This window comes from Amblyomma americanum, chromosome 2, assembly GCF_052857255.1.
Source record: "Amblyomma americanum isolate KBUSLIRL-KWMA chromosome 2, ASM5285725v1, whole genome shotgun sequence".
Taxonomy (NCBI): domain Eukaryota; kingdom Metazoa; phylum Arthropoda; class Arachnida; order Ixodida; family Ixodidae; genus Amblyomma; species Amblyomma americanum.
This window is the reverse complement of record NC_135498.1, coordinates 205,620,301-205,692,389: the sequence shown is the minus strand read 5'-3', so window position 1 is coordinate 205,692,389 and position 72,089 is coordinate 205,620,301. Positions and strand designations below refer to the sequence as shown.

At 44.1% G+C, this 72,089-nt stretch overlaps 1 protein-coding gene across 1 annotated transcript; it reads left to right on the top strand.

Annotated features, from left to right (window-relative positions):
• The first annotated feature begins 44,981 nt into the window (after positions 1-44,981).
• Positions 44,982-49,819, top strand: LOC144120340 (uncharacterized). The gene is made up of 4 exons (XM_077652711.1): positions 44,982-45,063; positions 48,131-48,259; positions 49,506-49,673; positions 49,782-49,819. Exons 1-4 carry the CDS (start codon positions 44,982-44,984, stop codon positions 49,817-49,819), a joined length of 417 nt encoding a protein of 138 aa, XP_077508837.1.
• The last annotated feature ends 22,270 nt before the right edge of the window (positions 49,820-72,089 follow it).

Genomic DNA, 72,089 nt, shown 5'->3' with positions numbered 1-72,089 from the left:
ATTTTATCCTCACAAATAATGTACGTCTTTTAAATACCAAAAAGGCCACATACTGCTCCCCTACCTCGGGGAAAATGACATGCTCAGATTTGTCGTTTACTTAACCTTCTGTTTTTAACAATTTTAATTGGGATGTCTTTGACAATCCATATGGTATCGATCATCTCGCTATACTAATCAGCTTATTATCTCCATCAGACATAATCGCCACAAAACCACGGTGTTGGAAGCAGCATCTAGCAGGCTGGAAACTATTTAGAGCAAAAGCAACTTTACACACAAATAGGTTTAGAAAACCTGAGCATTGTTCAGATAAACGAAAAGTTCACCAACATTATCTTAACTGCTGCAGAATTATCTATTCCGCCGTCTTCGGGAGTAGTGCGACCAAACCACAAAGTGTGGTGGACAAAAGACTGCATAGAAGCAAAAGAAAAAGAGCAAAATAGAGCTTGGGGTAAATTTCGCAGGTGGCCAGCACATGAAAACCTCGTAAATTTTAAAAAGGCAAGAGCTGGAGCTCGGTGCATCCATAGCATTGCCGAGAAGGCTTCATGGCAGATTTATGTTTCATCTATAAACAGGTGCAATACAATTTAATTACTCTCCAAGAAATAAACAGAATACAGTCTGCCGTAAAAAAAATGCTCCAGGACCTAACTAAATACACTATGAAATGCTTGCCAATCATTGTGAGCCTGCGTAGAGCCACTTTTAAGATTATTTAACACAGTTTGGATATCAAGGAAAATAGCTGAAGCCTGGGAAAACGCTATTATTGTAACGTTTTTTAAACCTAAAAACCACCAGCCTCTCCTAACAGTTAAAGTCCCATAGCCGTTACCAGTTGCCTCGCCAAATCCTTCGAAAGTGTCCTCAATATATGATTAACTTTTTTCCTTCATTCCTGCGAACTTCTAGATATCATGAATGCGGTTTTAAAAAAGAATGCTCTACAACAGATCACCTAGTCTGTCTCGAAAATACTGTCAGAGAAGCTTTTACCCGTAAACAGCACTGTGCTGCAGTCTTTTTCGATTTAGAAAAAGCGTATGATACAATCTGGAGATTCGGGATTCTTGACGACTTAGCTGAGCTCGGAATACGTGGCAGAATGCTGAACTCTCTTAAAGACTTTTTGCTAACCGTTCATTTAATGTCCACCTGGGCTCAACACTTTCGACCAAATTTTATTAAGAAAATGAAGCACCTCAAGGCTGTATTTTAAGCACTACCCTCTTTGTTATAAAAATGAACAATCTTAGTAAAATAATCCCAAGGTCCTTTATGTACTCAGTCTATGTAGACGATCTTCAAATAGCTTGTACATCCTTCATTGTGTCAACATGTGAAAGACAAATACAATTGACAACAATTAAACTGGCAGCATGGGCGGATAAAAAGGGTTCCCGGTTTTCACATAGAAATCCGTGGCAATTCTGTTCTCAATAAAACGAGGCATACATACAGATCCCAGGCTTCACCTTAACGAAATAGAGTTACCCATAAAAAATGAACATAAATTTCTAGGTATAACATTTGAAAGAAAACTTACTTTCCTACCTCACATTAATGCGTTGAAAGAGAAAGCCTCTCAATCTTTGTGCGTACTGAAGGTCCTTTCCCGAAAACACCGGAGTTCCGATAGGACATGTCTTCTACAAATTTGTCGCTCCGCAATACCCTCTACCGTAGATTATGGATGTATAGTTTATGGCTCAGAGAGACCATCGTGCCCTAAACGGGGGGACCCAGTACATAATTTTGGCTTGCGACTTTCCACCGCCGCATACAGGACGTCGCTCATAGAAAGTCTCTATTTAGAAACGAACGAGCCATCACTTTAAGACAGAAGAACGATGCTCACAGGTTCCGACATTCTAAAGATTCGTTCGCTACCTAAACACAACTGTCACCAAATTGTCACAAAGTGCCCTTCCAAAAAACTGTTTAACAACCAACTAAAAACCAGGCCACTGCTCTTGCGTTTTGAAGAGATGTGCCAAAATCTCGGCGTACTGGACACATTGCCTGGCATTGCAGGAAGAGGAAGATCCACTGCCGCCATGGTACAATTTCTCGGAGATCTGTGATCTCACTCTGACACATTTCAGCAAAAAACAAACTCCACCACAGCATATAATACAAGAATTTTCTTGCACTCTATGAAAAATACAGTACTTGCACAGGTTTTTATACAGAGGGCTCAAAAAAATATTTTTACGTCGGAATTGCAGTCGTACAAGGGAATTGCAATCATACAGTGAGGCTAACACAGTGTGCATCAATCTTCACTGGCGAATGTTACGCCGTTTCTGTGGTTATTGAACAAAAAGTAAAAGAGAACCACGCTAACAGCATTATTTACACATACTCCCTAAGTTTACTTACAGCTCTCCACTCTAGAAATGCAGTCATTCCTATACTTGGTGATATCGTACACAATATATTCGTAGCCACAGCTAAAGAAGAAAACCTCGAAATCTGCTGGGTACCAAGCCATATCGGATTTAAAGGCAACGAGACCGCAGAATTTATGCGCTGCTCAAGCATGTGACAAGCAAATAAAGAAAGTAAATATTCCGTTCAAATATTTCATTAACTTAAGGCATAGTAACATAAGAAAGAAATGGCAGTCCGCGTGGAACAACGAAGTAAAAAACAAACTACACAATTTGAAACCAGTTATAAGTGATTAGAAGTCCTGCAACCATCAGGTACGTTTTAAGGAAGTGATTATCTGCCGTCTTCGTATAGGACACACGCACCGCACGCACAATTTCCTACTGACAAAACAAGAACAACCTCTTTGCGAAGAATGCGGAGACAAAGCTATAATTAACCACATATTATTGAGTGCATGTTGTTGGGCGAGTCGGTCGTACATCGTTGAGTAAACGTACTGCGCAAAATAATACAAACATGGAAATGGAATGGAACATGGAATAATACAAACTGCGCCCGTCCTTGTGCCCTTCTTGTCCATGTTTGTATTATTTTGCGCAGTACCGTTACTCAACATATTATTGTATTGTGTGAAACTAGAAAACTAAGTAAAAAGTACTTTACTCACTTTTATGCCGAATGCAATCCTTTTAATCCTGCACTGATTTTTGTAGCTGATGCAATTATTGATATATCATGTATTTTTAGTTTTCTCAATGTAATCGTATTTCTCAAGAGACAAACTTTTCACCCACTGATCCGTTTGTATTTTTACTACACCTCGACTACTTTCTCATTTCGGAGAAAATGGCTGAAGTTGTTCTATTTTATTTGTTAGTGGCCTCCAGTCCTTGCCCAGCCAAGGACGGGTTATGAGGTTACCCGACCTCATTTGCAACTTTTAATGTTAACCTTTTATAAATCTTGTTTTCGCACTGAATAATAGGCAAAAGGTATTCACGCTTCAAGCTTTCTACGCCGCTATATTATTTTATCCGTAAAAATCTGCAGAAAACAATTTTTGATAACTTGAGCTTGGCGCATGATAGCCTTAGTTGCTTATCCGCCATTAAACCCAACACAATACAACTCAGCTCATTTTTTTACCGTCAGCGCCTATTGGCATTACGCAGAGGATTGGGTGACTAACAAAACTACATGTGTAATAGGCAGATTAATTAAGATCATTATACACAGCATACTTGAAGGTTTCGGGTGAAGAGGTGAACAAGACAGAGGTGGAGACAGTTGGAAATATAAAAAAAATAGAGATCTGCATGAGTTGGCACACGACTTAAGCTGAACACTAGCAAAAAACTAAGAAGGTGCAGAGGACTGAGGCCAGGGTTAGTACTGTAGTTTAACACAGAAAAGCACCTCCAAGCAAGCAAAAATGAGCACGGGCAAGCAGTTATGTTAACACAAGGCATGAAAAATGAAACCCCTTTATGGTCAGAAGAAAAGCCAAGGCACATTGCCCACTTTTGGTGCTGCTTAAAAACTAGGTGTCTAGTTGTTCCCCTTCATATCTGGTCCTTCCATACACAGCAACTCTGGTGTCATCAAAAAGGAGCATCTCCAATCAATCCTTCCAATTACATGGGGAGTACACATCTCCAGATATCAGAGGCTTGATGTCTCCTCACCTTACAGGCTAGCTAGATTGGTTGATACAAATTCTACCGGATGTAAGAGGTATGTGGTAGCCTTATAGGTGGAGTGTTTTGTAAGTCTTGAAGCATGTTGTACACTGCAGGTATTTTTAATTATTTACATGGCAGTGGTATGTTAGCACAGGCTAGAAGGTTTGTAACTGAGCAGAAAATACAATCTTCATGCCATGTCTTAGCCGCATTCTTAGTGCCATATAAAATACAGTGCGAATAAAGAAACGCCTCTATTTATTTTTGCTTTTATAGTTAGCCTTGATCTTTTGCAACTTGACAAGGTGAAGCAGTCTTCTGGGGCTGTCAGCTGGCCCACGTGTCAAAGCTGCTGAGTACAGTAAGAGTCGTGTCAATTAATGCTAGCTGAGTAAAAGAGGGATGGAAAATTCATGCTTTCAGAGTACTTTCCAAAAAAACTGCTATTACTTTCTACTCAGGATCCTGAGGGAACACTGCATTCTGGCATTGATGGTGCACATCATTCTTGTCATTGCAAAAATTATGGCTGCTTGCTGCTTTCGACAGCGTTTCTCTTATCTGCAGGAAGAGCAGGCGCGACTGAGTGGTAATGGGTACCTTCTGAATTAAACATTGCAGTCAGCAATATTTATTGTGTCTTTTCTTTTCGTATCCATGAAGAAGTTCGCGTTTTTGATTGATGGTTGTGTAGCAAAGATGTGAAGGCTGCATGGCACTGTGTACACAGATTTCTTTGCCCATGCTTTTGGTTTCCTCAGTGGTTCATTTCCTTACCAAAGAGCAGCCGGAAGTTTCGCCTTCAAGCTGTGCACTTCCTTCACGTTTGCAATGTCTTGTCAGCTGAGGTTCAATTTCAATTGGAAATGTTATCCAACCGTTGTCTAACTGTGTCTAAATGTTTCTAACTGTTGACCTCATTACGTTGCGTTTCTCACCGAAAGAAACTGTTGCTGTAACATTTTTATTAAACGTTACATTATTAAGGGCTAGCAACATGGTGAAAACGTTTTTTATGAACACTTAGTCAACCTTCCTGTTTTAACGTTAGCAACGTAAGGCCTTTGCTGTTTAACGCTGCGTACCCTTTGTAACAGTCACTCAAAGTGGAAGCAACATTAAGCGTTACTTGAAAGCGCTTTTATCTCAGACAAAGGAGTTGGTTTTGTGGATGTAATATAAAACACTAAAACTTGACAAACCATAACTCTAGTTATTAACCCAATTTGAAGTATAATTACTGTTTGTCAAATCATGAAGCTCCGACCAAGTGATGTCATATCCACTGCTAAATACTGCCACTGTATGGTGACACCGTCAGCGCCATGAATTTATATTTGCGAGCTAATTAAAATAATGAAAAGTGGAGCATGCACGGTACGACCGGTGTTAATAAGATCCCTATAACTATTTCTATGCAACCAAGAGGCAAAACAATGCACCTATTATGTGCTTCGAAAAAACCAGTACACTCCTGAGTAATTACTAAAAGTGTACAGGGTGTATCATGATAGGCTCGGCAATTTTCAAAAATAGGCTTCTTGAGTTAGCAGAGCGCTTTGTCTGGCACAGCATTACAGTGATCTTGTACATCAGAATACAGCTAAGCTGTGTCAACTAGCATGTTGTTCAACTAAAATTGAACAGTTATGATCAATTATGACCATTATTGCGAGGCTTCATAAGTACTAAGAGGCGTGTAACCCACCGTAATATTCATATCAGTTTTGAAAATTTCGATAACGTCGTTAGCCTCGGCTCTGTGGCTGGATATATTTTGGCTATTTCGACAAGCTACGTGCACTGGACAGGTTGCTTTGCCTGCAAGTTTCTCGAAAGCGCATGTACACTATTTTGTCTCAATGCGGCCAAAATTTGTTGGCCACTAGCCCCGAGGGTAACCGTATTTTCGAAATTATATAAACTGATTTGGATGTGACTTACGGTGATCTACACGCCTAAACATTTAGGGAGCCTAACAGAAACAACAAAAAGCTGCCGTGGTGGCTCATTGGGGATGTTGCTCGGGTGCTAGCTCGATAGATGTGGGTTCGATACCGGCCGCGGCGGGAGAATTTCGATGGAGGCGAAATTCTAGAAGTAGCGTGTACTGTACGATGTCCGCGCACGTTAAAGGGGTATTCACACGGGCGATGCCATAAGTGACGGCGGCTGCGTACACATCTCGCCTTCCAGAGTGTTCGCAGCGATGCAGCCTCAGGGGTTTTTCGCCGGCGGCTGCCGCCGACCAAGGTGAAAACCCTTCGTTCGGCCGGTATGTTCAGTCCCTGTCACAGAGGCAATGGTTCCTGTCTCTCCAGGAGATGTGGCCTTCGGTGGTATGCGTGGTGTGCAGCCCGCTGCAGTCTTTCTTTTCTTTTTGCTGTTCCCCCTCTGGTTTATTTTCTCTTTCATCTCCCTTCCTTCTCTTTCATCTTCCTTCGGTTTCCCCCTTCGCCGTTTTTGCCTCTGGTGTCCAGACAACACATCCCCATAGGAGGCATTTTTTTGGCCCCTTCTTTCCTTTTCGACCCCTGCCCTCTGGCTCGGCAGCCCAGCCGCTTCGCTCTTTCCTCTCCGCTGCTCCCTCCTGCCCATGCGAATTTTGAATCCAAGAGCAGGAGCGGACTTCGGCGGATCGGTGACGTTGCTCACCTCCTTTCCACATCCATCCGCGCCGATGTCCCCAGTGTGAATACCGCCTAAAGAACCCCAGGTGTTCGAAATTATCCGCAGCCTTCCATTATAGCGTCTTCCTAGGCCGAGATGCTTCGGGACGGTAAGCCCCGCAAACAAATAAACAAGTAGTGATCAAAAAGTTAGTGACTCGTTAATAGCTAAGGAGCTTGCCAGTGTGAGTGAGCACGTCTTAGTTGTTTCCGATGCGCTACACCGCTGACAATGCTATGTGGAAAATAATGTGCTCTTCTAACCCATAAAGCCTGTTTTAAAAATTGCAGAAATTCTTAAGGAAAAAATCCTTTATAGTTACAATTTTTCATCCCTATATTGCATTGCAGACTTTGCACATGATTTTGTTAAATGCTGCTCCTCAAGAAATTCTTCCTGGGGACTAATATTTCGCTTTTGATAGGAAAAAACCGTCAAGGGCTCCGGTGTCGACTTCACTTTTCTCATTCTTATTTTTATTCGCAGCAAACTGGTGGTTCATTGCGCACCGGCGAAAGTTGCATATAATTTGTGAGCTAGTATGTGCTCGGCGGAATGCTCTCGAACTGGCATCACTGGTGCAGAACATGTCTTAAGCTGAGATTTTGTTCAATGATCCTATAGTTGAAGTAGATATTCGAATGGAAACAAGATAGTTGGGAAATATTCGCACCTACGAATAAATTATTTTTAATCCCACGTTTCGAGACCAACTCGGTGCCTTTTTCAGGGGCAGCTGAAATGCTGGCTAGTTGCGGCATGGAGCGGCCTGCGCTTTCTCTTTGTTAGCTCGTGGCGAAGTCCTTTAACGTACATGGAGAGAAGCGTTCCCGAAGCCCTAGTCGCCGTCGCTTTTTGAATCTTATATGCCATGACTCGACTCGTAAACGGATTACGCTCTAGGGCCAAAACGCTCACTTCTTCGGAGGCGATTCTGTGGTCGGCGCGGCGAGAGGGCTGCCTCTCGAATTCATTCACTGGACGTCATTCTTATGTTGCTTGATTCTCTGGTCTAGGTTTTTGTCTAGACTATGTACCAGGCCGAGCACGTAAAACATAGGACTTTGTAAGTGTCGCCTGGTTGTGTTTCTCTGGGGCGCATAGTTTGAGTCGTGGTAGAAAGCAACTGATCATTGAAACGGATTTTTGAGACAAGAGAAAGAGAAAAACCCTGTAATGAAAAAACAGAGAATATGGCCGGCGCATAAAAATCGTGACATGCAACTCTGCGTGGGGAAAGGAATTCGGGAGATAAAGACGGAAGGAGAGCGGTACGAGTAAGGTGAAATGAAAGAAAAAAAAAGGGAGAACATAAAAAGCGTGCCACAATTTCCCTGTTAGCAAAAAATGCTGCAGTAATGTTGAAGTAATGTTCATCACATTGGTATAGTAACGTGGACAATATAACTTGAAATCAGATTCAGCTAACGTTAGACTGCCACATTACAAAAAAGTTAGTGAAATGTTTTAGCAATGTTGATGCATCATTGCTGAGCTCCTGTACCAATGTTGTATGATGTTTTTTGGAAATATAAATGCAAAATTGTAGCAACATTGCAATATAAGCATGCATCGCACACTGTATGTGCTCTTGCTTTTTTAAACTGTTGCCAGCCATCGATAACCACTGGTAAAAAAGGTAGTGCTCATATAGACAAAAATAATGTGCATTGTGGCTAATAAGTTTAATAAGCAATTTTCAAAAACTGAAAGTACTTTTACTCAGCACAGCTGGCAATTTGCGGCACCTCATGAGGTGTAGGCTGGGACCTGTAAGTTAAAAAAATAAGGAAGGTAATCAGTGAATGCTACATAATATAATATTTGAAAGAACAAAAATTTTACATCAGCAAACAGATCATGAGGCATGCGAAACATGGAATTTAAGTTCGTTTCGATGCAAAACTATGGCCACAGGAAGGCGATGCATGACTCGCAGAATACGTTTGTGTCTGTGACCAAAGCAGAGTACTTGTGAGTCAGCATTGCATATTCCCTACTCTGCCACCTGTCATTGGTTTTCAACCTTATGTCTTCAGAAATACATCTGGAAGTGACATTATATATGAAAATAGAAAAACATGCTCAAGGGGAGGTAGTCTGTAGAATTACTGGTTTTCAGTACAGCCATTGGGCCACTGTCATAATTTCTCTAGACTAATTTTGTCCAAGTTACCATGTCACAAATGTACAGAAATTGGGCCGTCAAGCACAGTGTGCCCAATGGGCATCTTATACGTGTAGCAGCCACAACTCTTTTCTAAAGCACTGAAGTGAATCACTTCTGCAGAAACAATTTACTACCTTCCCTTTATCCTTGACGGAGCGTAGCGCAGCCAATCTACTGCTTATGTTTGGACTTGCACTTCATTCACTGAGGGTAAGTTTTTCTTCACTGCCTCTGAAAAGGTAAACACCAAGAACACCGAAGTTTAGATAAGCGCCGATTTCAGTAAAAGTCATCACAAAACATACTCTATAATTTGTGAGAATTAATTGCAATATTGTTAAGCCGCCACGTATATACATGACAAATTTTAAACCTATAGGTAGAAGAATAATTTAAGTATAAGTAATGAAATTGTCACATATCACAGAAAGGAAAAGGTACAAAGCCATTCACATGGCCTACCAGCTGTTTCAGGGAAAACTCGAAGTTAAGCTTTTTGGGGTAACAAGATGAATTTTGCGGCATAGTATTACCAGTGTTGGCGAGCACAAGAAAACAGGTCAATCATTTTAAGTTGTAAGCTGGTTAACTAATTTTGTAAAAATTAACTTTCAACCAATATATTCGAGCACCTAGACACAATGCACGCTTTCGTAAAGCATGCAGGGAAAGCAGTCTTTTCATGCATGTAACTAATCAAAAAAGCCAAATTTTGTGGAGCCACAGCAACAAGGGTAATCACGTTTTCGAAATTCTACCTTTCGGCCATCCAATTGATTATATTTTGGCTTAAAGTACGCTAACCCAGAAACCTGGGCTGGATCTGGAAAGTTTGTCACTGAGGTATGCAAAAAAAAAAAAATACTAAGACGTGGCAATCAACCCAAAACACATTAAAAGAGCTCACACACTGGGAAAGTTTGATGCTAACAAAAACAGACCGATTATTGTTATTTTGCTCACTGTAAAACAAAAAAATAAAAAATTCTTTCCTGTGCTACCAAACTAAAGGACAGTGGATATAGTGTTTCTGAGGACTGCTCTAAAGCTACTCTCTTTGCGAGGAAGCAGCTACTTGAATTTGAAAAACCGCAAACTGAAAATACAAACTCTGGTATAATAAGCTCATCATAGGTACCTCCACGTACACTTAAGACCATGTTACAAAGTCATTTCCCGCAATCCATAGCTACTCAATGACCCTTCCGAAATGTCTAAGCTCCGTCAGGTGACCATTCTTTACACTGACATCCGCAGCTTCCCGCTAAACTTGACACCCTCGACAGTCTCGTTCGCACGACCACGGCCGCTCGATCTCCCTCCTTGGGAGCGGCCTGCCGAAAGCGCCTCGCGGCCTGTGATGGCGGAAGTACCAGCTTGCGCCGCTGCGGCGGCCGTGGCGCTGGCTATCGGTGAAGGAGTAGAAGCGCTGGCGGCGCAGTGTGCGCATTTGTAACGGAACCGTTGCCTGCAGTTTTATGGTGTATGCACTGCCCCTCGCGGTATGCACTGGGCCTCAGAGCCCTGTGAGTTAGGGCTCCGAAATTTAATAAAAATTACATTTCGATCTACTGGTTCTTTATCCTGTAGTATTCACAATGGTATAAAGTAGGGAACGGGGTTGCCGGGTATAATTTCCACCTTTGGAAACGCAAATAAAATGATCACGGTCGCGTACGCGGATGTTTGTCGATATCCGCGTGGTCGGTAAATTTCGCAGCACACAAAGCTATGCAGAACACGCAACTGAGATTGACATAACGACTAATGACATTGTTTTGTCCACGCATGCTCAACTCATGCCCTTTGTTTACGGCACAGACGCACTTATTGCTTTTTTCGAAGAAAGTGCGCCCTCAGATAACCAGAAAGTTTTTTTTACTCAGTATTGTTGATGTATATAAAAGTTGGCGAGCAGTAACGATTTTTCGTACATTTCCGCTTATGCATGACATAAATACATGTTGCAACGTGACGGCGAGCCGAAGACTGGAATACACGGCGAGTGGCCATGGCATGATTTAATGGTGCTGGGCCTTGCGCGAGCACTCCTGTACTCACCACTGCTCGCTCTGTAGTCTTGTAGTTTGCGACAATATTGTGAATTATGTCAAGGAGGAGGGGCTAAAGGCGAACCATGCGTCTCCTCACGAGACTTTCAGCACATCTGACAACAGCACAAGGATACTTCGTGTACCTTTGGTACAGTAATAAATATACGCAGCATACAAAATTGAAAGCTAGAAACACTTTAATAAGACCACTCGTCCAACATGTGCTCTCTATAGACGCAAGACTTTTCGGGACAGAGGCTTCCGCGAAAGTTTCAGGATACTTTCCAGCGAGCTATTCACGTCTCCTGCCCAGTTGGCTAGGAGTGGCCTCAACAGCTTCTTAACAAAGATCTCACAAAGTTCTTCACAGTGTTGCGGGTATATGCAATCTTTGCACCACATCACAGGGCAGTCCTTCAAGCGAGGAAGCACGGCATTGGAAAGAAGTTTGGAAATACGTGCACAACGACGAAGCTTTGCTTACATAAGGGCCCTCTCGACGAACGTGCAGATGAGCTTGCACAGCCATACAGCTTCAGGGCGCGCATAACTCAGACCTCCTTGGTCAAGGCCGGACACGAACTTGTATGCTCCGTCACGTGAAGGCTTTCCTTTAAGCAGCAGCTTACACTCAGGACATGTGACCTGAAAAAGTAATCACGTGCGTAATTTACCGCCGCTTGGTTTCAAAATAAATATGCTTACCTTTCTTTCACAAACAAAAAGGTAGCCAGCCAAGTACGTGAGTGGCGCGAACTCAATTTCCGAAGGTACTTCGTCGTACTTCATGACATGCTGAATTCTCCAAAGCATAGCCAGGGCATCTTCTGGAACTGCTGGATTTTTCACTTCGCAGGTGACGTTCGCACATCTCAGTGCCGCTTGGCACTCTGAGCTGGAAGGTGCATTTCCATGCCTGGCAGCCTCCAAGATGCCTGCCTGCAAAATGTTTTCACCCGTTCGTGAAAAAAGTATTCAGTTTGATTACAATATCTGACTTGCCTTAAGCAACTTTTCCGCCGTGAAGACAGCTGCTCTGGCGTCTACTCGGTCGTTGCCACCGTTGACCTGGCGGAAGCAACTGAACAGGGACTCAACTGGGTCACTTTTAAAGGGCCGGGTGAGCACGTACTTGAAGCTAAAAAAAAAAAACGACAATTAAATGAGAACATCAAAGGCTAGTACTGCGCTCGATTTTTTTTTGAGCCATGGACTAAACGGCTACAATTAAATAAGCAAGTTTAGTGAAATTTATACTTGCCCGAGATCAGTCAGCAGATACTCGACAACAGCGACTGTTGATCTCGTCGTCATGACAGTGGCTTCATAAGTCTCCTTAGTGAGGAACTTCGCACGAGACTCCCCACTTCGGACTTTGATGTTTTCAAGGAAGCTGATAAAGTCGACCTCAAGCCAGGTTAGCCGATCGTCATCTGCTTCGACGAATGGTGTTTGCCTTGACTTCCAAGTGGAGATGTCGTGAAGATCGTACCACATACTTATTGCCTTCATAAATGCGGTGGTCGATCCGCAGTCGCGGAATTCTGATGCTTTTTCGTGTGAGTGAGGATGCTCCTGAAGGTACTCCAAGGTGTTGGTTACGACAGGTGAAAATATTAATGTTGCGCGGCATACCTTCATTTTTTCTAGATTGTTTGGCTGCACGTGAGCTCGGCTTAATAATCGCACCGGCTTGACCAACAGCTGCTCCTGAATCTCGTATAAAGTGTGGAGGAAAAAACCACCTCTTATGGGCTCTACACCATCAAACATCTCTCTTTCCAGCAGGTTGGTTCTCAGGTTCTTGATGAGATGATTGGGATCAAATGAGAGGAACAGAGGGTCACCTTCGCGTACTGGATGACGAACAACAGGTTGGAGTGTATTGTCCTCGGACATGTCGCGGAACATTGCGGTGTTGGTCTGGTGGTTGTCGGTGACAACACGAACAATGCGGATTCCTGCCTCTTCAACCGCCTTGATGATACTTAGCGTCATAGTGAGGAGCTGGTCATGCTTGAGGTTTCTTGTAAAAAAGTAACCGACCGGAATAACATAGGGTGTGGACAGCCCTCTTACAACAAAACAAAGGAGTCTAGTGGCCACTTCACTAGCACCTTTTCTAGCCTCGCACACAGTGTCAACCAGCCCAAATATTTTGTCTACCTGACGATCATAAATTACTTTCTGCTGGATCGACATTTCGTCAATGATGAGGCTGCAGTATATTTCTTTTTCTGATTTCATACCTTCCCTCTCTACCTGCAGTCGTTCCTTGATGAGGCTTGTGACTCCGGTCTCTCCCGTAGACGACCCAACAAACTTCTGCAGCGTGCTTCGGCACGGTAGTTTCAGAAGCTTTCTTCCGCGCACTAAGTCGTATCCTTTGGAGGACGTTGCTTTCCATAATATACACTCTCTCAATGTTGGCTTGTCCCAAGCTGGTCTTGCTTTGTCAAAGTTCATGACCTGTTCCAAGATAAATTTCGCAGTCTTGTCACCATCTGCTGCAGCCTTGGACATGTTCACTGCGGCCTGCACAGCTCGGTCATCTTCATAACGTTTCAATCGTTGGCGGACTTCGTCATAACTTTCTTGCAGCTTTTGCAGTCGCTCATTAAGTCTTCGGGTTTGCATTTCAAAGCGATGAGCTTTTCTTTTAGTCTCGTCGAAAAATCTTGTCAAATTGAATGACGTCTGACATTCTCCATCTTTACACTCCTTTATCCGACATACCTCTACACCAATGCAATCGTCCGAAGAATGGCTTTCTGCTACAGCTGACTGGACTCAGAAACTTTCGCTTCCGCCGTGTTCAGTGCTGAAATCTGAGTGTGCAGATTCCTCTTCCGCATTCATTCCTCTCTCTTTACCTTCTAAAGTGCCGGTCGTCTGAGATATGAGAACGTCAGGTTGCGCACGACAAAGCGTTCTCCGCTTCTTTGAAGTCACCGGCTGTTTGTATGTGGGATAGAAGGGAAACTTCGTCGGAACCGCCGTCGGCCTGAGCAACTTGCGCTTCGTTCCTTGTCGATAATCCTCCTGATTGAAATGCAGTGAGCATACAACTGCTCTGGAGCTCGGTTGCCACTGGCTGCCCTTGTCACCACCTTGCCGCGAGATGTTGCGTAACCACTCCTCCCGAAGGTTTGCATTGGACGGTAGTTCATGGTAACAAAGCTCCGGGTTTCTTGCAGCATTTGATAGGCAGCGCGGCACACAACAGTTTTTAGGCATTATCGAAAACCCCTTAGAGGATCTGGCAAAAAAAAGTAGCTTACGCAATCGTCGTAGGAGCACTTGCAACAGAGCTTACCGAGGAGCATTCTTTCGCTCGACGAAGGCGTACGACAAGGCACCGCTTTTACGGTTATTCGCCAGTGTTGTGCGCAACTACACTCAGAAAAAGAGTTCACAATGCTTGTTTTCGACGCACGTACGTGAGCGCAGTGAAGTTCGAACAGGAACACCACGTAAACGCAACAGAAAACACACAAAGCCTCAGCTTCCGAGCCTCCGACCGCGCCGGCCTACCGGGAGCGTTTCACCGATGCTTGGCGCCCCTAGCGGCCGAAATGGCAAGTAGCCGCATCACACTCTCCCCTTTGTCTGCTCCGCGACTCGGCAGGCCGCTCCCAAGGAGGGAGATCGAGCGGCCGTGGCACGACGGAGAGAAACATAATTGCACTGACCAAAACGTTGCTAAATTTGTCCGTAGGGGACTCCGAGATACTTTTCGTGTTTCCTGATTTCGAATCTTTCGAAGTGACAGGATAAATAGGCGAGGAGAAGGCGTACTAATCGGTGCTCATCACTCATGTCGTTGTTCCGAGATTAACCTTGCATCCCCTCTAGTATTGCTATTCCTTCAATGACATGCTTCGTTCCCTCCAGTTATCCTCGGCGTTTGCTATCGACCACCTGATCTAACAGATTCCTTTGTGGCTCACTTCCACGAACCCCTCCGCGTCATAACTACGTCACAACAGTACATTGTCATTCTTCTTTATGGTGACTTTAAGTTTCCTGATATTACCTGGTCCAACCTCCCTGCCATTACATCCGAAGATAACATCGAAAGAGACTTTGTTAACACGAACCTAACCTTTGGCATGTCTCAGCTCGTATCTAACCCTACCAGGCAAACTGATCATTCTTGTAATATTCTTGATCTTGTTTTCACTTCCCGCCGAAATAACTTTTCACCGCCCCTTCATTTACCTGAGATTAGTGACCACTCCGCAATACTAAACACATTTTCCTACAAACTGCAATGCCTGAAAAAGCAGAAAAAGACACTAACCTTATATGACAAAGGGAACTACACAGCCATGAACGCAGAACTGTCCGACTTTTGGGCGTGGCTAGTCCTTAACATCTCAAGCCGATCTACTGAAACTTCCTGGTCTTTCTTCAAACACAAAATGCACCAACTCATTGATAAGCACATGCCTACTCTCACCATCACCGAAAAATTATCGTCACCTTAGTTTAATAACGAACTAAAGCGCCTCAACAACAAAAAGAAGACTTTTTCGAACCGCCAAACGCCTGAATACAGCTTGCGCGTGGAAAAGGTACCAATCTGCAGAAAACATATTCCAAACTTTAGCAAGCCAAACCAAACGTTCCTTTTTTCATCATTGTTACCGTCTATGCTACGTACCAATCCTAACAAGATTTGGAAAACTATTAATCCTACACGCCACAAAACTCTCACATTACACAACGATGGCAACATTCTCATACCGGAACATGAAGTCTGTAGCACTCAACTCTTTTTTCTGCTCAGTTTTTACTAAGCAAACTGAGGGCGAATTACCATTCTTCCCTGCCTTTGATCACCTTGTTATGCCAGACATTCTGTTCGATACGAGTGGAATTATGAAACTAATCGAATCATTGAACGTGTCATATTCATCTGGTATTGATGGCATAGACTCGAAAGTCCTAAATATACTAAGAACATTGTTACTGTCATCTTATGTAACCTTTTTCAACCGTCTCTACCATCGTGTGTGCTGCCACAAGACTGGAAAATAGGTAATATCGTCCCAGTCCCCAAAATAGGTTCATCTTTTTCATGCAAGAATTGCCACCCTATTTCCCTCACAAGCATTTGTTCGAAACTATTAGAACATGTTATTTATTCTCACGTCATTAAATTTCTAGTGTCAGCCAATTTTTTTCACCCTAACCAGCATGGCTTCTTAAATGGACTTTCCTGTGATTGCCAACAACCCCTTTTCATCAATGACCTTAGTTCACATCTTGACTTAAATATTCCTCTTGACGCGCCCTTCCTTTACTTTGAAAAAACCTTCGATAAAGTACCGAAGAAAAGATTACTACCAAATCTCTCGCGTCCATACCTTAATCATTTAGTGATGAACTGGCTACAAAATTTTTTGACTAACAGAGAGCAATTCCTCTATACTAACAAATCGTCGTCACCTCGTTCTCCGGTTACTTCAGGTGTCCTAAATGCACAACGCTCGGACCCTTGCTTTTTCTCGTTTACATTAACGATCTTCCTTCCAAAGTTTCCTCTATCATTAGACTATTTGGAGATGATTGCGTAATTTACCGCCGATTTCTAGAAGCACTGACGCCGACACCCTTCAAAGAGTTTTAACCCGAATTGAATCTTGGTGCAAGCATAGGTTAATGTCGCTTAATATTGCTAAACATGTGTGATTTATTTCCAATGCAGGCAATCCCACATTCCCTCTAAATGTGTTCTTTATGGTTTTGAAGCGCGTTTCGTTCTTACCTGTATGTATTTGGGCTTTTGCGTCAAACTCATACCAAAACATAGTCTTCACATAGAATGAAAATTGTTAATGACGATGACCGCACCCATGGCTTCCTACGTCGAAATCTTCGTTTTGCTACCCTTTCAATCAAATTATAAGCTTACCAAAACTTTCGACGGACCTAAATTAGAATTCACTTCAGCAGTATGAGAGCCTCGTCAGTGAAACCTCTCACCAACGCTTGAAAAAATACAAAATCCCGCTATCCGCTTGATTTAATGTGGTTATTCATATTATACTAGTCTGCCTTCACTAAAATATAGAGCCTCTTTGTCTAGTCTTGAAACAAGAAGAAAAATATCACGATTATGCTCGTTCCATTGTTTTCTCATACATTTTAGGGGCACCAATTATATCAGCAGCACATCGTCTCTCCTGCCGCAATCACCACAGCAAGAGCGTGTATCCTCCCCCTTCGAGAACAGCATCTCATTTCCGATCTTTTTTTGTCAAATCATCTCGGGACTGAAACAATCTGCCACCAGAAGCCATACACCTTACCAACCTAATCAAATTCAAGAAAAAGATTGAGGCCATCATCTTGTAGTCTGTCATGCCCATCCCTCATGTAATACCCCATTTCAGAGGTCCTTGAGGTAATAAATAAATAAGTAAATAAATAAATAAACTGATATGACTATTAATAACAACCGGCTGCAAATCTAATTTCAATTAGGCACCTAACTCTATTAATAATTTTGATTCTTAACAAAGAATTAGCCAGCTTACTACTAAAAACGATTCACCGGTTTTCTGGTGTCCGCCAATAGCAGTAATACCATGGCGCAGAAGCCATATTTTTATAAACCCAAAAGGCCTATTTTTCAGAATTTTTGAAAATATTCCCTGAAACAGCTGCTATTTTGCCCAAATTATTTGATTTTAAATAGTTCCTGCCTATGAAACATCAAACTTCTACTGGCCAAAACACAATCTCAACCTTGAATTTAAGTTTGTAGGCCCTACTGCATGCTCTGTGATACCAGAACTGGTGAGTGAACGACCCAGCAAAGGGAAGTTACCAGAACAACGGTATTCAAGAGAAGCAAAGGAGATCGTTCTGATGCCCTAAGAGCTACATGGCTGAGTTAATAATCTCTGTTGCTGCCAATGCATGGTTGTGCAGATGAAGGAGAAGTGTCGGCTTCGCTCAAGTATTTTGATACGTCTACTCAGTTTCTACTGTAAAGAAAAGCGGATGGGCCCAACACCTAGAATTGTTGAGGCCAAGAACTTGCCCACAATGTCATGGGACAGCCAAGAGCGGTACAGGGATCATAGAAACTGCTATATGCTCTAAAAGTAACTCCAAACACTTTAAAGCAAACATCGCAATGAAATAACATAAGTGCTGTAGGTTAATTTTGGCAACCATGCCACACTGTGTTATCATGACATAAAGCATTATCCTTAAGTGCCACTCTCATGACTTTCATTTGAACGCTAGTAACACAGTTTTTCTCTTTTTTGATACTGTTTTATGAAGAAATAAATCGCAGGATACAGGAACTCGCTCATAACTCTACTTACTTGTCGAATGTGCAGAAGCCAAAAGTTTGTATGATGATCAAGGCTGCATTTGCTCCTTCAATGCATGTAATGTATATGCTTCAGACTACGAGAGACCCCACTCACACTTTTTGTTCTTCTTCTTGAGTCAACCTAGGCAGCAAAGTGCTTTGCCAGCTATGTTTTTTTGTATTCGCACAGAGATCATACTAGAGAGATTACAGGAATTTCACATCTCTTGAATTGACAGCATTTGTGCCATCCGGGCACGGATTTTCTTGTAACCTCTAGACACGTGCGCTTAAATAGGCTGAGGGTGATTTTGTTTGCTCAATGTTTTTTCTTGATTTCGGGTCATATTTTTATTACCTTATATTTTTGAAAAAGGCGAGAGCACACGCGAGGGGTATCCGGCGCAAGGAGGATGAAAAATCATGGCAAACTTGTCTCTTCTATAAACAACTCAACCACATAAAAAATGATGGGAGCAATTTCTAAAATTAACTGTCCGCTACTCACCTTTCACAATTGCTCTTTTCACAACACCTGGAACACAAACGAGTTTAGGGGAACGGGCAGACATATTGGGGGAGCACTTCGCTGTAGTTTCCGGTTCATCACACTATACGCAGTCATTTCTAATATACAGGAATATAGCCGAAAAACAAAGGCTCCCTACAAGTGGAGGTGGTAATGAAAAATATAATGGTCTCATTATACTCCAGGATATCAGCACTGTACTTTCTGCTGGTAAGAAAACTGCACTAGGACCCGACCAACACAGGAAATGCTTGTCCATCTTTCCAAGCCTGCTGTAGAGGCACTTTTAAGATATTTTAACTAAGTATGGTTTTCGGGAAAAATACATGAAGCCTGGAAAAAAGCTATTACTGTACCGTTCCTTAAACCTGAAAAATCCCCAACCTCTCCAAGCAGTTATAGACACAGCCAGACTAGTTGCCTCACAAAATTCTTTGAAAGTGCCCTTAATATAAAATTAACGTTTGTCTTCCAATCCTGTGAACTTCTTGATGCCCATCAGTGTGGTTTTGAAAAAGAGATGCTGCACAACAGATGACCTAGTCTGTCTTGAAAATATTTTTCGAGAAGCTTTCGTTCGTAAGCAAAACTGTCTCGTTGTTTTTTTCGATTTAGAAAGGGCATATGATACGGCCTGGCGGTTCAGGTTTCTTCAAGACCTTGCCGAGCTTGCCATCCCAGGAGGAATGTTGAACTGCCTAAAAGACTTCTTATCTAACCGTTCAATTCATGTCCGCCTGGGTAAAACCCTTTTGAAGGATTTCATACAGGAAAGCGGAGTACCTCAGGGGTGTATTCCAAGCACATCTCTCGATGTTGTGAAAATGAACTATCTTACGAAAATAATCCCAAGGCACGTTATGTACTCAGTATATATGGACGACCCTGAAATAGCTTGTACATCCTCTAATGTATCAACATTTATTTGAAAGACAAATACAAAGAACAATAAATAAACCGGCAACATGGGCGGACAGAAATGGTTTCCGGTTTTGCCCACAGAAATCGGTGGCAATTCTGTTCCACTTAGACGAGGCATAAACACAGATCCCACCCTACACCTGAACGAAATATAGTTACCAGTTAAAAATGAGCATACATTTCTTGGTATAACAGTTGACAGAAAGCTCATTTTCCTGCTTCACATAAATGCGTTGTAAAAGAAAGCTTCTCGATCCCTAAACATACTCAAAGTGCTCTCGAAAAAACACTCGTTAGCCGAAAGGACATGTCTCTTACAAATTTACCGCTCTGTAGTCCGCTCCACCCAGGATTAGGGATGTATAGAGTATGGGTCAGCGAGTCCATCGTACGCTAAACGGCTGGCCCAGTACATAATTTAGGCTTGCGACTTTCCACTGCCGCATACAGGACGTCGCCCATAGACAGTCGCCCATAGAGCAGTAGTAAGGGGATGAAAGGGGAAGAGGAAAGGAAAGTGCACGGGCCTGTGACTAACGTTAACGCACCACCACCACTGCCGGCGTGCAGATAGAGAGGAGAAGGATAGATAGAGTTTCAGAGGAAGGAGGAAAAGGGGAGTATAAAGATGCGGGAGACGCAGTCTTATCAGTCAGTCAGTCAGCCGCCTTAGGCTAGCAATAGTCGTCCAGGCCTGTCTCCTCCAGGAAGGTGAAGAGAGACCGGAGCACCTTGGAAGCGCTGGGGCCGATGAGGAAGAGAAGGGCACTGGCCGAGTCGGATGGAAGGCTCAGGTCCCTGTAGCAGGCAGCCAACTTTGACTGGTGGATGGCAAAGGCAGGGCATTTGAGGAGGAGGTGATCGGTGGTCTCCTCCGTATGGCCACAGCGGGAGCAGTCCGCCGTGAGGGCCAAACCCTTGCGATCGAGCCTTGCCCCGGTCCAAGAGCATCTGATGCGGAGCCGGAGGAGGAGGGACCTCTGCCGTCGGTGATCCCCTGATCTGGCAGAAACGAAACGAATGTATAAACGAACGAACCATCACTTAAAGACAGAAGAACGATGCTCACGTGTTCCTACATTCTAAAAATTCGTTTGCTACCTAAACACAACTGTCACCAAATATTCTCAAAGTGCCCATTCAGAATACTGTTTAACAACCAACCGAAAAGTACCAGGCCGCTGCTCTTGCGTTTTGAAGAGATGTGCCCAAATCTCGGCGTACTGGACACATTGCCTGGCATTGCTGGAAGAGGAAGATCCACTGCCGCCATGGTACAATTTCCCGGAAATCTGTTATCTCTCTCTTACACATTTCAGCAAAAAACAAACTCCACCACAGCATATAATACAAGACTTTTCTTGCACTCCACGAAAAATACAGTACTTGCACAGCTTGTTATACAGAGGGCTCAAAACAGATTTTCCGTTGGAATTACAGTCGTACAAAACAATTGCAATCATACAGTGATGCTAGCACAGTGTGCACCACTCTTCACTGCCGAATGTTACTCCGTTATGTAGTTATTGAACAATTAGTAAAAGAGAATCTCGCTAACAGCATCATTTACAAAGACTCCCTAAGTTTACTTACAGCACTCCACTCTAGAAATTCAGTCATTCTATGCTTGGGGATATCATACACAACATAGCAATAGCCACAGCTAAAGGCCAAAACCTGAAACTCTGCTCGGTACCGAGTCATATCGGAATTAGAGGCAACAACAGAGCAGAATTCTGCGCTGTTGAAGCACGCGACAAGCAAATGAAGGAAGTAAAGATTCCATTAAAATATTGCATTAACTTAATACATCATAGCATAAGACAGAAATAGGAGTCCGCGTGGGACATTGAAGTAAAAAAAATAAACTACATAATTTAAAACCAGTTATCAGTGAATGCAAGTCCTGCAACCACCTGGAGCGTTTTAAGGAAGTGATTATCTGCCGTCTCCGTTTAGGACACACAAACCTCACACACAATTTTCTGCTGACAAAACAAAATCTACCTGATTGCGAAAAATTCGGACATGAAGTTCCGATTAACCACATTTTAATTTCTTGTGGTAAACTAGAAAAACTAAGGAAAAAGTTCTTTGCTCAGTTTTGTAATTAATACATTCCTTTTCATCCTGCACCGTTTCTAATGAGATGATGCAATTGTTGATATATCATGTGTTTTTAGCTTTTTTAACGAAACGGAATTTCTCACGAGACTATAAATTTTTAGCCCACTGGTTTGTTTGAATTTTAGCACAGCTCAGCCACTTTCTCATGCCCGAGAAGAAGGCTGAGGTTTTTATTTTGATTGGTTGGGAGCCTCGATATCCTTGCGCAACCTAGGAAAGCTACTGAGTTTACCAGGGCCTCTTTAGAGCTTTTACAAGTAGCCATTTCTAATATTTGTATGTGTTCACTGGGTAGTATTAACGTTTGTGGGCCTCTACATCAGGGCGATTCTTACATTCCTATAATATTCAACAAAAGACTTTTCCTGTACCTTGTTCTTGGCGCATGATGGCATTTGCCTATGGGTCATAAAACGCAACACAACACGAGGCAACCGTCACGATCGTTTGGTGTTCCTTGTGAATGGACCATATGTGATTTTTGCTGTTTTATTCACACAACAATCAGGTGTTGCTTGTGAATGGACCATATGTGCTTTTTGCTGTTTTATTCCCTCAACAATCAGTTTTTATTCAATGTCCATCCCTCACTCATACTCAGCCCTCCAATCCCAAGGCAAGAACCTAGAAAATTAATAACTAAAGAATGAGCGGCAAATTGTGCTCAAAGGAAGCCCTCCAAACAAAGCGTCAACCGATTCTTCCCCTACACTCCTTGATCGATCCCCTTGTGCCTACTAGCGCGTAATCGCAAGGGGTGGTGTATGAACGGGGAACAATTAGGTTAGCTGCATCGTTATTAAAAGCGGTTGAAGCCATCCATTGGGTGGAGGGGCTGCTTTGAGAGGCATCCCCTGGAAAAATTGCCCCATGAGACGTGTACGCTTTCTTTGCAAGACTCGACCAACTCGGCCGTGTAACCCGCGCATGAGTAAACGTAACAAACCCTTTTATTCAGCATTTTTTTTCCATAATAAGCCAGGAAAGAACACTGGGACAGGAACAAAAAGCTACTATCTTAGTAGCTTGACGGGGTTCGTTCCCCTGTCTTGGCATGGGTAGCAGACAACAGGCACTTATGTACAAAACTTAAATAACGCCATAATCATACACGCGTTCAAACACAACATCGCATAAGTCATTTACAGGTCAGATTAACAACAACAATAAGACAGAAAACATAAAAAGGATAGAACATTCAAATGCACATTTGTGTCAAATACAGTCTTTGCCACTCCGGAATCATAAAAAATAGCAGAATTACATGCTTTGTGATATGAGGTATTCTTTCCATTTTTTCTTTGAGATGTTACATATGTCAATATTATTTGCTTCCAATAGGTTAAGGTACTTCGGTATGCGGTACTGTAGTCTGTGTAGGCCATAATTTGTGCGTGAAAAGGGAATTGACCAGAGTTCTCTTTTTCTAATGGGATAGGGTGCTTCTGGATTTTTCCTGAGATTACAAAGCTTTTTAAAAGTGGCGCTGTCATCTTTTATGGCTTCTTTGTAATTCATAATGAGGTTAAATTGGTGGACATGCTGTAAAGGAAGCACATTAAAGGAGGAAAATAGTACTTGTGTATGGGCATCATAGGGAGCATTTGCTACGTGACGAATGGCTTTCTTCAGCAGCAGACGCAATTTGTTTACGTTGCGTTGGCTTGTGTCAGCCCAGATAAGGCTACAATAATTGATATGGGGGAAAACAAGAAATTATAAAGCATAAGTTCAATTTTCACTGGAAGCATGTGCCGGAACCGAGAAAGCAAACCCGTAGCTTTCGTTAGCTTTCCTGCCACATGGTCCACGTGCGTATTCGAACTTAAGTTTTGATTAAAGATTACCCCAAAGATTACCCCTAAGCTTTTAGCTTCACTAGCTAGTTTTATTTCCTCTGGTCCAAGCTGCATGTTGAAATTCCTAGCAATATTTTTTTGCACAGGCGCAAATAACAGAGCTTTTGTTTTGCTAGTACTGATTTCTAAACCGTTTGCTTTAGTCCACTGAAGCAATTTCATTAGTGTTGTATTTGCGGAAACCTTTAAATCGTTTAAGTCATACGTCTGGAAGAAAAGGCTAGTGTCATCTGCATATATAATGAAATATGCATGTCTGCTAATATTTATTATATCATTTATATAGATGTTAAATAGTATCGGTCCCAATACGCTGCCCTGTGGTATCCCTGCAGTAATATTTAGTACACTAGAACGCCATTCATTAATTACAACACACTGCTTGCGATGATTAAGATATGATTTAGGAAGTATACCAGGAATACCGCGGAAACCATAATGGTCTAATTTGGTAGACAGGATTCTATGGTCGATTCTATCAAACGCTTTTGAGAAATCGATAAAAACACCCAAAGTAAGTATCCTCAAAACCTTTAAGCAATAATTCTTTCTGCGTTAAGAGGGCCAAATCTGTAGATCGACGTTTACGAAATCCAAATTGCTGCTCCGAGAGAATCATATGCTTGTCACAGAAAGACATTATTCTCTTGCATAGAACCTTTTCTAATCCTTTGGAAAAAATGGGTAGCACAGAGATTGGCCGATAGTTTGATAAATTGTTTTTTCACCAGATTTATGTATAACACTTACTCTGGAACACTGCATGCTTTCTGGGAAGTACCTGCTTGTAAGCAAGCATTAAAGATAAAACAAAGTTGGGGTACTAGAAGGTCGAGGACATATCTTACAGGTTTGATTTCTAAGTCATCAATGTCTCTGGTCTTGCTGTTCTTTAGAGACATGAAAACAGAATATATTTCTTCATTAGTGCATGGCTCTAAGAATGCAGTTTTAGAATTTTGTGAGCTTAAGAATGTTTTAGCGGCATTCCTGTCAACCGCTTGCGAACATGAGGAGAGAGTTGCAAAGTGTTCATTAAACTTTGCTGCAAGTTCTTCGCCATCAAGTATTTCATCATTTAGTGTTAAACGAAATTCACTATTGTGGCGAGTGCCAGAGTTCACACGCGTTCCCTTGTGCGCCGTCACCCTTCCACATCACCTTGCAGGCATTCTAAACATACGCGCCCTGGCGCAACAATGTCTTTGCATGCTGCCAATTTCGCCGGACGAGCCACTGCCACTGGCGTCCGCTAGAACAGAGACACGCAGTGTCATTACAGGCTCTAAGCGCCTTGGCGTGCCGCCAAGATCTTTGCTTCAGATGGACAACGGAACAAAGCTGAGGAACGACCTACGAACTGCTAAGGCTCTGAAATGAGTTTTATCAGACCATTTACTATGTCTGCTTCACGCACACCCGCCAAAGGTGTACCGGAAAGGATGGAAAGGCCACTCGGGTGCCGTGGAAACCACAAAATCATCCTGCGAAATGCAGTTTGAGAACCCCTGCTTTCATACAAACACATGCAGAAACCATGCACGTTCGTGTGAACCTAAAACCACGCATTAGACGTGCAATGAATTACCTGCAGCAAGAGGCGAAATTCAAGATTTTTAGCCACACTATAAGTACACATGCAATCGATGTCAGCTGACTAAATAACATTCCTACCCAGCTCGCAAATAGAAACTAGGATATCCTAACAAACACCGATAAAAGCACCTTTCAGATTTGCATTGCTTCTTGCATATATGTGTGTAGGAGGGGGAGAACTGCATAATGTGGTCCATACAGCAGGCACGCACACTTGTGTTCTATGTCAGTCACCCTCTATATAGGAAAATCCGTGAAAAGCTGTACAGCGGCAAAAATGTTCAGGGTCTCGGGTGGAATAGGTTTCTGGCACAGGCCACCCAATCTTGTAAAAAGCGGCAGCGCAAGCCCACACCTATATCGTGGTAAAAAGGGTGAGACTTACTACGTATCACACCTGAGCGGCGCGGCATAATCGAAAGTTTCTCTGCGCTAAGTTACCTCAAGGAGACGTAGCGCCCCGTAACTTTGTGGGACTTCACAGCAATTTGTGCTCGCTCGACTCACAGCGCGCTGTTCGGGTTGACAGTGAATATAACATGTTCGAAACAATAGATTTCGTACACAATGCGGAAACATATAAGCAACATTTTCGAATGTTATATATACATAGTGTGGCATAACGTTGGGTGTGAGTTGTGTGTTTAATATGGCAGCACTGTTGGTTTGCGAATGTTAAAGCAACATCGCTACCCTATTGTTTAAACAACGCTGTTGTAAGTGTAGCAATATTGCTCCTCGTTTTGCAACATGGCCCTAACTTTGTGACAAGTTGGTGAACTTTGTACAACGCAGGGCAACTTCAGTAGCATTGCTGTAATGTTATAGCAACATTATGTGCTGCCAGGGTTACTGGCGTACCTCACGTATGCAGGCGCAATGCGAGCACGTTTCGTTATTTCCATATTTGCTGGTCTTCCTGACCTCGGACCCTGACGGCGAGAAACACGCTGAATAAATCCATTTGTGTAGCCATTGTCTTTTTTGTTGCCTTTGAAGCGATGGCACATACCCGCGGTGGGGGATTGGCCAGGGTGCATGGAGGACACAGATGGGCGACCACGGTCTCTTCTTCCTCTTTTTTCTCCACTTCGGAGGAGCAAATGGGCTTCGTTCCCCTCAGAAGAGAGGAGACGACGGATACCTTGTGCAAAAGAAGCCACCGTGTTCACCCATCTAAACAAGAAAGGCTACACACGTGGCTTTACACAACGCGTTTCCCGCCGTCAGGCCAGGGAGGTCGTTCAACACAGAAACAACGAAACGGGATCATATTGTGCTTCCGTACGTGAGGCACGTCAATGAAGCGCTGGAGAGCATTCAACGAAAACAAGATATCTGCGTTCCTCACAAACCCGTTTCAACAACCAGCCACTTTTTAGCACGAACGAAATATCGTGCCTCCAGTGAAAAACAGTCGGGTGTCATTTACAAAATTCCGTGTTCAAAGTGCAAGCCCTCATACATAGGCGAGACAAAAAGCCTCTATTAGGAAATCAGGTAAACCAATAATCAGTTCCAGTGAATGAATTCGGAATGCAACCTCCCTGCAGAGCACTGCGAACGCTCCGACCAAAGAATTGCGTTCGAAGAGATGAGAGTCTTCGCCGTGGAGCGTAACATGTTGACGAGGCGCCACCACGTCGAGTCATGGCAAATCACTCACAAAGGCAAGAGTGAATAGGACTCCGGGAACGCTCCCCTCAGAGTAGGTTAATTGATTTCGCCATGTGTTAAGAAAGGGCAAGCGAAGGCCGCTCCGAGCTTCTGCTGGCTCGCATTTCAGTCACCTTTCAACAAGAGATCGAGTTGGTCTCGATACGTTGGGTTAAAATATATTGGTTGGTGCCAGTAGTTAGCAACTTTTGTATCAGAACAATACCGGGCAGACTTCTTTCGAAGAATTTCTAACGGAGTTTAAGGTTGCCACTCAGTGCGATGCTTTTGACATTGTGAGGTCGCCTACGCATCTCTTGCGGCAGCTATCGGTGTGCCTGCGCGTATTGCTGCGCATTGTCTATCGTTAGCGGCTGCAGCGCATTGATGGTGCATTTTATAGCAACAAACTTGTGCTGCATGAGTAAGCTCAGGCCCACGGAGATAAGCTCGTGCAGCCAACGGCTGCTAAACCTAGATGTAGGTTTCTCTGCATTGCTGAAGACCTTAGCTACAATAATTAGGTGCACTGCTGATATCTGCTAAGCCCACGTAAATGCTGCGGATGCCCGCGCACATTCTTGCTTTAAAGGAATGCTCAGATAGCAATGAACAATAAAGTATTCATGTAAAATTTTATTTATCGTAAAAATTAACAACTAACCAATGTAATGTGTTGTGTCATAAATAATAGTTGCGAATAAGAGTAAGTACTGTAATGCTGCGATGTGAATTGTATTACAACTTTACAACTTAACAAATAATATTAACATTCAAACTGAACATTTTTTCAAGAAATGCATTCTTAAATAATGTACCTTTTGCAAAACTCTGAAAATCAGCTTCTCTGCATAATGCGAACCGCTTCTCCATATGCTGGGTAAATCGGGTAAAAAGTAGGGTGCAGCTTGTCCAGCATTGTCCGACATAAATTTCCGAAATTTGAAGAATGTATGATACTATTACTGAAATATTAAAGATAATGGTCCTTTCTTGTGACATGTAGCAAAATCCTTCTTTTAAAAAGTTTCCATTGATCGCATCGAACAGTTAAGACTGCCATGGAAAACCCATAGGGAATACTTTCAACGATAGCAAAAACGCAGATAGAAAACAATACAAGACTGCCATCGGGTGATCTGCGGATATATCGGTTGTTATAGTGAATTAATACATGATATGAAAAAGTTGCGTTCATAATTGGTTTCCCCGCTCAGAAGTGATTTTTTTCTACAGTTGTTTGATAGGGACTCCTATTGTGAGATTAATGCCCCACCTCTTTCCTGCAGGGTTCCGCCATTTGTCACTGTCTGGATAAAGGGAATAAGATCACAGTCCATTGATTTGAAGATGCTATTCACCCTCCTCCCTGAAGTTACAAAGGAAGGGTGAAAGGCACTTGTGTCAAAGTACCCCGCATGAGTCTAGGAATAGATATCTAGCGCTGCACTCGACTTTTCCTCCTAGGACGGGCCGCATCGTCATGGCAGTGGTTTCTGCTACGCAAAAATGTTGACTAGCGGAGTCTTGCAGATGATCCATTACAATTTTCAAATCGTAAGAATATCAAATAGCATTCAAAATTTATTTAAGGCTTCCTGTGCCAGAATTTTTTGCAATACTTTTTGTAGTAATTAAGGATATGCAACCTTTGTCCGTAAAGTTTCGAGACTGAGCCCATTAAAAAATTCGTTTAACAATGAAATCATTTGTACAGCACCCCTTCGAAATAGTCTCCCTTGAAGTTCATACACAGCTTCCAACTCTTCTTGAGGTCTTGGAAAGAGTTGGAAAACGCTTCTTTTGGCAGGGCTGTCAGCTCCTTTGTCGGGGCGTCTTGAATAGCCTCCATGCTCCCCATCCAACGATATTTTAGGGCTCTCTTCACAGAAGGAAACGGGAAAACATTACATGGGGAGAGGTCCGGCGAGTATGGCGGATGGAGAAATAGAGCAATGCAGTGCTTGGCGAGAAATTTTGTCACGCTGAGCGGCCTTGCGTTACCGTAGAGAAGGCTCCACTGTCCAGATGCCCATACGTCAGGGCGATGGCGTCGCCCTGACTTAAGGGCATCTGGACAATGGAGCATCACGCGTGTGTTGGGGCGTGCGAAAATAAAACTGATTCACCGCTTGCCCTTGTGGGACGAACTCGTGGTGTATGACACCTCTGGCATCGAAAAAAACTATCAGCATCGCCTTTGTTTTAGTCTTCTGTCGCCTCACCTTTCTCCACGCCGGAGAGCTTGTGGACCGCCATTCGGCGCTCTGCCTCGTTGTTCGAGGATCGTATTGAAAACACCATGTTTCGTATTCAGCAATGATGCTGTCGACGAATGCAGCATCCTCGGAGCAAATCAGCGCTCACTAATGCCGGCGTGTCCTTCTGGTCCTGTGTAGAGAATGTGGCACAAATCTGGCATTCAGCTTTCGTTTCCCCAAGTTCTCACACAAAATTTGGTGGCATGTTGTCTTACTAATGTCGAGAGCATCTGGAAGTTTGCGGACTGTAATGGCGCGGTCTTGCTGTATGATTTTCCTGATCCGAGTCGCGTTGTTTTCATTCCTTGAAATTGAAGGGCGCCCCTGCCCTGTGTCGTCTTCCACCGACCTTCTCCCCGAAACGAACCCCTTGTGCCACTCAAAAACTCGCTCCCGCGATAATGGTTCAGTCCGTAAGCGTCACGAAGCAGCTCATATGTCTGTGTGGCTGTCTTGCCAAGCTTCACACAAATTTTTATGTTTACAAGCTGTTTGAGGTGGACGTCCATCTCTCCACATTCACTCACAATAGAATGCGGAGACGACTTGTGACAACGTGGATGGATGGATGGATGGATGGATGGATGGATGGATGGATGGATGGATGGATGGATGGATGGATGGATGGATGGATGGATGGATGGATGGATGGATGGATGGATGGATGGATGGATGGATGGATGGATGGATGGATGGATGGATGGATGGATGGATGGATGGATGGATGGATGGATGGATGGATGGATGGATGGATGGATGGATGGATGGATGGATGGATGGATGGATGGATGGATGGATGGATGGATGGATGGATGGATGGATGGATGGATGGATGGATGGATGGATGGATGGATGTATGGATGGATGGATGGATGGATGGATATATGGATGGATGGATGGATGGATGGATGGATCGATGGATGGATGGATGGATGGATGGATGGATGGATGGATGGATGGATGGATGGATGGATGGATGGATGGATGGATGGATGGATGGATGGGTGGGTGGGTGGATGGATGGATGGATTGATGGATACGGCTGAACGCTTTAAATCGGGCGGTGGCTCAAGCCACCTAGCCATGACTTATGAAATTTTACTCTTCTCTTGATTTTAGCCACCAATCAGATAACCTTCGCTTGGTTACTTCTACCCGCTTAAAATCTACTTTCCCTTCACTGCCAGTAAACCCCAATGCCTTGGATAAATCGGCCCCGCTGCTTTCTACTGTAGGATGAAGCCCTTTACAGAAAAGTATCAAGTGTTCAGCCGTTTCCTCCTCCTCTCCACATGCAACGCACAACGTGTCTATCTCAAGGTACCTGTCTCTATATGTTTTAGTCCGCAAAACTCCCGCCCTGGCCTCAAACAACAAAGAGCTTCCCCTACAATTATCACAGATATTTTATTTGGCAATTTCCTGCTTAAAAATCCTTTATGTTCTCAGTGCTAATTTTGTCAGTATTCATGTATTACACAAAGCTCTCTTTTTGTTTCTTTAATCTTTTCCTTAACTGATAACTGCTGATTTGCCCCCTACTGCTGTCCAGATATTTGCTTGTCAATTTTCTAGTCCGCTTTCTCCATTTCGTATCAACATTCCTTACATACAGGAATCTGAAAGCTTTCCTAGCCCCCTGCATTTCCCCCATTTTTCTCAATCGTTCCTCAAATGCTATCTTACTGCTAGCTTCTCTGCTCTGGAACGACGCCGCCCATCCCTTATCTCTTTGTACCCCCTGATATGGTGCTATGTGCTCCCAAAGCTAGCCTCCCTACGCGACGTTGTTTAATTTCTAACCTTGCTTGAACATCTGGTCGCATGCACAGGACCGCATTACCGAAAGTCAGGCTAGGAACCAGGAATCATTTCTAGAGAAGAAAATAAATCAGTCTCGAAACTCTACGTACAAAGTTGTATGTTCAACTAGGAGTACGCAGTAAATCTCTTCGATTTTGACTGGAATGCACACCCGCATTATTTTGTGGGAAAACGTACTTTTTTATCGCGCGTTCACAACTATCACTGACAGAAAAACAAATACGGCTAACACCCTAGATTCTGTGATTGCGAGAAAATGGGCGAGTTATTCCTTTTGCACGGAATTGTTTGCTACCACCACCATTCCCTTTTTTTAATGGTGTTATACGTGCATGCGTTAGTACAAACACCAGCGCGAGATAAAAATTACTGATTTACCTTGTTCTAAAACACAAGGAGAGAACATGAGAAGTCAACAAGAACTGAAAAGAAATATTATTGCGATTACGACGTACCATCATAAGTATATTAGCCGCTAGGTGTTCCGAGAAGCCGAGACGTGCGCATGTTTGCCCCTCTTTTCCCCTACTCTCTCAGATATCTGTGCCTTCACTTAAAGGTACAATGCAACGAATAAAAAGTCACTTGTAAATGTTTTCAGTGCTTAGAAATGATGCTAAGAAGCATTCACACCAAGTATGAGTGTTCAGAACTCAGCCGGCAATATATTATGAACTTTTCAAAACCGTGTTCTTAAAATTCGCGGGAGGATTGGTGTGCTCGCAGTGACCGATTTTGAAACTAAAATCGTGAAACAAAGACGTCACACTACCCATGACGTCACCAGGCCACCACACGCTCTGATTCGCTGGATCCACGGCAGCCACGACGTCACGGGCACACATCCAGTACCCGTGAAAATCGTCTGCTCGTGCCGCCGCGCGACCCTCTCGGGCAAGTGCGAGCCAGGGCATTGCCTTCGCGCATATGGTTTCAATTTTCTTCTGCCTCCTCCTTCTGTCGGGAGTTCCGAAGCCACTCGCACGGCTCTTCGTGCGCACGCATAGGGCTCGATGCCCATCGCGGACGTAAAAGCGAGCAGTCGCACCTCGAGGTTCGGGTTTATTACTGCTAATTACCACAGATGACAAGCAAAGAAACCCGACGCGCGCCGCAGTCCAGGAAGGCGAAGTGACCGGAGAGATGCCGCCACGCTGCAGACGCTGCTGCTGGGGGGCTAGGAGCGATAACCGGAACTTGCAAAATAAACGTCAGCGGATGACGTATTCATGGGCGAAGCCCAGTCCCAGAGCTGTTTTCTTTGTCTTTTTCTGGTGCTCCTCGTGTACGAGTTGAGGGGGAGATGAGGAGCGTAATTTTTAATCGTCTATATTGCCGCCAATATTTGCAGTGTTTGTTCGTTTTTCAAATCTGCCGCGACACCACATTATTGCTTTGTTTGCGACGCAAGACGCGACTAGATTTATCTCGATTGATCGCAGCCAGGCAAAGCTGATTCTACGTTGTTCCGGATTGTTCTAGTAACTTTGCCCCCTTTATCTCGAACGTTCGCTATCAGCTTTAAATTGAGCACGGCCGACAGCGGCGGGCATTCCTGTTCGACGACCGCCGAGCACGCTTGTCGCTTCGCCGCCGCCGAGTGATTCAGTCCATTTTGGGTGCAAGTCAGCCCAATAAACAGTTCTTTTAGAAGACCCTTTCGTCCGTCTTCATCGCCGCTTCATCGAGTACCTGGAAGGCAAGGTTTATTCACCCCCCGCTTCATTCAAGCGAGGACTGTCTTCTTTCTGTGTGCTGAATGAGGTCCTTGTGAAGAAGAACTTTACAGCGAACAAAACAGCCTACCTCCTTGTTGTACCTACTTGTCTCCGCGAAGAAGTTCTACAGGCTTCACACGACGAGCCGACAGCTGGACATCTCGGGTTTACTCGCACCCTCCGCCGCATTCAAGACAAGTATTACTGGCCCCGACTGTCTGCCGATGTCGCACACTATGTGAAAACATGCCGAGATTGTCAGCGACGAAAGACTCCTCCCACACGACCAGCCGGAGTTCTGAACCCCATTGAACCTCCCTCAAGACCCTTTCAGCAGATTGGCATGGACTTGCTTGGCCCTTTTCCAACGTCAACATCTGGAAATAAGTGGATCATCATAGCGACCGACTACCTGACCCGCTACGCCGAGGCGAAAGCCCTACCGAACGGAACAGCAGCAGAAGTGGCCAAATTTTTCGTGGAGTGCATTCTTCTTCGACACGGCGCCCCCGATGTGCTCATCACGGACAGAGGAACAGCATTTACGGCGGAACTCACGCAAGCCATCCTGCGCTACAGCCAAACCAGCCACCGGAGGACAACTGCATACCATCCGCAGACCAACGGACTGACCGAGCGCCTGAACAAAACCATCGCCGATATGCTCGCTATGTATGTCGATGCCGAACATAAAACCTGGGATGTCATCCTGCCTTACGTCGTCTTCGCCTACAACACCGCAGTGCAGGAGACCACCCAGATGACGCCTTTTAGGCTCGTCCATGGCAGGGATGCCACGACCACGCTAGACGCCATGCTGCCCAACGTTACAGAAGAAGAAAACGTCGACGTTGCCGCCTACCTTCAACGCGCAGAAGAAGCTCGAAGGCTTGCCCGATTACGGATCAAAGATCAGCAGCGGTCCGACGCCAGACGCTACAACCTACGAAGACGCAACGTGGAATACAAGCCAGGAGACCAAGTCTGGGTGTGGACGCCCATTCGCCGCCGTGGATTGAGTGAAATGCTTTTGCGCCGCTATTTCGGCCCGTACAAGGTTCTTCGTCGGCTGGGTGAACTGGATTATGAAGTCATCCCTGACGCAATGACTGCATCCCAGCGACGCCGCGTACGACCAGAAGTTGTCCATGTAGTCCGTCTGAAGCCGTATTATGCGCGCTAAAGGCCGCTGCATTTCCATGCTCTATTTTCGCAAGATCCGTTTTTTTCCCTTACTAGTCGCATTATTTGTTTTAATGCATCGGGTCGATGCTTCTTTGAGAGGGGAGTAATGCCGCCAATATTTGCAGTGTTTGTTCGTTTTTCAAATCTGCCGCGACACCACCTTATCGCTTTGTTTGCGACGCAAGACGCGACTAGATTTATCTCGATTGATCGCAGCCAGGCAAAGCTGATTCTACGTTGTTCCGGAATGTTCTAGTAACTTTGCGCCCTTTATCTCGAACGTTCGCTATCAGCTTTAAATTGAGCACGGCCGACAGCGGCGGGCATTCCTGTTCGACGACCGCCGAGCACGCTTGTCGCTTCGCCGCCGCCGAGTAATTCAGTCCATTTTGGGTGCAAGTCAGCCCAATAAACAGTTCTTTTAGAAGACCCTTTCGTCCGTCTTCATCGCCGCTTCGACTGCCGTCACCACTACGTGACAATATCATCGCTGTTATTGACGCTAGTCCAAAAATTCTTGCCCTGGTGTGACGAGTGATCGAATGCCTATCTCTCATCTGCTTTACGTAATCTCAATTAATTTATTGCATAGTCTCTTTAATAATTAAGTTTACTAAAATAGGTTTGCTAAAAAATGTTCGCCTGCGTGTGCTCTATCTGGGCACAGTCTAAAAGAATTAACTGTTATGTCCTGGTAATGAAAAACTTGAAATAATAAAATATGTACGGGACACAGCGCTTGCAATATAAGCATATGATAATTGTTCATTTAATATTTAAGCATTGCATTTCCATTTGCAAATCCGCTTTAACGTTATATTCTGTTTGTATGTTTGTATGGCGATTTTGTATGGGGACTTGCAGCCGTGTTTTCGATGCTAACGGGTCCTGCTCACATTTTTAGGTCATCCACGCACTGTTTCCGCTTCGTTCGAGCATCGCCACCATTCAAGAGCCGAAGCTTGGCGCCTGCTAGTGGCATGCTCCTGCTGATTTCGAGTCATTGGCAATACTCGGCGGCCTCGTGCTGCTGTTACTATCGCCTACGCCTACCTGCGCAAGGGACCGTCATCATGCACTGCGCAGAAGACGCCATCAGCAACGACTACAGCGCCCCTGGACAACCTATAAGTACCCTCGAAGAGAAGCGCTCATTGGGATTTGCAGCCGTGTTTTCGAGGCTAACGGGTCCTGCACACATTTGTAGGTGACTGTGCCCGCCTTTCTCGGGAATTACTTTTCTGTGACTGGCTGCAAACCCCACGTGTGCATTGTTGACTGGGGCATGAGTATCATTCTGCGCACGTATCGTGTCCGCATAGGCTCTTGTGTCGCACGCGATAGAGAGACGAGCTCACAGCCTCCGGTATGGTTGAGGTCATCAGCTCTGCACCATTTGTGGAAACCTGATGGGCGCCTACTTACTGTCCTGCTCTCTGTCACGCACCTACTGGATTGTGCTGGTGACGTGGAAACAAATCCTGGCCCGGACAAATCGGAGCATATTCTATCCCTTGTGAAAGAACTAGCCTCGTCATGTGAAAAGTTCCAAAAGGAAACATCTTGTAAACTGAAAGAAATTTATACGAACGTCACAGAAATCAAACGACGGCTCTCAACAATTGAGGATCGCTTTGCTGTCGTTGATGACCGCCGCAAAGACGTCAATAACGTGAACTCAACGATAAATGAATCTCAGGCTCAATTAAAATCTATAGAGTCAAAGCAAACAGGGCAGGCAAATCTGGTCCTTGACGACCTGAATAACCGGATGCGCAGGAACAACCTGGTCTTTAAGGGCATTGTTGAAAACTCAAAAGAAAATTGGAGACACAAAAAAGGTAATCACTGAATTTATATCGGCAAATCTTGACGTCCAGGCAGGAGAAATATAACGATCTCACCGAGTAGGACACTATAAACAAGGTCACGTCCGCCCAATGGTTGTAAAGTTCTTGAACTTCAAAGACAAGTGTAACATGTTAAGGAACGCTCGCAAACACAAAGGCATATAGGCGTCCCGGGTCTGAATTGAAGAAGATTTTTCACCAAGAATTCAGTTCGTACGTAAAAAGCTCCGGGATTCTATGCGCGGGTAACGGGAATCTGATACTGAAAAATTTAGGCTTCTTTTTGACAAGGTTCTTAGTAGGAAGCTGTATGTATATGATAGCTCACAGGATCGGGTAGATTTACTGTTTTTTAAGCGAAATTTATTCCCCCAGGGCATCAATGATTGGTGAAGGTGTGATGAGTGAAGTAGTGGAGATTAAGTGATTTGAAAAAGGTTAGCTGACTTGATGAAGTCCAGTAGAGAACGATGGAACGGTCCCTGCGTCCAGGCAGTGTATGAAGCAGGGTTGCTTGGTGAAAGACCTGCTACCATCAGGTGCCGGATCTTTGCAGGTTTGAGAGCTGGGCAGTCCCAACGTAAGTGATGTATGTCGGCTTTAATGTCCTCGTGTTTACATATCGGACACCCTGGCCGAGGAAACCAATCTCAGTATTGAGGCCACTTCCGAGTGACGGCTGGTGTGAGGGCAACCCCGACCCGGATCCTCCTAAGCGCAACGTCGTCTGCACGGGTAAGACCGCGGTGGAAAGTTACCGCACACGGAGGGATGAGAGCACGTGTGCGGCACCGGAGGAGATCCTTTCTTGATGAAAGGAGGGCAAAATTGTCAAAATAAAGGAGCCGAGGCGCTGTTGAGTTTGTATTCGCAAGGCGGGTCGCTAAATCTGCGTGGCTTTGATTGGTCAGCAGATCCCATGGGATCCCCTCAATACGTACTGGCCGCGGGATGCGTGCCGCGAGCCGGTGGGTGTCCTGACATGTCGTTGGACAGCGGCTAACACGTCGTAGCTACCGGACAACTTGAAGGGCGTCAGTGCGGATGCCAACACTGGCCGCAGGGTGCATAGCTATGTCCGCCACTGAGCAGAGTGCTTCTTGAACTGCAACGAGCTCAGCACAAAAGGGCGAAGGGCGTTCCGTAAGCTGAAACCAAGAGGTTTGATTCAGAGCAGGTCTGCACGGACAGTAGATAGCTGTTGTTGCTTTGCAGTGTTGTATGCTTGCGTCTACGACGACAACAGTGGATCCATCAGGCAGGCAAGCATCTTGTTCCTCAAATTTCTGGCGAAGCAATGATGCCGAATTAGCAGATGTTGGTCGGCGATTATCTGTTGGTTTGTTGTCGGTGAGCTGTACAAACTTCCATGGGGGAAGAACTGGCGTTGGTGGCTGAAGAATGGAGTTTGACATTGCATAAGTCCTCAGTACATGCGTGGAGTGCGATTGGCTGGCCTTAAGGCAGCGCGCTTCACGGCGCTGCTGCACCTGCTCATCAGTGGTATTGAACTGTTCTTTGTTTTGTAAAGCTATGACCGGTGTGATGCGTGGAAGGCACGTAATGGTACTCAAAGCCTCTTGGTTGACGGCTTCAAGGCGATCCCATTGGGCTCTTGTAAGATGTTGAAACTGGGCTTGATAAACAATACGTGGCTGCAGAACTGCCCTCACCAATTGCCGTGCAATGAATGAGCCTGCGCCACCAGTTTTAGGAGCAATTCTTCTAATTAAACCCAATGTCTGAATAGCTTGCCTCTAGAAAGCCATGGATTCGGTGATCCTGATTGGTGAATCATTAAGCCAATGATTGTTACACTCGGACGTTCCTGTAAGGGGGAGCCTGATAGACAAAACGAATTGGACTTGCAGCAAGTTCACGGCGTCCCCAGCGGTTGGCGACTGATGTGTATGTTGTTTTATGCACGGATAGCTGAAGTCCAATGGGTGATGCGCAATTACAGGTAACATCCAAGGCAGATTGAAGGGCAGCCTCCTGAGTACGGAGATCTTGGTGAGTACTCCACACCGTGATGTCAGCGTACTGAAGAATTTTTATGCCACAGATGTCCTGTAAGTGACAAGCCAGGGGGATGAAAGCAACATTAAATAACGTAGGCGACAATACCGAACCCTGGGGCACGCCGCAGAGAGGAACAAATGGTCCGAAGACTTCAGCGCTAAGGCGTATTGCAAATTTTCTCCCTTCCAAAAAATTACTCGACAAAACTACGCACTCTCAGAGGGAGATGAGGCATGTAAATGGAGTTCAGAATGGCTGCATGACTGATGTTGCCATATGCCTTTTCAACGTCCATTGCTAAAACAGTGCACACATTAGGGCAGCGGACAGATGACAAAACTGCAGATGCGAAGACAGCCAACCCGTCCTATGTACCAATATATGGACGAAAGCCGATTTGTCCTGGCTGATAAAAACCGTGCTGCTCTAGCCACCATGACAATCATGTGGCTAGCATTTTCTCCGCCAGCTTGCACAGCGAAGGAGTTAAGGAGGTAGGTCGCAAGTTGGCAAGGTCCGCCGGAGGTTTTCCTGGTTTCGGGTCAGGAATCACGACAGCGGATTTCCAGTTCTCGGGCACTACGCTATCCAACCATATTTTGTTAATGGTGTCTAGTAGTTGAGGGAGTGCAGGGCCACTCAGGTTCTTGTACACCTCGTACTGAATATTGTCCGGGCCGGGCGCTGTTTTTCTTTTCGCATCAAACATCGCAGCCAGCAACTCAGGCATAGATAACGGAGAGGCAATTGCATCTGCATCGACATCAGACGGCGTTTGATATACATGCGCTGGGATGCCTGCTATATTAAAACTAGCGGCTGAAGAAGGCACAACATCGTATTTTGGGACAAAATTTCGCGCTCCTTCTTTGACCAAATCATCTGGCGCCATGTTAGGCGCGAAGCATGCGGTTGCTGCGGCGTCAGTTGAACGGCGACCGCGTTCCATTCTACGGAAATTTGGCAGAGAGAGGCATTCGAAGATTTTGCGGAAAGTTGTTCGCACCACGCATGCCTCTCGAGTCGAGAGAGGTCGCGTTATATTTACGTGCCTTAGGTGTGAGACAGTGTAATCGCGTACGTGACTGCGACAAAGAAGGGTCTCACGTAGCAGCCAGCTCCGCTTGATGGCGTGCCGCTCACAAATAAGGAAGGCCGAAGTCTGGTGCCTGTCGACCAACATCAGTCCAGGTGGTAGTTGTAGCACTGTTTAGCGCTGTTTGTATGCGCTCAACAAGGATTTGCGAAGAGTCTGAGCAGAGATTGTCTATACAGGAGCGAAAACTGTCCCAGTTGATCACACAACATTTGTAGCGTAAGGGTCGTAAATGCAAAGTGTGGAGGCCGATGATGCTACGGTGATGGTGACAGATGGAGCCAGCAGTCGGGCTCCATGTGTCTGGAGGGAGCACCCAGACCCGACCACCACGTGAACTCTGGTGCATAGGAAGCACTGCGAATTTGACGCACTGGCCTTGTTGCTGTCCCAGGATGGTTGAGCAGCACAAATTGGGCATCCGTGAAGGCGTCCCGCCGACGCCTGCCACGAGGGCTAGAAGTGGGGTACTCCCCATCCTAGTGAGGGGCGTTAAGTTCGCCTCCGACTAAAATCGGACACCCGGGATACTGCCGACGGACACTTGTTAACCAGCCAAGATTAATACGGGAGGAAGCACCACCGGCTGCTCTAACGTAAAATGAAACGACCAAAACAGTTTTCTTCTTGAATTTTGCAGCCACTGCCACTACCTCTTGATATGACCTGCACCAGTTCTCGAGAGCAAGGCGTACATGCGGAAAACGTGAGTCCGCATACACCGCCGCCTTTCCCGGGGGAGCAGCAGTTTGTACTCGACAGTAGGCACTGAAGCCTGGAATCGATGGCAAGGCGTTTGTTTCCTGTAGCAACATGGCAACTTGTGAATTGGCACAACCTGCAGCTTGTGAATTTGTAGTCTGGTCTTGAGCTCTCCCACCTTCGTGGAAATCCCTCTGCAGTTTCACTGCAGCACACCCGCAGGACTGGAACTTGCCATTTCTGGTTACTAGCCCAAGCGCTGTAGAATCACGGACGTCAAGTTGGAGAACTGGTTGACCATTAACCGGAGCAAAGAAATCGCAGAGTTGTCGAGTGGAATTTACGGTAATCTGGCAAGAGGCGGCAGGAAATGGCACTGATTGGCGGCAGGAAAGCAATGTTGCTGCGCTATTTACAGATGTGGCGGACGATTCCGCTGCCCGTCTACGTCGAGGGAGCAGTACACGGTGTTGCCGGAGCTTGGTGACCTCCGCTAAAAGACATGCGATTTGTTCGTCGACTGCGGCCATATCGTCCTGCGGTAGTTCCGGCACACTGCGCGGCTTTGTTGGCTGTTTTCGGAGGCGTTCTTTTCGCACAGTATCGTTAGAAGGGTGCTCAGCTGAAGGATCATGCGAGGTGTGCTCAGAGATCTCTGGCCACTCGTCGTCATCCCACTGGAGAGCTGCGAACCGATTGGATGTCTGCAATGAAGTTATACTGTTATGTATTGGTCAATGCTTATTCATTCGATAAAGAGCCTTTTCTGTTGCCTTTTGTTTTGTCGGACAGCTCGGAGATGTCATCTCGTGGTCGTCGGATTTACAAAGGCCGCATCGATAAGCCACTTTCCCTTGCGATGTACCTTCACCGGCATGAGTGAAGGGGCAGGATTTGCGCATATTCCCAGTACGGAAGCAGTTTTAGCAATATACCGCAATCTGTCTATATGGCCGAGGCCGTAAAATACAGCCGTAATAGTACAGATGGGCTGGTAGTGTCAGAGGACCTTGCAAGGTGACTATGCAAGAGCGCCCCTTTATAATGCGTCGTGCCTGGATTACACGGTGCGTGGGACAGCACAGCTCACGCTGGAGTGCAGTTTGCTCCTCAGTGATATCGACGTTGTAGACGACACAGTGCTGCAAGTCGGAGCCTTCAACTAAATACACTTGTACTGGCACTGAGATTTCGCTTGTTAGTGAAATACTGGTGAGCGTTTGCGGCCGTTTTACTGCAGTCAGAGCCGGAAGCCACACTGCAATGTTGTTGGACTTTGTCCTGGCTGTGAACCCCGGAAAACCTTTGGTTCCGAGGCACGCGTCCAAGTTAGCTTGTAAAATCTTGTTTAGTAGATCCGTGAGGCTTTCGTTGGCCAGTGATGTAATGGTCACTTTGTAAGAAGACGTTCCGGGTGTAGGCTCCACCGTGTTCTCGATCGTAAGACAAGTGCGCTTACCTTGGGATCCATCACTTGCCGAAGATGGCATCGGTTATCTGTCGTTTGATGTACGCTTGTAAGTTGCACGAGGGCAATTTTTCGCTGGTAGAGGTGCCGATAAGTCCATTGGAATGCCCGATTCATCATGCCGTGTGGTTTGAGGCCCATCCGGTGGTGTAGAGTTGATGGCCATTGGTCCTGGGGGCAGTTCACTTACGAGCAGTTCGGCATTTCGGGAAGGCAGCAGGGGTGCATCTGGCGATTAACCGGGAGCACAAAGCTGGACCTGGCGCCGCGGATCAGGTGTCGACTGCGTGACAGGTGCTGCCACGAGAGATGCCGGCAGAGCCACCTCCGCCAGCGTGGCAGCGGAGGCAGTAAACCTAGCGTCAATGCCCAGCTCAGCTGCACTCATGCATAGTTTCCAGGAAGCCTCAGATGGTGGGAGGACGTCCGGAGCTTCTTCAGAAGGCGAGAATGCAGTACTCTTCAAATAGGGCACGTATTTCATGGATGGCGAGGTTTTCCTGAAGAGCGATGTGCAGCCACTTTAGCTGGGAAGTTTTACTTGAGAAGCACGAAACGGTCAACACCGAATGATTCAGAAACGGTAAAGTTGAAGGGGCACTGTTCATCATCGTGTCCAACTTCCGAAGCCTGTTAAACAAACAAGACAAGCTGTGCGCTCTCACTGAATGTAGTGCTGCCGATATTATCGTTGGCACGGAAACTTTGTTATCGCCTGATGTTACGAACAACGAACTTTCACTATCAAGCTGTTTCACGTCGTTTAGAAAAGACAGGCCGACTTCTCGTAATGGTGGTGTTTTAATTGCATTCACAAACTGCTTTCAAGCTCGCATTGTATACACCGGCTCCGACTTGATAATTTTGTGGGTTGTGGTGCACCTATCGACCGCTGTTGCTTGTGCCATCGGTGTATGTTACCGTCCGCCAGATGCACGGAATCAGTCGGTTGACGACCTCGGCGAATCACTCAGTTTTCTTGAAAACAAGTACCGGAACGCCGAAATAATCCTGGCTGGTGATTTAAACGGTCCTGGAATAGACTGGCTCGCGTGCGCACCCAGCAGTGTTACAAGACAACGCAAATGTATGAAATTCCTTTAATTACTTTCCTTGTTTTGTCTGGCCCAAACCGTATCTTGTCCAACGCGTGGAACTGACGTCTTAGATCTGGTGCTGACAACTGAGCCAGAAAATATGCATGTGAACGTAATAGAGTGCATTAGCGACCATAATGTCTTACATTGCGAGTATGTCCTACCAATTAAAAAGCCTGAAATGCAAAATAAGCACATACACGATTATACGCGAGCAAATGTCGACCAAATCTTGAGCGAGCTTTCGTCATTTTCCGAATAATTCTTAACATTTCTTTGTCGTGAAAGCGTGGCAAATTTAAGAACAGTCAATGACGATGTAATTGAACTGAGAGATAAATAAATTCCAAAAATTACCGTTATCCCATTCACCCACAATGCACGGTTCACTTCACAGGTAAAGCGATGCATCAATAAAAAGCATTTATACTCTAGAGCAAAACAGACAGCCTCCAAAGTGAATGGTGCGTCACAGGAATCATGCAACAGTATGCAAGAAAGAGCAGCTAAAGAAAATTTTTTTTTAATCATGATATATCGGCTTTATTAAGAAGTATTACCGAGAAATTTTGGAAAGTAAAAAATCCTAACACCCCAGCTAGAAATTTATCAATTATAAAGGATAACGAACACATTTTGCAATCACAAGCAGCAACAGAATTTAATTTATTTTTTAGTTTCGTATTCACAGAAGAGATGCCAATCCCCCCTGATCTTAACTCCACCTCTATTAGTGCCACCATGAATAATAATATCACCACTCGTGAAGAGATAGAGAAAGCTATTGACATATTACAAATTAACTCGTCGCCTCGCCCAGACGGTATAAGCCCTAAACTGCTAAAATTAACAAAATCTATTGTATCTCACATTTTTACTGCCTTGTTCCAGCAAACCCTTGACACCGGGTGCGTACCTGACTCGTGGAAAGTTGCTCGTGTTGCTCCTATATTCAAATCAGGTGACTAATCCATGCTAACAAATTGCAGACCTACCTCGTTAACCAGTATAACCTGCAAACTGCTAGAGCATATCATATCATCTGCCATTATGAAATACTTAAGCGAGCACAACTTCTTTTCCCCTAATTAGCATGGTTTCCTACATGGTCTTTCGTGTGAGACGCAGTTTGAATTATTAACCGACCTTCAACATGCTGTGCACGCTAAATTAAGGATCGACGCTAAATTTACTGATTTCGCGAAAGCGTTTGATAAGGTACCGAATTATCGTTTATTACTGAAGCTAAATTATATCAACATTAACAAGCATATTATTACCCGGATTACTAGCTTTCTTACCAATTGTTAACAATATGACTGTGTAAATGGGTGTTGTTCTTTTTCAACCGCGGCAAAATCTGGCGTGCCGCAAGGCTCGGTGCTTGGACCAATTTTATTCCTGATCTACATTAATGCTATTAGTGAATTTATTACCTGTACTACTAGATTATTTGCTGATGACTGTGTTATATATAGCCATATTACCAACCCTGACGACACCAACTCTTTGCAGACAGGCCTGGACAGAATCACCACTTGATGTGAACAGTGGAAAATGCAAATTAACGCCTCTAAAACAAAGACTATAACATTCACCACCAATAATCAGCTTCAAAATCACTGTTATTTCATGAATAGTATTTCCATTAGGAGTGTCTCTACAGTCAAATACCTAGGTGTTTATTTTTCGTCTGATCTAACATGGAATAACCATATCGATGCAATTGTCAGTAGATTATCTAAATCACTTGATTTCATCAGACGTCACTTGCACCAAGCTGATCCTACCACCAAGCTTTTAGCTTACACTACCCTCGTCTGCTCAGAAATAGAATACGCATCCTTAATTTTGAACCCGGACAAATTGTACTTAATTCACAAACAGGAGTCAATACAATATAAAGAAGCGAGATTTATAACTACGAACTATTCACGTCATTCCAGCCTAACTGCAATCAAAGCATAGCTAAAGCTACCATCACTTGAAAAGAGAAGAATACTAGCACTATTATCACATTTTCACAGATGTTATCACAGTCACTCTTCAGTCGCTTCGTTACTGTATTAGACCCGCCCACTGTATCTTTCCGCGCTTAGATCATGCTCTCAAAATCGAACCCATGTTTGCACGTACCCACCTCTTTGGTCATTCACCATTGTTTCTTGCCGTTCATCATTGGAACAAGTTACCAGGTGATATTGTATTCACCTTAAATCATGACGCCTTTGTGCAAAAACTAAAGTGTTTTTTACAAACACATTCTGATTAGGAAGGCTCGATTCCTGATTATGCTCAACTTCGAATTTTCTGTACTTTTTTATTTTTCTTGTTGTTTTGGATTTGTGTTTCTTGTAGAAGTATGTGTGCAGTATTGTTTATTTGCAATTGTACACCCCCCTTATGCAATGCCTCAAAAGGGCCTTTAGAGTATGTGAAAAGAATATAATGTTCACAATGTAATAATGTCCTGGTTCTAATGTCTTTGTAATGTCTGTGGTACATGAGAGTTATTGCAGGTTCTGTGCAGCGAATGCATGATATAGATAATCACTTGGAAGACATGAGTATTCAGTGAAATTTGTGTGCTTCTGCACAGCCGCAAGCCTATCCTGTAAACTTTACGTGGCTTATTTACGGTGCTTTTCTCTGCAATTTACACCTTTCCACGTTGACACTGCCTGATAATATCGAATGAGTGGGCCCTTCCCTTCTATCTCGATAGCGGATTTTATTCCTTTTTCAGTGCAGGATGGCTCAGCCATTTGCGGTCGTTCGCCTTCGTCAAGAAAGTGACAGCGTGGCAGCCGTTCCAGTAATATTGCCTTCTGAGGGTAGGAGCCAGTGATTCTGGCCCACCTCGGTTAGAGACTCAGAGGTATTGGCTCTTGCTGAAAAGCAAGGGGAGCAAGATTTAAACAGCGGCTGGGGCCTGTAGCCTGTCATAGTCATGAATACCTGCCGTAAGTAATACAGTGTAGAAATCTTTTATTTTGCACTATGCAACATATACAGGCCTGTTCTTGCCTGTGTGCTGTGATGGAAAGTTATCGGCGATGCCAAGACTCTCAGGCCTGCAAGCGTATGTTTAGTGCATTATACAACTGAATTCATTATGTGAGCAACTCTTCTGGTGGAACGTGGCGTATTCTTCCTTTCCGGGCGCACCTTGTGCCTTAATCTAGCTGAGACACCATATTTTAGTTTTCTTTTCTTTCTATGGAACGATGCGCAGCAAAGTATTTAACAGACAGCCACGTGGATTGAGCCAACAAGCGTAAATATTTTAAAACTGAAATGTTTCGGTTTCAACAGCGGAACGAAAATTGTGACATCCGATGCGTGTTCAGGTCACGTGAAGCCTACGAAAACTGACAGTATGATCACTGCTTTTTTCTGTTTCAAATCACATCAAATCTTATGCAAGCCTGTCCCAGAGTTTGAATGACAAGAAATGACCATATAGCGATTACGTCGAAGTTTTTGCATGCCTCAGGTGACCTGAGCTTCATTGTCATGGTTTGAAGATTATGGACAGTGCAAGTATATCTTAATGTTTATATCATGCCATATACCTATATTTGTGTAAGCTGTCTGAACTTGCTGCTCGATATGGTTCAGGGATGCTGTGTATGATATTGTGTTTCAATTGGCTGCTGACTTCGTAAACCACATGCCTTTTTCTATTATGACGATCTTACTTTTTTTACTAAACCTTTTTGAGGCACATACAGAAAAACAGCAAAAAAGAGCGCCTTGCAGAATGCACATCTGCGATTGAGACAGACATGTCTGGTAATTTCAAATTGCTCTTGAATATCTGGAGGTAACCTAAGTGCATAAATAGGCATGCATTTTTCTTTTTTATGTGTAGCGACTGAGGCTCCTTCCAACCTACAGCGTGCTGAAGGTGTTGCAAGGCTGCCCACACCTCGTAAGCAAACTTTGTACTAGTTTGTAGCTAGGGTTGTGAACAGTTGCTGCAGTTTCGTTTGCGTGTGTCTATTTGAAGCAAATAATTTGTTCAGCGGCTATGTGTTTCCACTGGTTAGGGTGTACCATTTATTAAACCGAAACCTCTACTAAGCTGTGTCTGCGGGGATCGTGTCCGCAAAATGTGCCGGCAGCAGTTGTGAGAACTCAGAAAGAGATAGCGTCAAACGAGTGATTGTGATCGAAAGAGGGTGATGTGACAATGCTGCCTGAAAACAAAAAATTGAAATCGGATGAATAGTTAAATAATTAGAGCCAGAAATGCCCAAAACGTGGGCTGAGTCAGAGCAAATTCGCAAATTTGAAATTTCAAAGGGCCGAAATTGGCGGAGCTACAGCGTAGCGACAAATAAAAAAAAAACTGAAAGTTTTGATGAAGCCAAGGCGTGGCGCCAAGTTTGAAAGCACGAAATGGGCAATCACGTGACCAGTGATAAGTGATCGATAGGTAACCAGAGATAGAAAAAGAATGAAAAATTAGAGGCAGTTAGAATATTAATGAGAAGCAAAAGGCAATGGGCGGGTAAATAGACTTGGCGGGTATATAGTGAGTGGGCGGGAAGGAAGCGTGGCGGAAAATTTGAAAGCTCGAAATGGTTGCCGGGATGAAACGAGGGTATAATCAGAGTTATTCGATGCCCAGTCAATCGATCGAACAAGAGAACAACCATGGCGCCAAATTTGAAAGGGGACCAGTGTCGAGTAGGCATCAAAGCTTTGACATTCTTCCACTGTGGGTAGCCGCAATTTTTCGTTGCTATCACACCGCGCAGTCACTTTATAAAGTGCAAAGGTTTTGTCGTTATTATGAGCTGGCATTATACACCACTGCATTTTTGCAGAGCCTTCGATGAATTTACTCAAAAAGTGTTACAAGTTAGGAATGCAAAATTAAGACAATAACTGGCCATCGATGTTTTTCACAGGAGATCCACCTTTCGTTTATTTTACTGCAACGTCGCCAAGTCTAAAACATAACTATTAAAGCTATCTCGAGCATGTTTAGCTAGTGGCAGCTTTTAATGACAGTTATATATGCATATGACTTGATGGTTACTAACCTCGCATATTGGAATTCTTTGTTGATACTTTACTGCTGATGCGCTGGCTCTGATAGGAAACGCCGACGAGAGCGACCAGCCTATCGAACAGGGAAACTGAGGACATAACCGGTAAGATTGATCTTGAGGTTGCATTATTTTACATATATTTTAAATCACGTAGATATTAGATACAAATGGACTTGCACAGACCTGAAAGAAAATGGTGATGTGCATATGTTTTAACATGGCACAGTTACTAATAACCTCCCGAACTACATTTATGACAGTGATCGAGGTTCCGAGGTTATAATATTGTGTCTGTTATAATTGCTACTGTTTGTGTACGCTATCGTTGAAAGAAAACTTCTCAAAATGTAAAAAACAGTGCGGTGAATCAATCAATGTTGCTGATGTGCCAAATTCATTCAGCAGAAAACGATTTCCGTTCGGGGCGCCTGAGAACAAAGGAGTCAAAAGTAAACGGTAGGAAAATCATAAGGCTAGTGCTCCGTTTAAGCGGGATTCTGCTATATAGATTTCTCTTTATCGGGATTCGTGTAGAATGCATTGTCGACGTATTCTTTTACATGAATGGTGCTCTCTTTCAGTACCAAGTGCACGTTTCTGACTCCGCTCATATTAAAATTTTCTTTAGTGGAGATATATGCTTCTGCCTTGGTAGTTTGTGGCATTCGAAAGACAACAAATTTCCTCAGATGTCTTGCTTTTTTGTTGCCCAGCTGTGCATTATATTAATTTCAGTGAGTAAGTTGTGATTCATTCATCGCTCTTGACTGTTTAATTGGACAATATGCATGTCAGCTGTATTCTCTATGCTGTCTAAGAAATTCTGGGTGTGTTCCAGCTACACTGCAGCGGATGATTCACCTCTTACTTGTAGTTAGACAGCAAAATAGGGACACGCTGCAGTTCCTGACAAGGCTGGAACAAAAAACAGATCTGCTGGCAGATAGGTTTGCGTGGAACGCCAGCAGTGGAGCAGCTGCGGCAACGGCTGCTTGCATCGCACGACACCCTGAGCTGCCGTAGCTGCCGGCTGAATCAATGGAAGAGTTCGAGGTAGCCGAGGGAGCTGTGCACTGGTATTGTAATCTTTATTGAAGACATTCTTGATGCTTGAACATTGGTTCGACAACATCAATTATTGTATATTCTAGCTAAAAGCAGTCACAGTGCGACAGAACTTATGAAGCCTACTGTCTGCCCTTTATTCTAGCGCCATCCATTGCATGTATCACTAATGTGCGCTCTACTAGTGTACGGATCTGAAGGAAAACCCGATGGGTTTCGAGCATAGAGTTATGTTGAGGCATCGTATTCTTTCAGGCACTTGATAAGCGAGGGCTTTGAAAGTAGAACAGCGCTAGCTTTCACTTCAGTTTATGACTAGAATGCAATAAAACCTGTTTTTCTTCAAAAAAAAGATAATTAAAGGATAAATCTGAAGAACGAAGACGATCACACTGCACTGACTAGCAAATGAAGTTTACTCGGAAGGTGCACACACACGTCACCACATGTTTCAGAGAAGCTTCTCACTAATTTCTAAAAATATGCTTTTGATTTCAAAAGATGGCTTTTCGACAAAATAATACAAATTTTGGTGGACACCACAAAAAAAGGTGAATAAAGTTAGCGTTCAGCCGGTGAACAACTTTTTGAGAGTCAACATTTTATCAATTACAGGCTTGGTGCAATTAGAGATATTTAGCAGCATGTGGTTTTGGAAAATGGAAAGCGTTTACCTTTATCGCTGTGGCTCAACATCTTCTGGCCATTTCCCGCGCAATTCGAAAGTCGCGTGCTGGCTATGTACAAACAGTGACGTTCATCAAATTTCTTCATTTCGCGGCTGACTTGCCATGTGACCTCGCTCCCTTCTAGACCAAAGCAATGGGCGTAGACAAGCACCGAGGGCAGGGCGGGGCAGAGAATGTCACGTGGCATGTTCACTGTGGAGTGAGACTTGTTAAACGTCGCTTTGCGCACATAGCCGTTGCTCGGTTTGCGAATTGCACGGAAAGATATTTTTGCGCACCATCCAAGTACTTCAGTAGCTAGAGCTGTCTGATCACCGTGCTTCTTAAAGCTTGTTCCTTTTCTATTTGGCACTGTAAGATTCCAAATGCATGACCAACTAGCCGAACAGTTTATTTTGTCGCAGAAAACAATCTATATTGAGATCTTAAATAAATTTACATTCATGATTATTTGCTTAGGACTTTCAGTGCCGGCAGCTAGTCCGGCTCGGAGCTGTAAGCTGCCAGAAGTTGCGTCCAACGTGATGAAGGCCATCATAAGAATCCTCGTGCAGCTAAAGTTCAGTCTGCATGGCAAGAAGGGCAAGAAAGCTTTTATATTAACAAGGCTTTGGACAGTGGCTACAGGTGACGGTTTTATTTCTAATCCTTGCTACATTAACTAGCTATCCTAGCTGCTACTGGCTAAAATGCATTTTGCCAAATAACTTTTCCTTTCGCGGTTTTTATCTACAGATGCCATCACGAAAAAAGAAAAGATCGACGGCCAGTAGGCATAAGAGTACATCGACAAGAGATAGTGACGCTACGGTGGAGAAGTTGCCGGTAGAATAAGCAAGGCTAATCTTACCTGATGCATTCAACACCCCAACTCACTCAACTCAACTTGTGACCGGGGGGGGGGGGGGGGGGGGGGCGCACAAAGCGTATGGCTGAGGCGCTGGCTGGGACAATGCCTGGGCCTGCCCTCGATGCAGCCACTCCCTCCAGCTCGGCACCAGCTCCAGCAGCTGCGGACCTTATGACCAGGCAATCCAGCCATGAAGGGAGTAAGCAGGAGTGTTAAACATTTCCGCAAAATTGTCGACACCTCCGTGACCTGTGGCTCCTTCTGGCGCGTTTTTAATAACTGTTTGAAAATTAAACTGGCTGCTTCCCTTATTTTCAGTGCATGTAACTATAGAATGTTTCATTTAGAAACTGCATAGAAAATGGCTGCAACAATGTAACATTCGTCACAAATGAATTTGGCAGCGCAACACTCTAACATGCAACACATGAGCAACCTTGAAGAAGGTTGGAGTAATGGAGTAAAGCTGAGATTAGGGCGAGTTGGTAAGCATTCCTGGTAGGTGAACAGAGCAACAAAGGTGGGACAAAGGCAAGACACGCACTGACAAGCAACTGAGTTTATTGAAGAACGAAAAGTGGTAATATATAGTGAACGTAAAAATAAAATATAAAAAACAGAAAAACGTCAAAAGGGGGTAAACAACCTATGCCATGTGCAAGTCCAGATATTGAATTTCCTTGTCACTTAATGTCACAAAAATGATTGCTGATGCAATTTTCTCCTAGGTTATGAATGTGATATGGTTGCCTGATTTCTCGGGTCACCTTGTTACGATAGAACAGCACTGCTGTCTTCTTGTGCAGCGATTCGTATGTGCATTTTTTTTGCGGCGAAACTTTGTGCCAGGAGCCGGGCCATCTTTTTCTAGTTTTCTCTATTATATATTACCATTGCACCAAGGGAAGAGGTGCATGTGAAGAGGTGCATTACCCAGGATAACGATGAATGGGCCTTTATTGACCAATGCAGAGTGTCCATTGAAAGCTTTTTAGAAATTGTGTCGTTTTATTTGTCTGCGACCGTGGTAGAATTGCAAGGAACATCTTATGTACAAGCAGCCGGTGTTTGCGTAGGATCTAGAGTTGTACCGATTTTGGCTGATATCTTCCTTAGCGGTGTTGACAGAGGCATAAACAGTGCGTCAAAAGCCTTGGTCACTCATATTTTCAGGAAAGTTGATGACTACCTGGTTATCACCCGTGCAGGCAGCTTCCCAAAAAGGCTGGTTGATGTTTTGAAATTTTTCAACGAATATGGACGCGCCCTCAATTCACCACCGAGATCCTCGATGAGAATCACCTTCAATTTTTAGATGTGGCTTTGTTTATTGAACTTGAACATGTTTCCTGGAGCTATCGACAGAGGTCTGCAGAACCGTTACTGAACTTTTCATCGGGTCACTCCAAGCTAATCAAAGAAGGCATTGCACTATCGTGCCTAAAATCAGCCCTGAAAATGACATGTCACTAAAGGATTGCTGACGGCATTACTGCTCAAGTCTGCAGGTTGCGCGCTAAAGGTTACCCTGATCGTGTCATCTCTAGGGCTTCACAAAAGCTTCTTAAAAGTGTTAAGAGCGGTTACTCAAATGAAAAGAAGGAGAAAAGAAGACTGGCTGTAGGCCTTTACAAGCATGGTATGTCGCATTGCCTCAAGAAGGTTGCAGGCAGGTACGACGTCGATGTATTTTCTGCCCCTAGAAAACTGAATGCAATGTGCAAACAAGTCTCGCAGGCACAACAAACAAAGAAGGTTGGTTGCCAGGTTCGACATGTGTCACCCTCTGTTGACTGCAAAGGAAACGTTGTATACCACATAACTTTCAAGTGCGGTGCCACCTATGTTGGGCAAACAGGCAGATGCCTGAATAAGAGGTTAATAGAGCACGAAGGCGCAAGAAAAAGTCACCCTCTTTGCCATGCTGCCGCTCATTGCGCTAGTTGCAAGTGGAAACACGAAAAGAAAAAGAAAATTAGAGAAAACGAGAAAAAGATGGCCCGGCTCATAGGAAAAAGTTTCGGTGCACAAAAAGGCAAATGCGAACCGCTGTACAAGAAGACAGCACTGCTGTTCTATCATAAAAACAAGGTGACCCGAGAAATCATGGAAGCATATCACATTCATAATCTAGGAGAAAAGTGCATCAGCAATCCTTCTGTGACATTAAGTGACAAGGAAATTCAATATCTGGAGTTTCACATGGCATAGGTTGTATACCCACTTTTGTCGTTTTTTTCTGTTTTTATATTTTATTGTTTACGTTCACTATATATTACCACTTTTCGTTCTTCAATAAACTCAGTTGCTAGTCAGCGCTTGTCTTGCCTTTGTCCCGCCTTTGTTCCGCTGTTCACTCTTCATTAATGCAATTGGTAATGAGTGAGCGAGTGAGATCCTACGCTGACGCAGCACGCCGGGGGGGCCGAGCGGCACCTCGTCACAGTGGTCACGCAATTCAGCATCGCTGATTCGCGCCCACTTCGGCCGCTCGCCAAGCAGATTCCGGCTGCACCAAACTTCCCTGTCCCAGAAGAGAACTTTTCCCATACCTCTGGGAAATAACAGACAAATGAGAGGGAGTCTTTCCCTCTTGAAAAATCGACGTCTGCTTCCTCGTCTCCACAGGAAGCAATGGACGTTACACCTCAGTGTCGGAGGCGCTGAGGGAGCTCCTCAAAGAGAGGCGGAGCCTCCTAGACCACCTCAAACCAAAAAGACATCTTCCACTCAAGCCGCTTGATAAAGGCGGCGACATCTAAATAACCCACAAAAAGTCTCCCCTTTCTCACAAAGTAATACGGCTGTCGAGAGCATTATTCACTGGAACTGCGGAGGGCTACTTAATAACCCGGATTAGTTATAAAAATATTCGCGCAATATCATCCAAACATTTTTTTGCCTAAAAGAAACACACTTAAAACGAACACATACAAACTTTCTACAAATATATGTAGTATACAAGAATGACAGGCAAGGCAGTGCCAATTCATCTGTTGGCGTTGCTGTAGTGGCTCAGAATTCAATTTCCTCTCGATGCCTTCCACTGGCTACTGATTTAGAGGCAGTGTCAATATGAGCCCTAACTTTCGGCAGAGTAATAGCTATATGTTCCTTATATATCGCCACAGATCATTCCCTGTCCATTGACGAACTCGAAAATCTCATTGGCCATCTACTCGAGCTATTCCTGTTGGTTGGCGACTTTAACGCACACCGCCCTTTATGGGGAAGTAATAGAATCGATTCTCAAGGTACGCTAATTGAGAAATACCTGCTTTCATCTGAATAATTCTTATTCAGAAGAAGAGAACAAACCCATTTTAATGTAACACAGAGCTCATACACGGCGATAGACCTTGTTATTGGCTCTCCATTGCTCTTGGTAGCTACTGAGTGGGCTGTTATTAATAACCACCATAGGAGTGACCACTTCCTCATTTCAATAAAAACACGGAAAATATAAATCCCAGAGTAAATAATCCTATAATGTTTAAACAAAAGGTTGCTGGCTAGAAGCTGTGCCGGGAACTCTCAGCATTGCCCTTTTCATCAAATACAAACATAGGTATAGGTGACCATCTATCCTTGGTCACGTTGCATAGTACAGATGTTGCACAGAAATTCATTCCATCGACATCAGGTAAAATACGAAACAAACGAAAGCCATGGTTGAATGCACAATGCATGAAAGCTCGTCGGGACGACAATAACGCACGGTGAAAGTTCAGCCGTTATCCTACAGCTGGCAACACAGTAAACTTTAAGCGAGCTAAAGCAAATGACATGCGTACTCTCCGTATATCCGACCGGGAAAGTTGGCATTCATGCCTTCCTTCTGTAAATTCTTGCACAGATACACATAAAGTGTGCATTAGACTAAAAGCACTTTAAGGGCATAGCTCACATTCATTTCCTCTTGGTAACACTGCTGGCGATACATTGGAGCCCCAACAGATGCACTAGGCAAACACTTCGAATACGCTTTTAGCTCAGTGGATTATACCGATTTCTTGAGAGGCAAGCTAGCTGAGTAGCGCAAACATGTTCACAATGATGAAAGGCCATCAGTAGCAGGATACAAAAGCCCATTTACTTTACTAGAGTTGCAAGTTGCCTTAGGCACTTGTAGCAGCTGAACCTCAGCAGGTCCTGACAGGGTCACATATGCAATAGTGAGGCACTTTCATGGAGAAACCCTTGAAACTGTCCTGTGCCTGTTTAATAAGATATGGGCTGCTGGACGTCTTCAAAAAGCCTGGAATGAAGCGATTATTATCCCGGCATTAAAGCAAGGCAATGGCGCCACGCTTGCAGCCAGTTATCGGGCAATTGTCCTAACCAGCTTTTCATGTAAACTCTGAAATAATGGTAAATCGTCGCCTTGTGCAATTTTTTGAAATCAACCGTCTTCTTGCTCAGTACCAAGCTGGATTTAGAGCTAACCGGTCAACCACCAACCAGCTCGTTGCCTTCCAATCTTACGTAAGGGACGCCTTTGTGCATGAACCGCCCTGTTTATCTGTTTTCTTTAATTTAAAGAAAGCTTACGACCCCACATGGCGCTATGGTATCATCCGTGACCTGTTCGTCTTTGGTATATCGGGGAGTATGCTGTCCACCATTCAAAGTTTTCTGTCTTAACGACCATTCAAGGTCAGTGTAGGGAAATCGTTGTCCAAGCAGTTTATGCAAGAGAATGGTGTCCCTAAAGGCGTCATTCTTAGCTGCACTCTTTTTATCCTGAAAATGAATTTAATAAAGAGCGCCCTGCTGATATTTATATGCTACTCCGTTTATACCGACGATATACAAATAAGTTACGAGTCATGTAATTTGTCCATATCTGAGCGGAAAATTCAACTGTGAGTAAACAACATAGTGAAGTCCGCCGACTAAAACGGACCTAAGCTTAACTCATCAAAGATTTTAAGCGCACTCTTCACAAAAAAAACGTGGCAATATACCTAAACTCGACATCACACTTAACGGGCAGAGTATTGCTGTCCAAAAAGAGCACACATTTCTTGGCGTCATAGTCGACGAAAAGTTTCCATTCATCAAACACATTAAGCAGGTAGGACTTAAATGCATGAAATCAATGAACCTTAAAGATTCGGTCCCACCAGTCTTGGGGTACAGATCGAGACTGCCTGCTGAGTCTTCTCAATAGTGTAGTTCTATCACGCATAGACTACGGCTCAGTAGTGTAGGAGTCAGCAGGTACAGCACCTTAAAAATTCTCCATGCTGTGTACCACCTGGGTCTGCGGTTGGCTACAGGTGCTTTCATTTCTAGTCCACATGCCAGTTTTTGCGTTGAGGTGGACCGATCCCTTGAATGAAGACGGAAGTACGCAAGTATAACGTACGCTTCGAAGGTATTCTCTCGTGCTGATCATCAATGCAACGCGCTGTTTCGGAACCCAACTAGTACACTGCTCTTTGAGTCGCGACACTTTTCCAAGACAACATACCAGTCTCCTACATTCTGGTAAATTCCTCTAAAGACATAATTGCACCCTGGGAAGTGTATCTAGTTGACTGCGACACATCTTTTCGTGAGGTTGGCATCATCACCAATAGGCATAAAACAGCTTTCCTATCTCTAAAATCAAAATATCAGTGCACAGCGTTTTAAACTAATTCCTCAGAGACATCCTCAGTTTCATGTGCTGTTCAGTTGTCAATTTTATGAATCAAAACAATGAATAGACGCACAAGCATATTTTGTGCGGAATGCCACGGTATTCTGTTCGCTGCTAGATTCACCCTGGAAAAGAAAGTCTAAAGCTCTGTTATTTGCTCAAATTCCTTAAGTGTTATTATGGCCCTGTCTTGTGGGAAACCCTGCAAAATCACCGTAATGATCTCCATCGTAAAATGCGTTATGTCTGCACACACATTTAACCCTAAAATTACAGCATGCTGGGTACCAGGCAATTGTGGAATAGATGGAAATGAAGAAGCTGATAGGCTTGCAGCATCCGGTGCCGAACTGAGTAGGATGGATATAAAACCACTTACAGACCAGGACCTCAGGTCGTATATTAGGACTGCACTTAGCAAAGAGTGGCAGCAGGATTCGGATGAACAAACAGACAACAAACTGCATAAAATAAAACAATGGATTGGGAGGTATGCCACAAAAAAAACATAATAGATATAAAGAAGTTGCTCTCTTCTGACTGAGGATAGGACATAGATACATCACACACTCACACCTTTTAAAGGATACTCCGGCACCACAATGCGCGAGATGTGGAACCCACATCTCAGTTGTCCACACATTAATCATATGCCTCAGACTGCATACACAAAGACGACAGCACTTGCCAGAACGTTAAACATTTAAAATACCAATGCACCCTTAATTATTTTTAGGTGATCACCGCATGTTTTTATTGGATAGCGTTTTTTAATGTTGAACTGATGTAGGTTTGGTACCATACATTTCAGATTAAATGTAACCTCAGCACCTCCTCATTGCTGAGGAGAGAGCCGAGCTTACCAATAGCTGCCAGACGCCTCACCCATATTGCTCAAGCACGGACTGTGGTGGAGGCTACCTGGCTTGGTCTTTTATATAACTCCTCAAAAAAACAACTTTTAGCAGCTATGCATCATTTTAAGCTATTCCACCGGATATTTAGGCACCCACTTCACACTCTATAAACATGCATATTCTCACAACTTTTAGGCCCTATGCACCTGGTGGTGATTTTATCATTTGCATATATTTTAACCTGAGTCGACCAAAAGCCTCGTACTTGGCGCTCTTTGGCCTTAGGTTCCCTTGCGCCATAAAATCCTAGCATCATGATCACCATGAACAAACAAGCCCAAAAATCTACTCTTCAGAAATATATCCATTATAAAACGAGCCCTTTTGCGTATTCTGTCCATCGTTCGTCTGCAGTAGTCATTATTACTGTGGCCACCAGTCGCGAACGGACACTCTCGTTAGCGATGTATGTGTCTGTCCTTCTGAGTTCTTGTCTTTTTTGCGCCCCATTTTTTTCTGAATAATGAGCCAACAACTCCAGACATCTATGCTTATGAATTAAATTTCTAATACAACCGGCCATTTACCTGTTCTGTCATTCGTTCGACTGCCGTACTGGCCGTTGCTGTGGCCACAAGTCGCGCTTTGACACCTTGGTTAGCGTGTACATGTCTGTCATTCTGAGTCCTTGTCCATTTTGCCCCTAGTCTTTTCCTGAATAATCAGCCTACAAGCCCAAACATCTACTATTAATAATTATAGCTCTGACAAAACCAGCAATTTTGCGTATTCTGTCCATTGTTTGACTGCCGTAGTCATAATTGCTGTGGCCAATAGCCACGAACGGACTCTCTGTTTACCGTTGTGACTGTCCTCCTCAGTCCTTGTCGTTTTTGCGCCTAGTTCTTTCACAGAGTAATGAACAATCCCAGACATCTATCCTTCTGAAATACAATCCTAAAACAACAGGCATTTTGCGTGTTCTGTCTATCGTTCATGCCGTAGTCGTCGTTGTTGCTGCCACCACTCTCGCAGGGCCTATCTCGATGTGTCGCTCCTTGTGGGTGCTCGTCTGTTTTGCGCCTGTTTATTTTCTGAATAATGGGCCAACAAGCTAAAAATTCTAATATTCAGAATTATATTTCGTGTATAGCCATCTCTTTTTTCTATTCTGTCGATCGTTCGACTGCCGTAGTTATATCTGTGGCCACCAGTCGCGAACGGAGACTCTTTAGCGCGTTAGGCGTTTTTCCTCCTAAGTGCTTAACTTTTTTGCGCCTCCTTTTTGTACTGAATAATGAAGCAACAATCCCAGACAGCTATCAATCTGAAATAAATTCCTAAAACAACTGGCCTTTTGGGTCTTCTGTCGATCCTTAGAATGCGTAGTAGTCGTTGCTGCACCAGTCCCGCAAGGACACTCTAGTTAGCGTGCATGCGTCTGTTCTTCTCAGGCCTTGTCTATTTTGCAACTTGTTTTTTTCATGAATAAACCAACGAGCCAAAACATCTACTTTTCAGAAATATATTTTAAAAATATATATTTAAAAATATATTTAAAAAGCTTTCTGAAATGCGTTCCTAAAGCAACCGGGCTTTTCGTGTTCTGTCGATCGTTCGACTGTCGCAGTCGTCATTGCTGTGGCCACCAGTTGCGCATACACTGAGGTTAGCGCGTATGTGTCAATCGTTCTGAGTCCTTATCTATTTTTCGCATCGTTTATCCCCGAGTAATGAACCAACACTCCCAATCATCTATGCTTCTGAATCTCATTTCCAATACAGCCGGCCCTTTTACGTGTTCTGACGATTGCTCAACTCGCGTAGTCGTCATTGCTGTGGCCACCAATCGCAAACGCACACTCTCGTTAGCATTCCATTAAAAAATCAGCACCACCATTTCGTTGACCAAGTGTTCACACCTTATGGAATCAACAACTAACCAACGAAAACTTAATGGTCGGTGACTACAGTCAACAGCAGCGAATAAAATTCATATTAAACTTAGCCAACACCGTCAGTGCCATTGACTGCAATCACCGGTTGTAGACAAATTTTATACTTACCTTGTCAGCAAAGTTGATGCTGGTGACTGCATTCAACGGGCATCAACAAAGTTTATGCTTAACCTTGTCAACACTGTCGATGCTGCTGACTGCATACGACAGGTGTCAACAACATTTATACTCAACTTTATCAACACTGTCAATGCTGCTAACAAAAATCAGTGAGTGCCTAGAAGATTTATATTTACCTAGTCAGAAGCTGTGCTTTTAAACACGCGTTGCATTACATAAGCATAGCATGGGTAAACTAAGCCGATTTTATATTTAACTCAGGTATTCAAGGAGCAATGCCTTAATATATAAAAACCTTTCATTAGCACTCAAGTAGGCTGAGACAGGCCTTTTCTTCTCCCTTGGGAAAGACTATCAATCCCAGGTCGTGGGTTCCGAACCGAGGTCGTGGGTTCGGATCCCAACGGCGGCATAGTTGTTTTTTCTGCTGGCTTATAAGTAATTTTCTTTAAAAAAAACAATTGATTGGCATTAGAAAATAAAAAATAGAAAACATTCCCCTATGCACCTTGGTTTCGGTGACTGTTGGCTTCCTTAATATGTTTGTCAAACGAGCCCCTCACTTCATTTGCCTTGTCTGCTAATAGCTTAACGGGGGTCTCGGTTCTGGCAGTCTTGATGCCATAGGTAGCATAAGAGAGCTCTCGCACAGTTTCCGCCCTCGCCGTTAGAAGACGTTCTACGTCACACTTGCGGTATTACAGGACGTGCTACGTCCGCCGCTATGGACGAGGGTGGCGCTGGTGAACACTCTCAAGGTTCGCTTACACGCAAAACATAAATACCCACGAAAGCAGCAGATTGGACAGCTGTCGCCATAGCTCAGTTGGTAAGAGCACCGGACGCGATATTCGGAGGTCGTGGGTTCGGATCCCACCGGCGGCATGGTTGTTTTTTCTGCTGGTTTATAAGTAATTTTTTTGAAAGAAACAACAATTGATTGGCATTAGAAAATAAAAAATAGAAAACATTCCCCTATGCACCTTGGTTTCGGTGACTGTTGGCTTCCTTAATATATATATATATATATATATATATATATATATATATATATATATATATATATATATATATATATATATATATATATATATATATATATATATATATATATATATATATATATGTGTGTGTGTGTGTGTGTGTGTGTGTGTGTGTGTGTGTGTGTGTGTGTGTGTGTGTGTGTGCGTGTGTGCGTGCGTGTGTGCGTGTGTGCGTGTGTGCGCGCGTGCGCGCGTGCGCGCGCGCGTGTGTGTGTGTGTGTGTGTGTGTGTGTGTGTGTGTGTGTGTGTGTGTGTGTGTGTGTGTGTGTGTGTGTGTGTGTGTGTGTGTGTGTGTGTGTGTGTGTGTGTGTGTGTGTGTGTGTGTGTGTGTGTGTGTGTGTGTGTGTGTGTGTGTGTGTGTGTGTGTGTGTGTGTGTGTGTGTGCAAAGTTGAGAAACGCTTCATTTAGACAGATTTTTTTTGAGTCGACGTTTGGGACAGATCCTGTCCTTTATCACGACTGAAGTTACAGCGATCTTCCTCCCCTTCTTAAGAAGTTGGAATTGGCACACATGTCCGCCACATGAACAGAGCAACAAACAATCAGATGCTAAAAAGAAGAGCACAAAAAAGAAATACTAGAAAAGGAAGGAAGAGTAGTAAAGAGAGAGAGAGAAAAAAACGCGATGTCGCCCCTGTTCACCGAGCAGTCGAGGGGAGCGGCAGGAATTGTCGAAGTCGCAATTCTTCGCCAGTTCGCGTAACTGAGCAATATAAACCTCTGACAGGCTCACCAGGGTTCTGTAAACATATCTTGAACCACGGTGGCGTTCTGTCGTTGCTGAGAACAGACGGTCGCAAGTGTTGAGCGCGGTTAGAAACACATCTTCGCCTTTCGTAACTTCATTTAATTGAGGTCCCTGTTCCTTCGTTTTAAAATTGCGCCCGTGGCGGGAGGCGCTCCTCAACGACGCTAACCTTCGACGCCGCGCGAATGCAGAAGCATAGCTTTGCGCCAGGATGCAGCAAACTCAGGCGCCAGACGCCTCTAAGTAGGTAGAAAACAGTGCCTTCCACTGGTTCCATGGTATTGGTGGCGGGCCCGGTGTTCCCAGGAATGTACGAGGGGGCGTAAGATCCCGTGAAACTCATAGTAAAGGTTTACCTCGTCGGCACGCTGTTGTATTGTAGATGCAAGATCGAACGACACACCGGAGCGAACGATGTCATGCTGACGCCAAGTTTTCGACAACCCCCCCCACCCTCTACTTTTCCTGCGTCCCGTATACGCGGTGTCAAGCAACATGCATGTGACTGAAACTGAAACTCTGAAGAAGAGAAACTTAAATAAGAGAACTGAATTTGAAAATAAGAGAAGAGAAACTGAAACTGCCGCACAGTTCATTACCTGAAGGACACAACGGTATCATGTATTACTTAAACTCTTCATAAAACCGCTGTTTGTTCTATTGGATTAGCAGCATTAGTATATGCCTGCTATTAATGACACCCAGGTAATGAACATGATTTACCAACTTAAGTGGTGTTGGTTCTAGTGTAACACACGAATAATTTATAGGCATGCCTTTGTGTATACGTCAGAAATTAAATTATGAAGCAAGCCTTGAAACTGCCTGTGCATTTCTCACAAAAAAAGGAAAAAAATTATATTGCTTTCATAGCATGCGTGTCATCATATCTGATGTGATTGTAATCTTGAGCTATAACTTGAAATGACCCGTACTAGCTGCCATCAAAAATCACTTAAATTATTCAACAAACCTCATAACTTATTTCTGTCATGAAAGGAATGAAATGCTTCAGTTATATCTCATTGCTTTGGTACAGTCATGGTTCATTATGCAATGTAAAATCTGATTTAGGAATATTTTCTTACTTGCTGCATGGTTTGTTCCTGAAATTCAGCACATCCTCCAGTGTTGCGTTCCCGCGTGGTTTTCTTTTTTGTTAATTTACTACAGATGAATAGCCACCGGATTCTTCGCCGATCGCCCAGTGTGTGTATGTGCCATCTTTTGATAGGCTAACAACAGCAACATTGGCCAGGCTATCAGCTTCCGCAAGTTAGGTTCACGCAAGCTCCGCTTCAGGTTGATCTGATCTCCTTGCAACGACATGCTGATACGCAGGCTGACCCCGTCTCTTCTATTACGACCATATTTACCCGTTCATGCGAAACATATGCCCGCAAATATCCTAAATGGTCTTCTTTTTGAACACCTACACAATTTTCCTCATCATACTGTTCTCTCCACTGATGCGTTCGGCAGTTGTGAGAAGGCGGCGATTGGGATATATTCGCAGGATCTGGCTTGGAGCTATTCCGTTCGTATCCCTGATTATACTTCTAAATTCTTCGTAGAGTTTTTGGCTATTGGTTTGGTTCTTCTCAAAATTCCCAGACATGCAGCACGGGTTCTTATTCTTGCAGTCTGCCTTTCAGTTTTAGGCTCTCTCCAAAACTCCGGAAAATCTTTAATGAATCGGCCGCTTAGGTTTTTTGTTCCCTGCACAGTGCGTGAGATCCGCTTTGTCCGGGTACCTGCAGGCATTCGGGTGTCTATTTCAACGAGGTGGCTGATTTATTGGCAAGGTCAGCTCTCAGCGCTCCTGTAATCTATCCCGTCCCTCACCTCATTCTGTTGGAAACTTCAGGTTTCCAGTGGTTCCAACATATTTCAACCAGCTTGAGTGATCCGTTGCTCAATACCGTGGATTTTCACCACTTAAATTACCCATGGGATGTCCGGTGGTGTAAATAAAGGCGTTTTGAGGTGTCAATGACGCTTCTGCGGTGCAGAATCCCTCACTTAAATTTGTACTTACACCGACACGGTTTCGCTGCGACAAACCTTTTTGTCTCATGTGGGCAAGTTGAAACATTAGATCATTTTCTCCTCTCTTGCCGGCGGTTCGCAGTTCAAGGAAAGCAGTATTTGGAGGTCCCTCTTTCGAGGTTAGGATTCCCTCTGTCTCTTCCAGTTCTTCTCTCGTTCGGTGCGAGCGCCAAGGAATTCCCGTTAAGCAGTGTTTGTAGCTACCTTCATGATTACATAAGTGCGACTGATCGGTTACCTTGTTAGCTGTATACAAAATTCTGTCGCATGCCCAAAATGCTTGATTCTATTCCTGGTAATTCTTATTTCTTAAATTTAATTGAATTTTCCTATCTTTATCTTGATTCAGTCTTCTACGCCGCCGCCTCACGTCTTTTTCTTCCCCCGCGCAAATACTCCATTGGCAAATCTCCACTGTACCTTGGCCAATCCCCCCGCGTGGGTATGTGCCATATTTACTGAGGTGAAGAAGAGTGTGGACTACAAACACTATCTGTACTTGTGTTCTGTGTGTTGTTTTTGTCTGTTTGCAATGTAAGCCATTACTAGGTGGAAAGGCATGCACGTAATGGGCATACCCTGTGCACATGAATGCGGAAAGCTGGCCATGGTTGTCCAAGCATTGCCAACAAAGCAACGGGACCTTAAAGAAACTGGATAGGTTTGTGACCCCTCACATGCAATGATTTTCATACAATTTGAAAATGTGGCAAGTTACAGCAGTCCCGTGGTTATATTGTTGCAAAACAAGCCAGATCATTTAGGCGAAAACATTTTTAGGGGGTGCCAAAAAGGAACATGTCAAAAAGTTACACATAGCATCCTGTTTCATTGATGATGTTTATATGTGTGGTAAACGATATGAACAAGCAGCTCTTTGTTGGTTAACTGTTCTGCAATCCACGCACTGTCATGCAGTGCATAAGCAATCACAGTCCAGTGATTTCAGAACGGTCTGCAACCAGTAACTTGCAACTATACTATGCAGCCAGCTTTTTTGCACGGTATTTGTTACATTTATCGAACGATGAGATGGAATAGGTATGGCCATTTCTACACAGTGCATTTTCTAAAGACTCCTTTCTGCCATACTGTACTTTTTACCCGAAAATCTTCCTAAGAGTCATTTAAATTGCTACGTATAAAGATGTTTGTATCAGGTGTGTGAGCCCGAACAAAAAAAAATGTTTTAATTTTCCTTAATTCTTCGGTATTCCTGATTATCACGACATGGGCATTTATATGTTGGTACAACTTTTTTCAGGCATCACAACTGATGCACCGATGTGTTTGGTACTAAATCATCTTCAGACCTTTCGTGTCCGTTGGGTCAAAAAAAAAACGAAATAATAGTTGGCTGCATTAGTTTTCACTGAGATAACTAGCATCACACAGCATGCTCTTGAAATTCCTCTAGCTGTCTGTAATTGGCTTCATTGTATAGCTTCATACTTGTTTCATTTAAACTCTGCACACTGCTCTTTTAACCGCACATGGCGACATGGCACGCGGAGCCCCGTGGGAATGGGCGAGGAGGATTCAGAGGTCGGCTGCTACTTCCCTGGAATTCAAACACAGCTATAGGCACCTGCAAGTCACGGTTAATTTCGGAAAGGCAGCTTTGCCCGCTTTCTGTCGTCGTCTTGTCCGTCGTGCGTCGCGTGTCGCGGCGAACCCGACAAAGGGGAGGCCATCAACCCCCCCTTCCCCCCCCCCTTCCTGAAGCAGAGGAAAGATCCGGCAAATGGTTTCCTAGAGACGTCCTTTTCTTTCCGTGGGGTCAACGAGGGGTCAAACGACAATCCCAAGCAGTGTGAGGCAACGTTCTCTGTTCATTCTAGAGATGCAAGCTTACACTGCAAAATGAAACCTTGTCTTTCTGTTCCAAATGAAATTTCATTTCATTTTTACGGAATGCAAGTTACATCCAAGAGAGATGCAAGGGCTAAAAGCTGCTAAAAATCAGCTTGACTGGGCCCAAGCGCCTCTGAAATGGTAGTACACGACAAACACACTTCAAGCAACAAAAAAAAAGTTTACATATACGTATAAAAAGCATTAAAAAATGTTTACGTGCTCTTAACGCAGCGCTATCCGCGTTCTTTTATTGATGACGCCATAAGCAGAGCTTCAAATCTGAACCGTAGTCAAATACTCCAGGGGCACCGAAGAGATAACCGAAATGATTACACTACAAACCTTATTCTCACATTTAACAGTAACGCACCGAGCATAAACAGAATTCTTAATAAGCACTTTAATATTCTTCAGCAAAGTCAACGACTATCGAAAATATTTACATGCGCACCCTGCGTGATTTATAGGCGTGCCAAAAACATTCAGAACCATCTAGTCCACTCCAAGGAACACAAAACCCCAAAATATGGTTGCCAGCCCTGTGGTAAAGGTCGCTGCAAAGTTTGCAAGAACATGCAGACTACATGTTCCGCAACTAGTACGAGGTCAGTTTTCCAGCATTCAATCAACGGCAAGTTTGACTGCGACTCATCAATCATTATTTATCTTCTTGAATGCACTGTGTGTAACCAGCAATACATAGGACAGACAAACACTGCATTCCGCATTCGATTTAACAATCACCGCGCACAGACCAAGTCTCTCCCAAACCTTCCCCTATCCCAAGCATGTAAACTCAGGACACCCATTTGACCAACTAAAAGTAACAATTATTTAAGGGGGCTTCAAAAACAGGCGAGAACGTGAACAACGTGAATTCTATTTTATCCACAAGTTTAATAGTATTCAAGAAGGTCTTATCGAAAAGCCTGGTATCCTTTCTTTTATTCACGACCTCCAAACAAGATAATACTACACCTCTCGTTAATTGGCTAACTCAGATAAACCCTTTATAACTCCTAGTGTATATCCCAGGCAATCATACCCCTCCTTACTTACACTATCCTGCCTCGTGCCGTATTGATAAGCTTTGACGTTCTTTCCTTACTTTTTTTCGACAATTTGAAATCTTTGTACACAGCTAGCCCAGTCCTCCTCCACTACAAGCAAGTATTCCCGACGAAGTCGGTTCAACGACCCGCCCAGTGAGAGGAACCCAAACCCCCTGAGTAAGTTCTTACACATGTGCTCGTTAACGTAGCCCACTCCTTCCTTAACGTTCTAGCCCCCCCCCCCCCCAAAAGGCGCCTGGTTTGGCCTGTTCGTCGCTGCCAGTGTCATTTGCGCAGCGGCCCCTCCTTTGGCCGCGCATCTGCAGCGGCGCCCATCTTTGTGTTTGTGCATTTTGTTTGTGTCTTTTGTTTGCACGTTTTGCTTTCGTACCGCTGTGATTGCCGCGCTGCCCATGTCCCCCGCACCATCTTCCTCTCCCTTTCTCTCGTTTTGCCATCTCCTATTTTTACCCCGTCCTTCCTTACTATAATAGTCCCATCCCCTTTTTTCTTTTCTTTCTCTTTTTTGCTTCGTCCCCTAATCTTGTCCCTGTCTGCTACCCACACACCTATCGTTATCTTTTTAACTTTTTGTTCAATTTTTTGAGCTGTTGTTGCTATTTGCTTGTTACACTACTTTTGCCCTTCTCTGCAGCTCACAAACTTAAAACGTCCATTTGACGCGAGACCACTACAGTCCTGAAGAAGACCGCACCGCGGTCGAAACGTTGATAAATGTGTCGCTGTAGAAGTGCCCACTTCTCTTAAACCTCTCTCTCTCTCTCTCTCTCTCTCTCTCTCTCTCTCTCTCTCTCTATATATATATATATATATATATATATATATATATATATATATATATATATATATATATATATATATATATATATTAGAACAAACACAAAAACAACGAAGCAAGTTACATATAGATTAAATGCAATGAAAACAATAAGCATGTATGTTCACTAACAATAGTTTACAGACACATGAAAGCAAAGACCCGAGAAAAATAAAGAGAAAAAAAACACTCAATAGGCATACATGTCACCGGCAGACAACAAAGGCACATAAAATGCAACCTGGCTATATATTAACAAATTACATTTTTAACTCGCTTGGTTTAACACTAGCCAAAATTTTGTGCTTATTAAGAGTGGTCGGTAAATTGTGTTCAAGCGTTTGTAGTTTATAATTATTTCGAAAATATAGAATATACCAGAGATCGGTGTTTCAGGTGTAGAGTCGATTCGAAGCGGTCCTTAAATGTGTACTACGTAATAAGAAATCTCTATAAGCAGGAGAAAAATGGTAAAAGAACTTCAGAATGCGAAAAACATATATATGTTCAAAACGAATTATGTTATAATTTCTAAAAGCAGTTTGCGTTGGAGAGACAGATAAGGAAGGTTTGCAATGTAGCGGATCATTTTCTTCTGCAGAACCTGCATTTTTATCATATTTGTTTTTGTGGTGGTTGCCCAAACAGAGTTACGGAACCGAAAAGAGCATGATAAATTTGAATTTTCACGTGAGTGGGAAGGAGCCATCGTCATCGTGTTAGAATACCTGCTACTGAAGAGAGCTTCTTGCAAATATTTTCCACATGCCGATCCCACCTGAGATGCGACGAGAAAGTAACTTCAAGGATTTTGTGGCTGTCTACAACTTGAATTTCTTGACCTGCATATTTAGGAGCCTCTTGTAGTTCGACTGGCCTGTTCCTTGCACGGAAAATTATTACCTTAGTCTTTGTATGGTTTATTTGGAGGCAGTTAGAAGAGGACCAGTTCTCTAGTTTCGTAAGGATTACGTTGCACTCTTCAATTAACTTCTTTATGTCGTGACCAGAGATTAGTATACTGCTATCATCGGCGTATATAATAAATTTCGCTTTGTTATAAATATGCACAATGTCATTTATATAGATGTTAAAAAGCATCGTGCCCAGAATGGTGCTTTGCGGCACACCATTTCGTACCACCAGAAAACAAGACTGATGGTTGTGGATATAGACAGATTGTTTTCGATTTTGCAGGTATGATTTCATTAGGTCTAAAGGTGTTCCACAAACTCCGTTTTGAGAAAGTTTTTGAGTTAAAATTTGATGGTTTAAGCAATCGAAAGCCTTACTAAATTCAATGAAGAGTACGACAGTGAGAATACCTGCTTCAATGTTTTGCAGGATACATTCCTTAAGTGATAGCATAGCTGTTTCCGTCGACTTGCCCCTTCAGAAGCCAAATTGAGCATCAGACAGGATTTGTTTTGCATTAAAAAAGTTCACTACACGGGAAAAGATTACTTTTTCCAAGCCCTTTGAAAAGACTGAAATCACAGATATTGGTCTATAATTGGACATTACATCTTTATCTCCCCCTTTAAACACAACTGTCACTCTTGCTTTCTTCATTTCTTCCGGGTAAACTCCCGTTTCAATTAACAAATTGAAGATGTATGCAAGCACAGGTATAATAAAAGATAGTACATATTTGACTGGTTTTATCTGAATATTGCCAACATCTAAGGCTTTGCTATTACTTAAATTCGTAAAGGTTGTACATACTTCGGTCTCACTGGTGGGCTCAAGGAAAAGGCTTTCGAAAGGGCTACAATATGAAGGAACTTCAGGTAGATGCATCATAGATAAATGGGTAGTTAAAAATTGCTGTTGAAATGGTCAGCAAGAGCCTGACCGGATAATTCAGAGCCCTTATAGATTATTCGTTGAGTTGCGCATTTTTCGTATTACGACGTAACAAGTTATTTACAACTTTCCAGACAGCGTGTGAATATTTCATTCTAACATCAGAGAACAGTTTTTGATGATACAGAATCTTAGCACGCCTAAGCTCAGCATTTAGTTAATTTCTTGTTGTTTTTTAAAATAAGATTACAGATTCTAGACAGGGATTATTCAAAAAGGCATGATACAACTTGTTTTTGCGCTTTATCATTCTTTTGAGCTCTGGCGTGATACATGGTTTTCTTATTCGTTTAGACTGCTTAATGTTCTTGAAGGAAAAGTGCTTAGAGTATATTTCTACAAAAACCTTGATAAACTCTTGAATATATTTTATTTGAGTCTTTTATATCGAATAACTAGGAGTCCTGTCCAAAACCATTTGAGCTTTTTATCTGGGTACCCCCAACGTTTTTTTAATTGCGTGTAACTCCAGCCCTTTGCCATTGTAGCCGCTCTTGTTTCTCAAGTACTATGCAGCATCTTAATATTAGCAGTTCCTAATTCAAGCTTTCTGCAGGGTTTGAAGGACCTATATAATTGTAAATGTGGAGAAAACGTGCACTGGGTGCAAAGCGCGTGATCTGCCAGGAAACACTGAGGCGGCCCCGAGAAGGGCCTCTTCACTTGGCAGCGGCGACACAGCGTGTGCGGTCCCCATGGTTTTGCCCCAGCTGTCGAAGCAATCCTCGGACACGACCATGACCTTCGACATCTGATGTTTTTATTTAACACCAAAGTCGTGCTGTATGCAGTGCGATCGCCATGTGGTTCCATTGACGGCGAACAGTCATCCAACTAGCCCGGCTCTTTGGACGGATTCAGGAAACGACTGAAAAGAACAGAAGTAACGAGCAAACAAAGGTGTGCTGCATACAAGTTAGAACTCAAAGAAACGAAGGCGCGCTGCGCTGGGCTAATGCTCTAGCGAGATCTAATATGTAAACTTTCACGGCTGGCGTCGATTTCTATAAAGCGCGAGAAGTCGGTACAGAAATAAACAAAGGCGCACTGGAGCTGGGTAAGCCTGTAGCTACAAGCATGAGTTTTTTGTCTCTGCCGCCGATTTCCACACCGCGCGATCGTCATAACTTTTCTTGGACTTGCTGTTGAAGCTGACAGCGATCATAAAATTAAGGGCGCCGACTGTAGTGGCAGAGGCTTCCCATTGAAAGGAACAAAGCCATGCACTTTGTCAACCCGGCAACGAGGCCTAGCGCGAGTTTTAGAGCCGACTTGGACAAAGCGCGAGACGGCGCGCGCTTCTAACGCTTGCCAACGCAAAGAAACAAAGGCGCGCTGCGCTGGGATAATGCTGTAGCGATGTCTAATATGTAAATTTTCACGGTGCCGTCGATTTCCATAAAGTGCGAGAAGTCTCTAAGGAATTAAGCAAAGCTGCACTGCACTGGCAGACGGCGGTTCAGCTGGTGGCGCCGGCGGTCCTCAAACCGCGCCTTATGTGGTTCGTCGTAATGGCGTGGCAAAACTTTGAACACCAGCACGACACTAGCCACGTGCTCCTGCAGCAGCAAAATGAGGTCCTGGAATGCGCAAGACATGTAGGTAAGCGGTACAGCACTACATGAAGCGAAATTTGAGATAGAATGCGTACCATTATGCGGGTCGTCGTAATGTCGTGGAAGCGGGAACTGTACAGAAATTTCAGCTGGCTGTCGCCGACGAGCGCCCCACGCAAAAAAGCGATACCTGGAGAGCTCCCGAAACGAGCGCGCCGCCGCGTAGGCTCACGAAGGGAAGGGAATGCCCGCGGACCACGCACGCACGGCGGACGGCCGGACCTAGCGATTCCCTAGGCACTCTAGGGACAGGCAGAGTGAGGCGCGGCGACCCCACATCCGGTTGAGAACGAGGGCGAATCGCAAAAAACGTCACGCAGACACGCATCCCACCGACCAATCGGCGTTTCCAGCCTACCGACCCGCAAACGCTTCTCCCTCGAGACCGGCCTTGGTTTTCTTGGTTTTCTCTTCGGTGCCGCTACGCCCATTGGCTGCGCTTGGTCACGTGGACAGCTGTACGATGGCTCGCGCCTCGCAGCGTCTGCGCCGAAACATCAGATCGCTATATCTGTTTTCAGGCTTTACATGCAGGAAGTTTCCGAACACTTGCGCAAGTGCAGGCCACATCAAGAATAGCCTGGCGAGCTACGTGGCTCGCCACAACAGTGGGCCGGCTGCAGCAACGCCAGAGCGGGCCATGTGACAAACAGCCTCGTACGCTACCTGACACACCTCATTACATTGAACCCCGTTCATACGTTTTTCACCGAACCGGCAAAAAAAAGTAACAGCTCGGAAAATGCAGCAGTGAGGAACATAACAATGGGTTTCTACTGTAATGGACCGCCAGCAACCTCCAACTGCTGCAGCATATAACTGTTAATTAGTTTATTTTTTAAATTTTAACTTTTTCGGCTCTAGTTGGGCACCTCTTATGTTTTGCGAATAAAACAAATTTTAACATTTTTTCCCGTACATGCAGGTACGTGCGCCACAAACTGCATTTGCATATGTCTTTCCCGCAGGATTGATTGCCTCTATATGTGCAGCAACAAAATGGCTGCAACTTCTCAACTCAGCAACGGTTCAACAGAGGATCAACAAGATCATCTTTCTGTGTGCATCAACAAAAGGACAAGGACTTCTCAACTCTTCATATTTCAACAGGTGGTCAACAGAAAGGAGTGACACTATGCAAGAATTAAGCAACAATAAGATGTATGGCCATTTTGTTGCCATGTTAATGACTGTGTTGACGGAAGTCCACAAAATGATCACTAAAACAACCACCGATATTTGTAAGAGCTGTAGGTGTCTGTCCTTTTGTGTCCTTGTCAGTGTTGCGCCTCGTTTCTTTTCCTGAATAAACCAACTAGCCCAAACATCTACTTTTCAGAATTATATTTCTTATGAACCCAGCCCTCTCACGTATTCTGTCGATCGTTCGACTGCCGTAGTCGTCATTGATGTGGCCAGCAGTCGGTAAATAGCACTCTGGCTTGCCTGTACGTGTCTGTCCTTCTGAGTACCTGTCTATTTTGCGACTGGTTTTTCTTTCCGAATAATGAACCAATAACCGAACATCTGCTCCTCAGGATTATATTCACTATAAAACTTTGTTTTTGTGTGTTCTGTGAATCGTTCGACTGCCGTAGTCATTATTGCTGTGCTCACCAGTCGCGAATGGACACCCTCTTTAGCGTTGTATGTGTTTGTCCACCGAAGTTCTTTTCTTTTTAGTGCCTCGTTTTTGCCTGAGTAATGAACGATAAGCCCAAACATTTGTTTTTCTGAATTACATTTTTAAATCAACCGGCCCTTTATCGTGTTTAGTCTATAGTTAGACTGCCGTAGTAGTCAATATTGTGGCCACCATTCGCGCAAGAACACTCGGGTTAGCGTGTTTATGTCTACCCTCATGAGTCCAGGTCTATGTGGCGCTGCCGTAGTCGTCAATGATGTGGCCACCATTCGCGCAAGGACACTCGGGTTAGCGTGTTTATGTCTACCCTCGTGAGTCCTGGTCTATGTGGCGCCTGAATTTTTCTTGCTAATGAACAAATAATCTCAGACATCTACGCGTCGGGATTATATTTCTTATAAAACCAGCTCTCATGCATATTCAGTCGATCGTTCGACAGCCGTATTCATATTTGCTGTGGCCAGCAGTCGCAAACAGGCACTCTAGTTAGCGCTTTATGTGTCTGTCATTCTCAGCTCTTTTATTTTTTGTGCCTCGTTTTTTCGCAGAATTATGCTTGATTGATTGATTTATGGGGTTTAACGTTCCAAAGCGACTTAGGCTATGAGGAACCATTTAGTGAAGGGCTCCCGAAATTTCAACCACCTGGGGTTATTTAACGTGTACTGACATTGCGCAGCACGTGGGCCTCTAGATTTTCGCCTCCATCGAAATTTGACCGCCACGACCGGGATCGAACCCGCCTCTTTCGGGTCAGCTGCCGAGTGCTATAACCACTGAGGCACCGCTGCGGCCCAGAATTTTCAGCCAACAGTCCTAGACATCTATGCCTCTCAATCACCTTGCTAATACAACCGGCCCTTTAACGTGTTCTGTTGATCGTTCTACTGCCGTAG

Excerpts from the sequence above, each read along its gene's own strand:
- LOC144120340 (XM_077652711.1), top strand. The coding sequence starts at position 44,982 with ATGGCTCAGCCATTTGCGGTCGTTCGCCTTCGTCAAGAAAGTGACAGC. Across the intron at positions 45,064-48,130 it reads AGTAATATTGCCTTCTGAGG|CTACACTGCAGCGGATGATT; the intron begins GTAGGAGCCAGT and ends GGTGTGTTCCAG. Across the intron at positions 48,260-49,505 it reads GTTTGCGTGGAACGCCAGCA|GACTTTCAGTGCCGGCAGCT; the intron begins GTGGAGCAGCTG and ends TTATTTGCTTAG.